Source organism: Quercus suber, unplaced genomic scaffold (assembly GCF_002906115.3).
Source record: "Quercus suber isolate HL8 unplaced genomic scaffold, Cork oak 2.0 scaffold_42, whole genome shotgun sequence".
NCBI classification, from domain to species: Eukaryota; Viridiplantae; Streptophyta; class Magnoliopsida; order Fagales; family Fagaceae; genus Quercus; species Quercus suber.
Window position 1 is genome coordinate 1,218,418 of NW_027069507.1, and position 65,636 is coordinate 1,284,053.

Sequence of the window (65,636 nt, forward strand, 5' to 3'; positions counted from 1 at the left end):
TCAAAAAAACCACATGGCAATCCATTAATGAGAATGGAGAATTTAACAGTAGAGATGCATAAGAATACCCATCTTCGCCATTTTTCATGAAAGCCATAACGATCCAACATATAAATGAGAAAGTCCTGATAGGCCACAAACTGAATGACCCCTTGTGATACAACCAATTAATTAATTAGCCAAGTTTTTAATTAATCAATTTATTATGCAGTTGCGTGGAAGCACAAACAAATCACCAAAAACTAAATATGCAGCGGAAATTAAATAACACGGTGATTTGTTTACGAATAGGGAATAACCTCGCGGCAAAAACCCCACCGGGTGATTTTCAGGTCACCACTCCTGAAACTCCACTATTATCAAATCAAGCGGTTACAAGTAAAGGAATCCCAAGTACCTTACCAACCTACAGTTGAACCCTTACCCCAATACCCAATTAGACTTGATCTGTAGCGACAGTTCCCACCTTTGATGCACGGCTCCCAAGTACGTGACTAACCAATGCGCGGATCCCAGTACGCGACTTCAGAACACCAACTAAGGAAGAAAGGTTGGCTGCAAAGTTCTTCAGTTCATCCTTTATGATGAATAGCAGGAAGATGCTTGGTTACAAAACCCTACGGTGCAAATACACAGCAACTTCTTGAAGGAAGATGAACTAGGTCAAGAACTTTGTCTTTTGATCACAATTTGCTTGAACAGGGATTGCTCAATGATATTGGAACTTGTGTCACACTTGACGGCTCTTAAAACAATCTTTTTATATGTTTAGGGTTAGAAGAAAAGAAGGTCCAAAAACATATTCACGGATCCCAAGAAAATCATATTGGAAATCTGAAATTTTAAATCTCGACAGATAGCAGGTGTCGAGGTAGCTGTCGAGAAGGTATTGAGCTTTAAAAACTTTGCACTTCAGCTTGCTTTTTCTTGGACAGACTTGATGACTTCAACACTTGACCTTGAAACCTTGTTTCTTGAAATATTAAAAACACCTAGAACTACCCAATTACAAGTAGAGTGCGTTTTGTCAAAGGATTAGCCAATTTACATAAATAAGAGACATATGTTCTTAACAAGTGAAAACATATATGTCTTAACAATCTCCCCCTTTAGCAATCCGTGACAAAACCACAACAAACAAATGAGCATATGAGAGAAGTCATAAATCACTCAACTCATATTCACTTGTTTGAATACAATAAAATCTATCCTAACACAAATTCTTGAAAAAATTTGCAAGAAGAGAGTTTATGGGAAGTAAACTTTGACAACCTGTATTTCTGAAACACTTTAAACAAAACTCATCAAGGCATCTTGTGTGAAACAGAAATAAATAGATTGCATACAAGTATAAAGAACATGTGTATAAAGATAGAAAAGAAACAACACATGAAGAGAGAGGTGAAAGGAACATACATCCACATATATAGAAAATAAGTACAATGTATGTAAAATGGTCAAAGGACCTCATATACATGATCAATGTATCTAAAAGGTAAGAAAAGAAAAGATACATATTAAGCCTCACTACATGCCTCAGAAAAGTCAACACTCCCCTTATCAAAATGTCTTATACTAACTCTCCCCCTAAGATGACTACTCTCATAACCCCAAAACTACTCCCCCTTTTTGTCATGAGTGACAAAGGGTAGAGTGTCATGTAGACATCTCATCGGCAGAGCTAGCATCCCCATCATCATCATCATCATCATCATCCTCAGAATCTGAAGCTGCTAGAGTAGGTGGTGAAAGAGTAGCCTCTGAAGCAAATCCACCCATGGTCGTCTGCCGTCGTGCAATACGACCAACACAAACATTCACCTGATACAACTTAGCAGAGAGTATATCAAGGCGAGTGTCCATGCGCTGCAGCTGCACCATAATATCTCCCAGAGATGCATCGCTTGAAGAGGAAGAAGGAGCAAATTTAGATGGAGCTGATCTGGATGGAGCTGAACGGGAGGGAGGAGTGGCATCCGACTGTCTCGACCTGAACTGCGCCTCACTACGTTTTACGGTAGCGGCATCTATGGCAAATATGTGTGTGAAGTGGTCGGACACAGGAAAGGGAATGGAAAAATGGCGTAGGATCCTCGTGATAGCGGAAGGAAAGATGAGCTTATCACGGGACACCGAATCAAGATAAACATCTATGATAGACATGATGAAGTGAGAAGGAAACTCTATGGTAAGATGCTCTAGAAGTGATAGCAAAAATCAAGCACGAGGCTCTGTGATAGAGTTATAGTGAGAAAGAGGATGAAGAAAAAAAGTCATCACCATGTTGATAAATCTAGGACCTTTAGCAAAAGGCCTACATGATGTGAACTGATGCTCACCCCAATCAGCAGGGCGTTGACAAAAGGCAGAGATGAGCTTATCTTTGGACACAGTCCTTAGACGCTCATAAGAAGGATAGTCAGGAAACTCTATCCTAGTAACCTTAAGCACATCCGCAACTAGCTGCGGTGTGACAGGGATGCGCGTACCTCGAACGCGAGTGAAAAAGAGAGGTACTGAACGAACTATCCCGTGCATGTTGGAGTAAAACTCCTGTATCAGCACGAGAGGGCAAGTGACCGGGATGTCACACAGTGACCCCCATCCCCTACTGTGAATGACAGAGGGAAGGTCAGTATCGGCGAAGTCCGCCAGAATGACTTGGCATTCCGAATGAACACCTCGTCTGGAAAAGTTCTCCGAAAATGCCTTATGGGCATCTCCATCATGGAACCGAAGGTAAGGGGAGCAGAATCAGAAGAAGTAGAAGCTCCAGAACGCAGAGGGTTCCGAGCAGGAGTGGATTTACGTTTAGGTGCCATAGACACTACTAACGTAAAAGAATGAGAGGGAGAGAGAGGAAAACACTCAGAAAAGTTCCCAAAACAGTTCAAATAGACAAATATATTGAACAACAAGTACGTATGAATGAGAATGCATGAGCATGTGACATGCAAAACAAAAATTGCATCATAGGCTCAGCCCAATCCAATCCAATCCTATCAGCACACATCTAAATACATGTAAATATCATTATAATGCACATGAAATGCAATGTATGACATTTTAAAAGCATTTAAGTGAAAATCCAACCCAAAGTTTCAAGAAACACTCATCAATTTTGAAAAACCCTAAAAATTTCAAAAAAAATCCCAAAATCTAGGTTTTAAAACATGCAATGCATGAAAAAGGAAGGGAAAAGTGATCTTACCAAGTGATTGAAACAAGGAATGGTCAAGATCCAAGTGGGTTGGAAGATTTGAGTGAGAGAAGTGTGAAAAGGAGATGAAAAGCCACGGAGAGATCGAGAGAGATCGAGTGAGAAATGAGAGAAATCGCGATCAGACCTTAAATAGACACCTCAGTAATTCTCGATAGCTGAGGTGTCGAGAGGTATCGAGGAAGCTATCGAGAAAGCTATCGAGAATTTGGCCGTCGACAGATGGAGGTATCGAGAGGTATCGAGATGCAAGACGAATTTCAGATAAGAGATGCTCAATCGATCGCACAGGTGTCGAGGAGGTATCAAGGAGACAGAAGATTTCTCGATCAATCCACAAGGTGTCGAGACAGGTGTCGAGAAAGAAGACACAAACACAACAAGTGAATCTCGATCGATCCATCAGGTGTCGAGAATCTATCGAGGGGAAAGAAACTTACTTAATCGATCTATCAGGTGTCAAAGAGGTGTCGAGATTGTGATAAGAAACGGCTTGAGAAGCTCGACAGATGACCAGGTATCGAGGACGTGTCGAGCCAGCAGTAAAAAGCAGTTTTTCGAGAAGAGAAAAACACAAACATGAATGCAATCCAACACACATCTCAACCAAAGATCCACTCAACATATAAAGCTCTCAAAAACATCTCTCAACAAAAATTTAAGCATATGGATCCTCCAAAACACGCACACACACTAAACAAGTCTAACCAATTTTATTTTTCAAAAACAAGTTATGACAGTTTAGTGAGCATACATTAGCACATGTAAAACCTTTGTGATGGCCAAATCACATTGTACCTGCACATGTATCAAAAGTAGCAAAGAATATTGCGTGTTGTGTGTGAAAAACATCGCAAGATTGCATATGTGTATACATGTTATGACGATCTGAGATATGAGAAAATAACTTTAACTTACACACAATCATAACTGTTTGATGGGGACTATCACCTTCGAGGTATATCCTATAACTCCCACATCTCCTAGAATACATGCTTGCAACCATATTTAAAGCATTTTTTAATCTTTTTGCTTTTTATTTTCTTTGCATGTTTTCTTTTATTTTAGCATATCATACATGGACATATAAAAGAGAGAAAAGAAATACCCAAGATGTTAAGCATTTGACATCGCACTTTTGCTATGCCGAAACATACGAATATCTTTGACACTACACTTTTGCTATGCCGAAGCATACAGGTGTCATATTATGATTGGCGGGCAACAGTGGTGAGATGGTTATTTATGCCTTTCTCTTAGAATTTTCTAGTCCTACCCGTCAAAAAGAGTGATATGAGTGTTAAGCTTTAAGAGATAACCTAATCTTACTCATCACAAACAAGAGTCACAAAGCTCACTTGCTCAGTTGTGCATAGAGATGCTCATCTAAGTTACAAGAGATACAAAATTTAGAAAACTTTGTTTCATTGGCCATCCAAGGTACACAAGTATCAAAGTACACAGAACACACACTGTTTTTGTATTTTTTTGATTTTTCAATTTATTTAAAAAAAAAAAAACAAAATAAACAAAACTGAAAGTAAACACACAAAACATGTTAACAAAGCAAAGCAAAAACTAGACTGACTCAGCAAAAGAGCAAAACACACAAGCAATGCAACAAACAGAAAAAAACAAGAAGGGAATAGAAAGTGATGAAATCACTTAAAGTCCTTTTTCTTCCACACCTTGGAAGAGCCTTTCCTTTGATCGAATCCTTGAACCGGCGGTGAGGGGGAAGAATTTAAACCGTTCAAGTTCGAAAGGAACATAAGGGCTTTCAGAAGATCTCCAAGAGAGGATTGAAGCTGATTTTAGCTTCCAAATGCTATCATGCCATTGCTCTGTTGAGTGGCTAACCACTTATAGCAATTTGGTCTAGTATGACCAGCAGCTCCACAATGATGACAGAGATGCTGCTTCTTTTGTTTAGGCTTTTAAGAGTTAGCCTTCTTAGCCCTAGGGTATTTAGCATCTTTCTTTTCTTGCTTAGAGGGTGCTCCTAAGATAGATTTACCTTTGTCTAAGTTCCCACTCGCTAATTCAGTTTTAACATCAATATTCTCAATTTCAATGTTATTAGCAGGAGGAACAAAAACAGTATTGCTAGTAGAAGCAGTATTAGAGAAAGAAAGACCATACCCCAAACCAGTTCGATCCGAAGCAGATTTCTGATTGCTAAGCATCTCATCAAGCTTTGCACTTGAATTCCTCTCCAGTTGAGCTCTTACTTGAACCAGCTCTGCTTCAAGCTTCTTGGTCTTCTCAGCCAAAAATTTGTTTTCAAATCTCAGTGCTCCAATAGTTTGATTCGCCTCATCAAACCTTGTGGACAACTCTTCACAATCAAGTTCCACATCACTGAGCTTCTTGGTGGCCAGCTTATATAATTTCTCATGCTTTTCAGAGAGCTTGTATAGCTTCTCATAGGCTGAATGGATATCATCTTGATCATCCATCTTATCAAATTTTGACTCCACCAGTTCTTCTTCTTCATCCACTTCTTCAACAATCCTTTCAGTAGGATTGACTGTGGCAGTGAAAGCATTTAAGATTCCGTCATCCTCATTGTCAGAATCATCTTCAGGCTCAGTGTCACTTAGTGTTGCAGCAAGTGCCTTGCTTTTCCCAATGCTCTTGAGATATGTAGGACACTCATGTTTCATATGTCCGAATCCATGACACCCAAAGCACTTTGGTCCTGCAGGAACAGTGTACTGATCGCCATCCTTAGCATCCTTCTTCCCTTTGTCTTGGCTTTTAAACTGAGAAGAATTGAACTGCCTACGGTCCTTGTCGAAGCTCCTTCCATTGGTATTCTTCATAAACTTCTTGAACTGCTGGGTGATGTAGGACTTCATCTTGGAATCTTCATCATCGGAAGACTCATCTGTATCACTGCTCTTTGCCTTCAAGGCCATGCTTTTGTCTTTACTTGACTTGCCAATCCTAGATAACCCTATCTCATAGGTTTGCAAGTTTCCAACCAACTCAGTCAAAGGAATCTTGTCAATGTCCTTTGATTCTTCTATCGCCGTAATCTTGGTATGGAATCTCTCAGGTAGAGATCTGAGCACCTTCCTTACAATCTTAGGTTCAGGGATGGTTTTCCCAAGATTGAAGGCTGAGTTCACTATGTCCTTGAGCTTGGCATATAACTCATCAAACGACTCATCCTCCTCCATCTTAATTTCTTCAAAGCTAGTAGTGAGCCTCTGAAACTTTGAATCTTTGACAGCCTTTGTTCCTTCATAGGTTGTCCGGAGGATGGTCCAAGCCTCCTTAGCAGTTTCAGTTGAGGATATCTTTTTGAACTCCTCATTGGTGACTGCGCTAAATAGGGCATTTAACGCTATGTTGTTGAAGTTTGCCGCCTTGATCTTAGCATCATCCCAATCAGCCGGTTCTTCTTTTGGCTTAGCCCAGCCAATCTCTACAGCTTGCCACACCTTTTCATCTAAAGACTGTAAGAAAACTCTCATGCGTACTTTCCAGTATGCATAGTTAGTGCCATCAAATAAAGGAGGTATAATTAAAGATTGTCCTCTATCCATGACAAGCATGGGTCAATGGATCAACACAGCAAAGATTAAACCCTAATCAGAGTGTGCCTGCTATAATACCACTTGATAGGCCACAAACTGAATGACCCATTGTGATAAAACCAATTAATTAATTAGCCAAGTTTTTAATTAATCAATTTATCATGCAATTGCGTGGAAGCACAAACAAATCACTAAAAACTAAATATGCAACGGAAATTAAATAACACGGTGATTTGTTTACGAATGGGGAAAAACCTCGCGGCAAAAACCCCATCGGGTGATTTTCAGGTCACCACTCCCAAAACTCCACTATTATCAAATCAAGCGGTTACAAGTAAAGGAATCCCAAGTACCTTACCAACTTACAGTTGAACCCTTACCCCAATACCCAATCTGAATGACCCCTAGTGATTAACCCTAATTAATTAATTTAGCTAAGTAATTAATTAATCAATTAATCATGCAATTTTATGGAAGCACAAACAAATCACCAGAAACTAAAAATGCAGCGGAAAATAAATAACACGGTGATTTGTTTACGAATGGGGAAAACCCTAACGGCAAAAACCCCACCGGGTGATTTTTAGGTCACCACTCCCAAAACTCCACTATTATCAAATCAAGTGGTTACAAGTAAAGGAATCCCAAGTACCTTACCAACCTACAGTTGAACCCTTACCCTAATACCCAATTGGACTTGATCTGTAGTGACAGTCTCCACCTTTGATGCAAAGCTCCCAAGTACGTGACTAACCAATGCGCGAATCCAAGTACGCAACTTCAGAACACCAACTAAGGAAGAATGGTTGGCTGCAAAGTTCTTCAGTTCATCCTTTATGATGAATAGCAGGAAGATGCTTGGTTACAAAACCCTATGGTGCAAATACACAGCAACTTCTTGATGGAAGATGAACTAGGTCAAGAACTTCGTCTGTTGATCACAATTTGCTTGAACAGAGATTGCTCAATGCTAAAACCACTTGTGTCACCCTTAACGGCTCTTAAAATAATCCTTTTATATGTTTAGGGTTAAAAGAAAAGAAGGCCCAAAAACATATTCACGGATCCCAAGAAAATCAGATTGGAAATCTGAATTTTTTAAATCTCGACAGATAGCAGGTGTCGAGGTAGCTATCGAGAAGGTGTCGAGTTTTAAAAACCTTACACTTCAGCTTGCTTTCTCTTGGACAGACTTGATGACTTCAACACTTGACCTTGAAACATTGTTTCTTGAAGTATTAAAAACAAATAGAACTACCCAATTACAAGTAGAGTGTGTTTTGTCAAAAGATTAGCCAATTTACATAACTAAGTGACATATGTTCTTAATCAAGTTAAAACATATATGTCCTAACAATCTCCCCCTTTGGCAATCCGTGACAAAATTACAACAAACAAATGAGCATATGAGAGAAGTCATAAATCACTCAACTCATATTCACTTGTTGAATACAATAAAATCTATCCTAACACAAACTCTTGAAAAACTTTGCAAGAAGAGAGTTTATGGCAAGTAGACTTTGACAACATGTATTTCTGAAACACTTTAAACAAAACTCATCAAGGAATCTTGTGTGAAACAGAAATAAATAGATTACATACAAGTATAAAGAACATGTGTATAAAGATAGAAAAGAAACAACACATGAAGAGAAAGGTGAAAGAAACATACATCCACATATAAAGAATATAAGTACAATGTATGTAAAATGGTCAAAGGACCTCATATACAAGATCAATGTATCTAAGAGATAAGAAAAGAAAAAAAATACATATATAGCCTCACTACATCCCTAAAAAATGACAACACTCCCCCTATCAAAAATGTCCTATACTAACTCTCCCCTTAAGATGACTACTCTCATAGCCCAAAACTACTCCCCCTTTTTGTCACGGGTGACAAAGGGTAGAGTGTCATGTAGACATCTCATCGGCAGAGCTAGCATCCCCATCATCATCATCCTCAGAATCTGAAGCTACGGGAGTAGGTGGTGAAGGAGTAGCCTCTGGATCAAATCCACCCATGATCGCCTGCCGTCGTGCAATACGACCCACACGAACATTCACCTGATACAACTCAGCAAAGAGTGTATCAAGACGAGTGTCTATGCGCTGCAACTGCGCCATAATATCTTCAAGGGATACATCGCTCGAAGAGGAAGAAGGAGCAGATGTAGATGAAGCTGATCTGGATGGAGCCGAACGGGAGGGAGGAGTGGCACCTGGCTGTCTCAACTTGAACTGCGCCTCACTACATTTTATGGTAGCGGCATCTATGGCAGATATGTGTGTGAAGTGGTCGGACACAGGAAAGGGAACGGAAAAATGGCGTAGAATCCGCGTGATAGCAGAAGGAAAGATAAGCTTATCACGAGACGCCGAATCAAGATATACCTCTATGATAGACCGGATGAAGTGAGAAGGGAAGTCTATGGTAAGATGCTCTAGCAAAGATAGCAGAAATCGAGCACGAGGCTCTGTGATAGAGTTATAGTGAGAAAGAGGATGGAGAACAAAAGTCATCACCATGTTAATGAATCTAGGACCTTTAGCAAAAGGCCTACATGATGTGAACTGGTGCTCACCCCAATCAGCAGGGCGCTCACAAAAAGCAGAAATGAGCTCATCTTTGGACACAGTCCTCAGACGCTCACAAGAGGGGTAATCAGGAAACTCTATCCTAGGTACCCGAAGCACATCCGCAACTAACTGCGGTGTGACAGAAATGCGCGTACCTCGAACGCGAATGAAGAAGAGAGATACTGAAAGATCAATCTCGTGCATGTTGGAGTAGAACTCCTGTATCAGCACGAGAGGGCAAGTGACCGGGATGTCACACAGTGACCCCCATCCCCTACTGTTAATGACAGAGGGAAGGTCAGTATCGGCGAAGTCCGCCAGAATAACTTGGCATTCCGAATGAACACCTCGTTTAGAAAAGTTCTCCGAAAATGCCTTATGGGCATCTCCATCACGGAACCGAAGGTTAAAGGGAGTATTATCAGAAGAAGTAGAAGCTCCAGAACGCAGAGGGTTCCGAGCAGGAGTAGATTTACGTTTGGGTGCCATAGACACTACTAACGTAAAAGAATGAGAGAGAGAGAGAGAGAGAAAGACACTCAGAAAATTTCCCAAAACAATTCAAAAATGACAAATATTTTGAATAACAAGTACGTATGCATGGGAATGCATGATCATGTGATATGCAAAACAAAAATATCATCATGAGCTCAGCCCAATCCAATCCTACCAGCACACAACATATAGCACACATCTAAATGCATGTAAATATCATTATAATGCACATGAAATGCAATGTATGACATTTTAACAACATTTAAGTGTAAACCCAACCCAAAATTTCAAGAAAAACTCAACAATTTTGAAAAACCCCAATTTTTTTATGAAAAATCCCAAAAACTAGGTTTTCAAACATGCAATGCATGAAAAAGGAAGAGAATAGAGATCTTACCAAGTGATTTGAGCAAGAAATGATCAAGATCCAAGAGGGTTGGAGGATTAGAGTGAAAGGAGAGTGAAAGGGAGATGAACAGACACGGAGAGATCGAGAGAGATCGAGTGAGAACTGAAAAAAATCGCGACAGAACCTTAAATAGGCACCTCAGTAAATCTCGATAGCTGAGGTGTCGAGAGGTATCGAGGAAGCTGTCGAGGAAGGTATCGAGAAAAATGCCTTCGACAGCTGAAGGTGTCGAAAGGTATTGAGATGCATGAAGAAATTTAAATACGTGATGCTCGATCGATCGCGAAGGTGTCGAGAAGGTATCGAGGAGACAGAAGATATCTCGATCGATCCACAAGGTGTCGAGACAGGTGTCGAGAAAGAAGACTCAAACAGCATAAGTGAATCTCGATCGATCCATCAGGTGTCGAGAATTTATCGAGGGGACAGAGACTTTCTCGATCGATCCATCAGGTGTCGAAGAGGTGTCGAGATTGCGATAAGAAACAACTTGAGAATCTCGACAGATGACCAGGTATTGAGGAGGTGTCGAGGGAGGTGTCGAGCCAGCAGTAAAAAGCAGTTTTTCGAGAAGGGAAAAACACAGACATGAATGCAATCCAACACACATCTCAACCAAAGATCCACTCAACATATAAACCTCTCAAAAACATCTCTCAACAAAAATATAAGCACAAGGATCATCCAAAACACACACACACACTAAACAAGTCTAACCAATTTTATATTTCAAAAACAAGTTATGATAGTTTAGTGAGCATACATTAGCACATGTAAAACCTTTGTGATGGCCAAATCACATTGTACCTGCACATGTATCAAAAGTAGCAAAGAATATTGCGTGTTGTGTGTGAAAAACATCGCAAGATTGCATATGTGTATAGATGTTATGACGATCTGAGATATGAGAAAATAACTTTTAACTCACACACAATCATAACTGTTTGATGGGGACTATCACCTTCGAGGTACATCCTATAACTCCCACATCTCCTAGAATACACGCTTGCAACCATATTTAAAGCATTTTTAATCTTTTTGCTTTTTATTTTCTTTGCATGTTTTCTTTTATTTTAGCATATCATACATGGGTATATAAAAGAGAGAAAAGAAATACCCAAGATGTTAAGCATTTGACATCGCACTTTTGCTATGCCGAAGCATACGAATGTCTTTGACACTGCACTTTTGCTATGCCGAAGCATACAGGTGTCATATTATGATTGGCGGGCACCAGTGGTGAGATGGTTATTTATGCCTTTCTCTTAGGATTTTCTAGTCCTACCCGTCAAAAAGAGTGATATGAGTGTTAAGTTTTAAGAGATAACCTAATCTTACTCATCACAAACAAGAGCCACAAAGCTCACTTGCTTAGTTGTGCATAGAGATGCTCATCTAAGCTACAAGAGATACAAAGTTTAGAAAACTTTGTTTCATTGGCCATCCAAGGTACACAAGTACCAAAGTACACATAACACACACTGTTTTTGTATTTTTCTGATTTTTCAAATTTTTTTTTTTTTTTATTTTAAATCAAAAACAAAATAAACAAAACTGAAAGTAAACACACAAAACATGTTAAACAAAATAATGCAAAAACTAGACTGACTCAGCAGAAAAACAAAACACACAAGCAATGCAAAACACAGAAAAACAAAAAGGAAAAAGAAAGTGATGAAATCACTTAAAGTCCTTTTTCTTCCACACCTTGGAAGAGCCTTTCCTTTGATTGAATCCTTGAACCGGCGGTGAGGGGGAAGAATTTAACCCGTTCAAGTTCGAAAGGAACATGAGGGCTTTCAGAAGATCTCCAAGAGGAGCAAGAGAGGATTGAAGCTGATTATGGTTTCCAGATGCTATCACGCCATTGCTCTGTTGAGTGGCTAACCACTTATAGCAATTTGGTCTAGTATGACCGGCAGCTCCACAATGATGACAGAGATGCTGCTTCTTTTGTTTAGGCTTTTGAGAGTTAGCCTTCTTAGCCCTAGGGTTTTTATCATCTTTCTTATCTTGCTTAGGGGGTGCTCCTAAGATAGATTTACCCTTGTCTAAGTTCTCACTAGCTAATTCAGTTTTGACATCAGTATTCTCAATTTCAGTATTATTAGCAGGAGGAACAAAAACAGTATTGCTAGTAGAAGCAGTATTTGAGAAAGAAATACCATACCCCAAACCAGTTCGATCCGAAGCAGATTTCTGATTGCTAAGCATCTCATCAAGCTTTGCACTTGAAGTCCTCTCTAGTTGAGCTCTGACTTGAAACAGCTCTGCTTCAAGCTTCTTGGTCTTCTCAGCCAAAAAGGTGTTTTCAAATCTCAGTGCTCCAATAGTTTGATTCGCCTCATCAAACTTTGTGGACAACTCTTCACGATCAAGTTCCACATCACTGAGCTTCTTGGTGGCCAGCCTGTATAATTTCTCATGCTTTTCAGAGAGCTTATAAAGCTTCTCATAGGCTGAATGGATATCATCTTGATCATCCATTTTCTCAAATTTTGATTCCACCAGTTCTTCTTCTTCATCCACTTCTTCAACAATCCCTTTAGTAGGATTGACTGTGGCGGTGAAGGCATTTAAGATTCCGTCATCCTCATTGTCGGAATCATCTTCAGGCTTAGTGTCACTTAGAGTTGCAGCAAGTGCCTTGCTTTTCCCAATGCTCTTGAGATATGTAGGACACTCATTTTTCATGTGTCCGAACCCATGACATCCAAAGAATTTTGGTCCTGCAGGAACAGTGTACTGACTTCCATCCTTAGCATCCTTCTTCCCTTTGTCTTGGCTTTTAGACTGTGAAGAACTGAACTGCCTCCGGTCCTTGTCGAAGCTCCTTCCATTGGCATTCTTCATAAACTTCTTGAACTGCCGAGTGATGTAGGACTTCATCTTAGAATCTTCATCATCGGAAGACTCATCTGTATCACTGTTCTTTGCCTTCAAGGCCATGCTTTTACCTTTACTTGACTTGCCAATCCTAGATAATCCTATCTCATAAGTTTGCAAGTTTCCTACCAGCTCAGTCAAAGGAATCTTGTCAATGTCCTTTGATTCTTCTATCGCCGTAATCTTGGCATGGAATCTCTCAGGTAGAGATCTGAGCACCTTCCTTACAATCTTGGGTTTTGGGATGGTTTCCCCAAGATTGAAGGCTGAGTTCACTATGTCCTTGAGCTTGGCATAGAACTCATCAAATGACTCATCCTCCTCCATCTTAATTTCTTCAAAGCTTGTAGTGAGCCTCTGAAGCTTTGAGTCTTTGACAGCCTTTGTGCCTTCATAGGTAGTCTGGAGGATGATCCAAGCCTCCTTAGCAGTTTCAGTTGAGGATATCTTTTTGAACTCCTCATTTGTGACTGCGCTAAATAGGGCATTTAACGCTCTGCTGTTGAAGTTAGCCGCCTTGATCTTAGTATCATCCCAATCGGCCGGATCTTCTGTTGGCTTAGTCCAGCCAATCTCTACAGCTTGCCACACCTTTTCATCTAAAGACTGCAAGAAAGCTCTCATGCGTACTTTCCAGTATGCATAGTTAGTGCCATCAAATAAAGGAGGTATAATTAAAGATTGTCCTCTATCCATGACAAACAGGGGTCAATGGATCAAACACAGCAAAGATTAAACCCTAATCAGAGTGTGCCTGCTCTGATACCACTTGATAGGTCACAATCTGAATGACCCCTTGTGATTAACCCTAATTAATTAATTTAGCCAAGTAATTAATTAATCAATTAATCATGCAATTTTATGGAAGCACAAACAAATCACCAATCAACTAAATATGCAGCGGAAAATAAATAACACGGTGATTTGTTTACGAATGGGGAAAACCCTAACGGCAAAAACCCCACCGGGTGATTTTCAGGTCACCACTCCCGAAACTCCACTATTATCAAATCAAGCGGTTACAAGTAAAGGAATCCCAAGTACCTTACCAACCTACAGTTGAACCCTTACCCCAATACCCAATTGGACTTGATCTGTAGTGACAGTCTCCACCTTTGATGCACGGCTCCCAAGTACGTGACTAACCAATGCGCGGATCCAAGTACACGACTTCAGAACACCAACTAAGGAAGAATGGTTGGCTGCAAAGTTCTTCAGTTCATCCTTTATGATGAATAGCAGGAAGATGCTTGGTTACAAAACCCTATGGTGCAAATACACAGCAACTTCTTGATGGAAGATGAACTAGGTCAAGAACTTCGTCTGTTGATCATAATTTGCTTGAACATAGATTGCTCAATGCTAAAGCCACTTGTGTCACCCTTGACGGCTCTTAAAATAATCCTTTTATATGTTTAGGGTTAGAAGAAAAGAAGGCCCAAAAACATATTCACGGATCCCAAGAAAATCAGATTGGAAATCTGAATTTTTTAAATCTCGACAGATAGTATGTGTCGAGGTAGCTATCAAGAAGGTGTCGAGCTTTAAAAACCTTGCACTTCAGCTTGCTTTCTCTTGGATAGACTTGATGACTTCAACACTTGACCTTGAAACATTGTTTCTTGAAGTATTAAAAACACCTAGAACTATCCAATTACAAGTAGAGTGCGTTTTGTCGAAGGAGTAGCCAATTTACATAACTAAGTGACATATGCTCTTAATCAAGTTAAAACATATATGTCCTAACACATGACAAGCAGGGGTCAATGGATCAACACAACAAAGATTAAACCCTAATCAGAGTGTGCCTGCTCTGATACCACTTGATAGGCCACAAACTGAATGACCCCTTGTGATAAAACCAATTAATTAATTAGCCAAGTTTTTAATTAATCAATTTATCATGCAATTGCGTGGAAGCACAAACAAATCACCAAAAACTAAATATGCAACGGAAATTAAATAACATAGTGATTTGTTTATGAATGGGGAAAAACCTCACGGCAAAAACCCCACCGGGTGATTTTCAGGTCACCACTCCCGAAACTCCACTATTATCAAACCAAGCGGTTACAAGTAAAGCAATCCCAAGTACCTTACCAACCTACAGTTGAATCCTTACCCCAATACCCAATTGGACTTGATCTGTAGCGACAATTCCCACATTTGATGCACGGCTCCCAAGTACGTGACTAACCAATGCGCAGATCCCAGTACGCGACTTCAGAATACCAACTAAGGAAGAAAGGTTGGCTGCAAAGTTCTTCAGTTCATCCTTTATGATGAATAGCAGGAAGATGCTTGGTTACAAAACCCTACGGTGCAAATACACAGCAACTTCTTGAAGGAAGATGAACTAGGTCAAGAACTTCGTCTTTTGATCACAATTTGCTTAAACAGGAATTGCTCAATGATATTGCAACTTGTGTCACACTTGACGGCTCTTAAAACAATCATTTTATACGTTTAGGGTTAGAAGAAAAGAAGGCCCAAAAACATATTCACAAATCCCAAGAAAATCATATTGGAAATCTGAAATTTTAAATCTCGACAGATAGCAGGTGTCGAGGTAGCTGTCGAGAAGGTGTCGAGCTTTAAAAACTTTACACTTCAGCTTGCTTTTTCTTGGACAGACTTGATGACTTCAACACTTGACCTTGAAACCTTGTTTCTTGAAGTATTAAAAACATCTAGAACTACCCAATTACAAGTAGAGTGCATTTTGTCAAAGGATTAGCCAATTTACATAAATAAGTGACATATGTTCTTAACAAGTGAAAACATATATGTCCTAACAAGTCCCAATTCACTTGATCATAGGCTTTCTCTACATCCAGCTTACACAATACCCTAGGAACTCCTAACTTTAGCCTACTATCCAAGCATTCATTGGCAATAAGTTTGAGAAAAGCATTTTGAGATTTGTGAACAATATCCCCAAGCACCATTTTCAACCTGTTAGCTAAAACTTTAGCAATAATTTTGTACACCCCTCCAATTAAACTAATAGGCCGAAAATCCCTTACCTCCACTGCATCAGCTTTTTTAGGAATTAAAGAGATGAAAGTAGCATTCAAGCTTTTCTCAAACCGAGCATTATAAAAAAAATACTGAAAAACCTCCAACAGATCAGTTTTGATAATGGCCCAACAAGCCTGAAAAAATTCCATAGGGAATCCATCAGGTCTAGGAGCTTTATCACCATCAAAATCCGTGACCACTCCAAAAATCTCAGCTTCCTCAAAAGGTCTTTCCAACCAGCCAGCCTTATCCTCAGAAATCTTTGAAAAATTCAGCACATCCGGATGAGGACGAATGTGCTTATCTTCCGAGTAAAGACTTTTATAGAACTGAACAATACCCTCTTCAATAACTTCCTGATCTGATGTCAACACTCCACCAAAGATTAACCTACCAATACTGTTACTCCTTCTATTAGAATTAGCTATCTGGTGAAAGAATTTCGTATTGCTATCCCCCTCCCTTGACCATAGCACCCTCGATTTTTGTCTCCAACTAATCTCCTCCAACAATGCCATCCTCTTAATCTCCAAGCGAATTCTCTCTTTATCGCGCTTCTCATCATCAAAAAGAGACACCCTCTCCGCTTTAGCATCCAGGGCATTCAGATCATTCCATAGATTAATTCTCTTAACGGTGACATTGCCAAACTCGGTTTCATTCCACTTTTTTAAGTCCCCCTTTAAAGCTTTCAATTTCATGGCAAACCTATAACTTGGAGTTCCAAGAAAATGATACGAGTCCCACCAATTTTTCACCTTCTCCACAAAGTCATCCACCTGCAGCCACATGTTTTCAAAATGAAAAGGCCTACAACCCTTACGAATATCCTCGCCCTCCAAAGAAATGGGAAAATGGTTTGATAGAACTCTACCCAACCTTTTTTGATGAATATTTGGATAATGCTCCTCCCAATCTGAAGAAAAAAGGAAGCGATCTATCCTAGAACCAGACAAAGAGTTAGACCAAGAGAAACTACCACCCTCCAAAGGGATATCCAATAACCCATTTAAAGAGATGAAATTAGAAAAATTATACATATCCTGAGTGAAGTTCTCTGCCCCCAAACGTTCAGAAGGAAAATGAATAGCATTGAAGTCGCCACCCACACACCAAGGTAAATTCCACCAACTATAAAGACCCGCTAACTCCTCCCACATTAGCTTCTTCTCCTATCTACATTAGGACCATACACACCAGAGAAAGCCCATTCAAAATTATCTCCCACATTCCTAAATCTACAAGACACCGAAAAGTCACCCAAAGCTTCTTCCAACTTCTCCACCACCCTCCTATCCCACATGACCAACAATTATGTTGTTAGTGTAATTTTAGATTTTAAAACTCAATTTTTTGAATTTTTATGGTGTGTGGTGGATACTGACATACTGGGTCTGTGAGTGATTCTGTTGTTAGTGTATTAGCTATCAAAACACAAATTTTTGAATTTTATAGTTTGGGATGGATACTGGGTCTCTAAGAAACTCTAGTATGATCTGAGGCTAATGCTCAAATGAATTGAATGGCATCCCTTTTGGGGGAAGGAAAAATTTGTGTCAATGATTAAATGAAAAACTTCAGAGTGAGATGATTTATAAAATGTTTATATACATGTGGGGTTGAATTGTTAGATTGCTGGTGTGGACGTTTAAACCACTGAACTTTGCCCGATTCTTGCTCCAAAAGTAGGTTAGTAATGGATTACAGTGAATTCAAGATTAAGAACAGAACAGAAAACCGTGTATAAGTTATGTATCTCTGGTTATGTCTAAAATTACTTCATTCTCTTTTAAATTCCACACCATACTTTATATTTGTTGTGGTACATTGGCTAATTAAAGAGGTGGTAGAGAGTATAATTTTAGATAGGATAGAATGGCGATTAAAAATACATGTGGTCAATCCCAATTTAATATGTTGAGGTTCTGTATAAAAAAAAAATATATATGTTGAGGTTCCATTGTTGAGCTTAAAATTTTTGGACTAAAAAGCTTTGTTGTTATTGTGGAATATTTGGCTATAGAGGGTTTTATATTTGCCTAATTTATGTCTCATGAATCATATATTTTTAATTTTGTACTAAGGATACTCCCTATACTTAAATGGTTTTGGATCGTTAAAAAAAAAAGGGTTTTTGGGTCTAAATTATTTTTTATTTTATTTTTTTGCTAGGTGGTTTTTTGGGTCTAATTATGTTTCTTTTGCACACAAGTCCTATTATTTTATGAGTTTATTACAGTTGGTACACAAAGAGGCGTTCAAACTTTCTCCCATTTACCTTGATGGGATCAATGAACAGCTTCGGCTTGGCTCACCTAGCAAAGTTACGTCGACATCTTTATTCTTTCTAACTTTTGATAACACCTCTCTGTTCTTTCTAACTTTCGATAAAATGTTCATAGTCGTTCATTTTTATTTTGTTGTAACTTTATTGTGTTAATAAATTACTAATAATAATATAGTTATGGCTTGTGAGTTAAAAAATAAAAATAAACTAAAGAAATAAATATCAGAATGAAAAATAAAAAAAAATATTAATTTTAATATTGGATAAGGATTCTTGACTTTGCAAGTTAAGAAACAATTTGAATTGATATGTAGGATAAATCTCAAAAAGTTAATATTAGAATACATCCACCAATATGATGTGCATACATTTTTTGGTTTTGCTTGTCCTCCCTAAGTTCAAATTCTGGTTCCACCTTGGTTGGAAATGAAAGAGAGCAAGGAACAAATCATCGCAAGTCTCTAAACAAAATCACTGCATAGCCCAAAATATCATTCCTGACCCCAAACTTGTTAAGAACTCAGGGTCATTGTTATGAAACGGCCACAGCCCTAAGCCTTACGGCACCATCCACACCTCCTTATGACCCTCACAAGTCACAACCCATTAGCATGAAGGATGAGAGTAAGAAACTAAAGATGCAGAAGTATTGTTTCTTTTCCCTCAACTCTTTGACCCTCGTAACATTATGATGACCTTTCTTTTTGAGATAGAGACTACTGGCAAAATAATATTACCAAAAGAAACCATTAATCGGCAATTGAGCCTAATCTTAAAGGATAATTGCAAGTTTCCACAATAAGTTGTCCACTACTTTGACACTATTACTGTCAACGTGAATTTAAAAAGTAATGCCATTTTTCCAGTAATGATTGTCTCTCCACAACCTTCTAATAATATCTCCTTAGCAAACAAATCTGCTCGTAACTACCATTTTGAATGCACTAAAGAAGAATATATATGTGTGTGCACGCGTGTATATATATATATATATATTTTAGTTTTTAGTTTTCGACTTTGCACTATAGGTACAATTAATAAGTGCCTTGGTCATTTTTTTAATGGAAAATTTAAGTTATGATTGTGAAGTCGGTGGCTTGAATTCAACATAAACCATGATTGCTTTGAAGTGGCAAACAAGACTTGGAGTCTATTCCAAGTGCAAATCTATTTCCTAATTGTTTTAGGACTCTTGTTATTGGATTACTTTCAAATTGATTCCCAACCGGCCTTAGATAAGTTGAACTTGGAATTGGTGTTTTGGACCTCACGTGCTCAAAGAATATTGATTGGTTTGGAATAGTAGCAAAGTAGATATAGAGTTCTACTTAAAGTATTTTGTCTTTGCTTGGAGTAGTAATTTGCACGTGAACATATGGGAATACAATTCTATTCCTTGAAGGAATTGTATCTTTGCCAACTTAATATCCTATACAAGCAATGGGTTGCGGCAATTGTAACAAAGAGAGGGAGATGAGAGTGATGTGAGAAAAATAGGCTCTCTCTTGTTTGATATTTGTGGGTTGCAATTTGGAATAGTAAGAGAGGTTTGTTACTGCTTGGTTTTGGTTTTGCGGTTTGGTGATTTGCTCTGTCTTGATGTGTTGCAACTTTTGGATTTGATTTGTGGCTCTCTCTTTGGTTTGTGCACAATTGGTATTTGGTATTTGGTATTTGTACTTGGTATTTGTAAACCTTTGGTTCTTTGGTTTTGTATTTGTGAGAGAGAGCTATTTGTGAATCTTTGGTTCTTTGGTTTTGTATTTGTGAGAGAGGGCTCTTTGGGTCTATTTGGAATTTGAGTTTGTGAGAGTGCCTCTACACCAATTTGTATTATCTCAAATTTGATATAGTGAAATTTGTTCGTCGTTGCCCGTGGATGTAGGCTATTGCCGAACCACATAATTCTTGGTGTTTTGTGTGTATTTTCTTTTGCATTTGTTTTCTTCATTCCTATTGTTTGTTTGGAGATCTTTCTTAAGCCTGAAATATTTTTACAATCAATCTTGGTAATTTGTGCTTCCACTATTTTACAACAATGATACTATACAAAGTTTAAGTTATTTCACCCCAAATCCAAATGATCAAGCTATAAGTGATTAGAGCTTAGAGATTAGGACTAGTAATGCCTAACATGAAACCCCCCCCCCCAATTGAAGATTTAATTTTGGACTGCTGCAAATTCTGCACAACTGAGGAAAGTTTATAATGGTGGGTAATCACATATCTCGATATCTTAATAATCGAGTTATCAAATACTCGATAATACGTTGATCGAGTTATGTGAGGTGTGGTCCCAGTTTAAGCCCAGATATTTGGACTAATCCAGATGCAGTCCAAGAGGAATCCAAGTTCCCAGAAAGGTCTTGCACATAACCCAATTATTCTTAAATCGAGTTATGTGTAGTGTGACACAATGTCCTTTTAGTCCCTTCACACCACTTCGGTTCAATTTAGTTGATTTGGTCCAATTAGGTCCATTTCGATCCAATTTTGTCCACTTCACTCCATTCAGTCAATTTTGGTCTATTTTGGTCCACGTGGTCCATTCAATCCACTTTGGTCATTTACGAATTTTTGGTCCATTGAGGTCCACATCAGTCCCCTAGGTCTACTTTAGTCCATTTGGTCCATTCAAATTATGTATATTGTGCATTGCTCTTTTTGGTCCATTTTAGTCCACTTCCGTCCCTTAGGTCCTGTCCACTAGCAGAGCCAGAGGGGGCAAAGGGGGCACCTGCCCCCTTGACTCCTCAAATTTTTTAGTAATAGTAATCTAAAGTAGTTATATACTAACATGGAGGAAACCAAAAAAAAAAAAAAAGGACTTTTACTTGTTGGAAGTGACCAAATTAACCATTGCTTTTGTCTTGTCCTATTGCAACTTGCACCTATTTCACTATTTATTATTTTTTATTTTATATCATTATGTACACCATTTTTATTATTTATGATACTTTTGAGAGCATTTTATCCTTGAATGATGTTAGAAATACTACAAATTTCACAACTTATGTCTTACAAATTGACATATCACAAATCACAAAAATTTCATTTCAAACATTTATTCAATATATTTTTGGTCTAGTAACACTAATCACATTCTTACTCCATCAATTTCTAAATTGTTAGTAGCTATGAATTGGTTATTTTTGTTTATTTATTTTAATAATATGAAATATATTCATATTTGCTTACAATTTTTTATTTATTTTGTTATTATTTTTTAGATTAATTTCACTTTTAATATCATATTTTCATTTTGCCCCCTCTAAACTAAAATTATGGGTACAATGGCCACTGGTCCTGTCCATTCAGTCCTTTTAGTCCACTTTGGTCTATTAGGTCCACTTTGGTGAATCCAGTCCACTTCGGTCCAATTCTGACCATTTCCTAGAAATCTCGGCACTTTTGGTCTAGTTTAGTCCATTTTATCCATTTCAATCAATTGTTCCCAAACAGACACTTAGTTGTTTTATACATGCCTGAGGTAAGTTGAGTCTATAACAATTTGATTGAATTAGGAAATGATTTGAATTATTTATGTTGTTTCATCCTTATTAATAATAATATAAAAAGGTGCATAACATATCCAATTTCATCCGTAATTTACTTGGGTAGTGATCTTCTTTTTCATACAACAGGTCTTCTCACATGTGGAAACATCGATGGGTAGCATTACATCAATGTCAACCTTAATGTCTCTACTGTGGATAAGACCACTGGTGTATATGAATTATTAATAATCTATTAGACTCTCTTTTTGAGAGAAAAATGAAATTATTTTTTGTTCGGTATTAGAGGAAATGTATGGCTTCCTTTTGTCCATGAAAGATTTTTACTATTACTAGTGACTTGGGGTAGAGTATGATAAGTGGGTGTTGTTTCATCCTTATTCTTCAACCAATATTGATTCCTATTGTGTTATGCTGATTTCATTTCAGTTAGTGATCACAGGTGGATGATTATTCCTTGACCCAAGTCGACACTCCCAAAAATAAATGAAAAAACATCGAATGGCCAGGCGTATACGAACCATCTCTAGCAATCCCAAAAAAAAGAGAACAGTTTAATCCCAGCCGAATTGGTTTTGAGAAACTTTTTATGATGACTTTGCAATCAAGTTTACATTTCAAAAGAGAAATTAAACTTTAGTAATTGAATATTTGCATGTATTAACCGGATTGGTTTTGATTATTTAAGCAATCATAATATAGAACAACCAGTCCAAGAGGAAAAATAACAAGGACAACAAAAGTATTGACTGCCAATGCTTCTATATAATTTGTGCAATTGCTCTACGTCAACATTGAGAAACCTTTTTGCATAAGATATCTATGAAAAGCAAGAGAATGCATCACCAGCTGCCACACTAGTGCAACACAGCATGCCACCCAGTGCAGTAGCTAGTGCACCATCACCAGCTGCCACACCAGTGCAGCACAGCATGCCACCCAATGCAGCAGCTAGTGCACTAGGTGATGCAGACTCAGCTGCCACACTCAGTGCAGCACAGCTTGGTACCCAGTGCAGGAGCTCGTGCATTAGAACTGCTCAAACAAGCACTGGAACAACTAAGAGAAGAAATGAATGATCAAAGACAAGTGAAGTTCAGATTGAAGATTCAAGTAGAAGTCCAGATTGTATTTCAGAGTTGAAGAAATTGAAGAGTTGTAATTACTCCTCTAAATGATAGCAAGCATTCTTGGTCTGCTTGATGAGTATACATAAACGGCATGTAGCTTTTGATTAGTTAGTCTAGTTAGCCTTTAAGTTAGACACGTGAGTGAGTTTGTTATGTTTGTTATGTTGTGTTCACACGTGCTTGTAGCGGTTAAGTTAGTATATATATATATATATATACAGTTGTATAGCTACGGAATTAATCAATGAAAATAGTTTTCATCAAAATTTCATAATATCCAGATATCCAGCTCTGATATCTAAATATTTATGGAGCAATTGGGGTTTCTATCCATGCATCCCCTAATAGTGATTCCTCCACCACCAACTGTAGCACAAACTAACTTCAAGCACAAATCACAATATAATACAATGCACCAGCTCTCTAACAAATGCACTAGTGCAACATGCGAACTTCACACGACCCTAATTACAGATGGAGGCCAATTTCAAGTCTCTGTACAAGTGCCTCACATGGTTTTATTAGAGAGCTAGACAATGTTTTTCAGAACCCACACACAACCACAAGGAGAAATAAAATTCATGTTAATGCCACATACTAAAATCGAAAAACATTAATCCAATATAAATCATAACTCAAAAATACCAATACAGAAATCACAAATCCAGTTTATACATAAATCTGGTAAATACTAACAACTCAACAAATATCAAATCTTGACAAACTGCTATCTTTGAAGATTGAACATAGTAGTTGCAAAAAAATAAGCTCCCAGATATGGTACATATCCAACATTTTTACTTACAATACAAAGTTTGTAACCACTTAATCAAGGCATCTGAAAATGTGGACTTTGAACACAACATCGTCCCTCATAATCAGCTCAAATACGCAAACATTTCCTACTCACAAAGTATTGTCCCTCACAAATGCAAACCAACCAACAAATACGACACACGATGAGTATTTTTCTTCATAAATGTATAACTTCACAGGCCAGAACCAGTCCACAACCTCGAGCTTCACAATGAGTGTACTTCCTTTGGTGTAGTCCTTGGTAAAGCCTTCTCTCGGTAAGTAGTTGATAATGCTATTGGGTAAGCTCTGTACAAAAAACAAGAAGACGTATTTCAAACCCATACTGAACCCATTTGAATGAAAAGCATTTTTTAGGCAGTACTATCACTATATGTTATGTTGATAGTTGGATGCAGCTATGTTGATGCCATTTTGATTTGATCATATTGTTCATAATGACTTTACATTCTTATGTGATTTCCTTCTACCACCTAAGATGATACTATATGAACTAACAACACAATGAAGCAAATCACTACCAAGTTATGTCCATCAACAACTCGATGCTACATGCTTTCTAATTGATCTATGGAAAATCAAAGTTCATCGGAGTTGCATTTCTAAAACCCAACAAGATGTTCAGCTGAAAGCTTACCGCACGATCCTTGCCATTAATGTACGATGGATGAATGATAACCGTGAAAAGGGGATTTTCTGATTTCAAAGCATTGGCTCTCACAAGATCATTTTCAGCTACACCACCATCTTTATTAGGACATTGGTCATGTGAGAAAGACTCATCCAGATTGCAATCAGATTCAACTTTAACTAACGGGCTGCTTTTACATCCTACTTGATTTCGTCCAACCCCATGAGCTGATCCTGAAATGACATGACAATTAATCAGTTCATGCACATGAAATTAATAGTGAACAGGCTTACAAAATCAACCAGATAGTGACAAAAGTGTAAAATTCAAACTTGAACTCTCCCTCCTAGTAAAAGATGGCCCAAACCGCCTTTTTGATTTCTCTAACATTGATGGATTGGTTTTTGCCCTCTTATGAGGTAGAGGGCATTGTACTGGTGGTTTATCCCCTGTTTCTCGGCTTGGCATAAAGCCATTGATGATTTCAATCGAGTTATCATCACTCTCATTGTCTTCCATCCTACGAACTTGGAGTTCAGCTGCATGTTAGTCTACTTTTGTTGTAGTGGCATTGAATATGAGTACAGAAAATTGTGAATTTCCTTCATATCTGAAAACTAGCAAGTGCCCCATGGTTAGAGCATAACAGCTTGCAAATTCAAACCAACCATTTTGAAAACAAACCTCCCCATCACATTTTGTCAACTTCACTGTCCATTTTGTACCATTTGGAATCATAAGAAAGGCTAGATTTGCCAGATCAACTCCAGATTCGCTTATAAACTTCTTTGGAATCCGCTGTAAAAAGAACTTGAACATAAATGCAAGCTTTGTAAATAAACAAATGCAATCAATCAAACGAACTTTGAGTTGTGCAGTCAGTACCATTACAGGAAAAATAAATTTAGTCTTTCTTTTATAATAATACTTTAATAATTGTTCAACGAACATACTTGTTGGATGAAACAAACCCAGGCAAAAACCATATAGACAGTGGTAGAAAGATGTAAGTAAGAAAATAAAATCAAAACTAATGGGAAATATTGTTCCACTGTATCCTACGCATTACAAAATGTAAGCTTTTTATGACTACATGTAACCAGCATGGAACCAACTTCACAGATTTTTCTTAAACTTGGTCATCAACAAATGTAAAATTTTTCAAGAATCACAAATAAAAAAGATAAAGTGGATGACGTTAATTAGCATATGATTTTCAGATAGAAACTCGGCAATAAAATTAAGTATACTTACAAGCTTTCCTTCTGCTAGAGTTTGAGGCATAATAATCTTGAAAAAGTGTGGGAAGTGTGTGGTAAGATCAACAGGACCATCCCCATTGTCCCTCCGGCGTTGAGAAGTCATCGTTCTGGTTCTCCAGAGTGTTTTTTCCTCAGAATCGTAACTGCAGATGCACATTAGGTTGAGTACTGAAATAGAGTGTCCAAGATGGTCGTTGGACTTCCACATAACCCGATTATTAAGTAATAGAGTTATGTGCAGTGTAACTGTAACCAATCCATGTTGTGTGCACTGTAACTGAAAGGAATCCATGATGCGTTGTCTGGCTTCCACGTAACTCGAGTACTTGAAAATCGGGTTACTCATAATATTACTCGATAATATATATATCGAGTTACGTGCAGTGGGCTCCCAGACCCAGCCCAGATATTTGAACTGATCCAGAAGCAGTCTAAGTGGAATCCAAGTGTACAGAAGATATTCCACATAACTCGATTAATTACAAGTCGAGTTATGTGTGGTGCAACTCCCATAACCCAGGGTTTTATTTTCCACGGAACTCGATTAAAGGGAAATCGGGTTATTTGTATTATTACTCGGTAATACGTATACCGAGTTACATGCACTAGGCTCCCAGACCCAGCCCAGATATTTGGACTGATCCAGAATCAGTCCAAGTGGAATCCTAGTGTACAGAAGAAATTCCACATAACCCGATTAATTACAAGTCGAGTTATGTGTGGTGCAACTCCCACAACCCAGGGTTTTATTTTCCACAGAACTCGATTAAAGGGAAATCGGGTTATTTGTATTATTACTCGGTAATACGTATACCGAGTTACGTGCACTGGGCTCCCAGACCCAGCCCAAATATTTAGATTGATCCAGAAGCAGTCTAAGTGGAATCCAAGTGTCCAGAAGATCTTCCACATAACCCGGTTACTTAAAAGTCGAGTTATGTGCAGTGCAATTCACTCATGAATTTATTTGGAGTAGTCATGCAACACTGTCACAGCCATACTTATTTGGCCTATTTAGTCATCATAAAAGTAGACTTGTACATGTATTGGCTTCCATCAACAACTCATCCATAGAGTTCCAACTACTTCCATAATCAAATCATCCATACAATTCCAACCACATCCATAACTAAATCACTTCATTAAACAATCACATGAATAAGAAAATCATCCATACAATCTACAATGGAAAATAAGGAGCCATTATACATTTAAAACCATTGAACCAAGTTGTTCATAATGTAAGTACAACCATTTACATATAAATGATGTCTTGTCATAGTTTACAAGAAGAGATTTAAGTTCAACTAGCGCCACACCAACTGCCTCTTTGCTGCGAATCCCATATCTGCACATGTACGACAAAAAGTACATCAATACCGCATCATTTACTCATCTTTTAAAACCATGTTTTACTATCACAAATCCAATATACACATTACTACAGGACTTGTAAGAAGAACTTCTGACTTGTAAGAATAATTGACAACACTAAATAAGAATAACTTATGGAATATCCCCCTCCTTACTAGGACTTGTAATTGTTACCTGCTATGTACCACCACGGCTTGTTGATTCCACGTTCCGAGTCAGACATCTACGACAATTATGACCTTCTTGGTGACACAACCCACACTTCGACTCTGGAACGTTCTCAATCCACAACAAGGTTGGTAACTCCCTATCCTCGTCATCCATCTCATTGCGGATTCTTGTGGACTTAGGCCGACCTTTCTCGCAAATCAACCGTGGGTTTGGCATCACTATTCTCCTTTCTTGCGGTTCCAGCCATTCTAACCTATCTTTTAGTGATTGGAATATCGGCTCATAGCTGTGATACCGTTCTTCCACGCGGTAGAAACGATCCATAAACTCCGTCGCATCGTGGTTGTACTTGGCACAAACTGCTATCAAGTGTGAACAGGGGATCTTGTTTGCTTCCCATTTCTCGCACGCGCGTGTCTTGTCCACGAGGGAAACCGAATGGGTGTGAGCTTCCCCACCAATGTTCAACAGTGAAGACTGTGTCTCCACTGTATACAAGCGCTGTTACACGCTCATCCTTCTAACCATATGGAGCTTCTCTTTCTCTTGATTTGCCTCGAACTTGTCATAGGCATATTTGCACCACTCTTGTCCCTCTTCCAACTGCGCTAGGGTTTTATTTCGACGATCATCAAAGTACAAGTTCACCTTGTAAAATGTGAACTGAACCATTGCAATTATGGGCAAGCTACGTGTGCCCTTAAGTACCCCATTGAAGCACTCTGACAGGTTGGTTGTCATTGCCCCATATCGATACCCATGGTCATGTACAAGTGTCCACTTTTCTTGAGCTACCTCCTTCAGATAGTCATACGCATCGGCATTGATATTCTTGATGCCATCCATGGTGTTTTCAAACTTCTTAACTTGATTTGCAGTTACTGCCATCCATACCAAGTTCTTCAATGCCACACTATTGAAGTTAGTGTTAACATTGCTTACTAAATGGTGGAGGCAATACCGGTGATGGACTAAGGGCGGTTGCAAGTAGCCCCTATGTTCAGTGTCATCGAAGAATGATTGTATCCCACGATGCCTATCAGAGATTATACACAAATTGGTCTGGTCCGTAACATAGGTCAGCAAGCATGCCAAGAACCATCCCCATGTCTCCATGCTCTCGCTTTCAATAACAGCAGACGCAAGTGGATAAACCTCGTTGTTACCATCTGTTGCCATTGCTATCAACAGCTTTCCTTTGTACTTGCCATAGAGATGCGTTGCATCTATGCTTATCACCGGCCTACAATGCCTGAATCCTCTAATACATGGACCGAAAGCCCAAAACGCATAGTTGAATATGCAAGTCCCCAGGACACAGGGGTTGCANAACACCAACCCCCCCCCCCCCCCCCCCCCAAGACCAAAATTATCTGCCCAAATATATTAAATTTCAAATCTTAAGCAAGTTAGTATTTCTGTAATATTTATGGAAATGGGGAAAATGAGCAAATGCCCTTTTTGAGCAAAAAAAGTGGCATTCTGCCCTCATTCCCAAACTAATTAGGGAAATGCCCATCTTTTATAACTCGATAATTAAAAGAGCAAGTTATGTGAAGAACTCGAATATACGATAGTCGAGTTACCTTCAGCTTTGTGCCACGCTGGACAACCAGCGTGGCATTTCATTGGGTCAATCCCTAAATAACTCGATTATACGAAAAACGAGTTATATAACCGATTACAGAGATATCTAGTTATACTATTATTAAAGCTGTTTTCACACTGTCTTGATGTCAGGCGTACAAGTTTATGTCTTTTAACATAACTCAATATAAAATTAATCGAGTTATAAAGTATACTCGCACACCGTAATATCGAGTTATTCTCGTATATTACCACACATCTCCTCCCATTTGGAGTGCCTTCTTTCTGTCTGAACTGAATTCCAATCTACTCCACAGTTGCTTCTAGACTCAACTAAAATTTGTGTCAGGTAAAAAACTCACACCATAATTTTATGGCAATGGAATTTTCATTTGATATTGTACTGAAATTTTTATTTGTTTTGTGTGAAGAAACCAAAAAAAAAAAAAAAGGACTTTTACTTGTTGGAAGTGACCAAATTAACCATTGCTTTTGTCTTGTCCTATTGCAACTTGCACCTATTTCACTATTTATTATTTTTTATTTTATATCATTATGTACACCATTTTTATTATTTATGATACTTTTGAGAGCATTTTATCCTTGAATGATGTTAGAAATACTACAAATTTCACAACTTATGTCTTACAAATTGACATATCACAAATCACAAAAATTTCATTTCAAACATTTATTCAATATATTTTTGGTCTAGTAACACTAATCACATTCTTACTCCATCAATTTCTAAATTGTTAGTAGCTATGAATTGGTTATTTTTGTTTATTTATTTTAATAATATGAAATATATTCATATTTGCTTACAATTTTTTATTTATTTTGTTATTATTTTTTAGATTAATTTCACTTTTAATATCATATTTTCATTTTGCCCCCTCTAAACTAAAATTATGGGTACAATGGCCACTGGTCCTGTCCATTCAGTCCTTTTAGTCCACTTTGGTCTATTAGGTCCACTTTGGTGAATCCAGTCCACTTCGGTCCAATTCTGACCATTTCCTAGAAATCTCGGCACTTTTGGTCTAGTTTAGTCCATTTTATCCATTTCAATCAATTGTTCCCAAACAGACACTTAGTTGTTTTATACATGCCTGAGGTAAGTTGAGTCTATAACAATTTGATTGAATTAGGAAATGATTTGAATTATTTATGTTGTTTCATCCTTATTAATAATAATATAAAAAGGTGCATAACATATCCAATTTCATCCGTAATTTACTTGGGTAGTGATCTTCTTTTTCATACAACAGGTCTTCTCACATGTGGAAACATCGATGGGTAGCATTACATCAATGTCAACCTTAATGTCTCTACTGTGGATAAGACCACTGGTGTATATGAATTATTAATAATCTATTAGACTCTCTTTTTGAGAGAAAAATGAAATTATTTTTTGTTCGGTATTAGAGGAAATGTATGGCTTCCTTTTGTCCATGAAAGATTTTTACTATTACTAGTGACTTGGGGTAGAGTATGATAAGTGGGTGTTGTTTCATCCTTATTCTTCAACCAATATTGATTCCTATTGTGTTATGCTGATTTCATTTCAGTTAGTGATCACAGGTGGATGATTATTCCTTGACCCAAGTCGACACTCCCAAAAATAAATGAAAAAACATCGAATGGCCAGGCGTATACGAACCATCTCTAGCAATCCCAAAAAAAAGAGAACAGTTTAATCCCAGCCGAATTGGTTTTGAGAAACTTTTTATGATGACTTTGCAATCAAGTTTACATTTCAAAAGAGAAATTAAACTTTAGTAATTGAATATTTGCATGTATTAACCGGATTGGTTTTGATTATTTAAGCAATCATAATATAGAACAACCAGTCCAAGAGGAAAAATAACAAGGACAACAAAAGTATTGACTGCCAATGCTTCTATATAATTTGTGCAATTGCTCTACGTCAACATTGAGAAACCTTTTTGCATAAGATATCTATGAAAAGCAAGAGAATGCATCACCAGCTGCCACACTAGTGCAACACAGCATGCCACCCAGTGCAGTAGCTAGTGCACCATCACCAGCTGCCACACCAGTGCAGCACAGCATGCCACCCAATGCAGCAGCTAGTGCACTAGGTGATGCAGACTCAGCTGCCACACTCAGTGCAGCACAGCTTGGTACCCAGTGCAGGAGCTCGTGCATTAGAACTGCTCAAACAAGCACTGGAACAACTAAGAGAAGAAATGAATGATCAAAGACAAGTGAAGTTCAGATTGAAGATTCAAGTAGAAGTCCAGATTGTATTTCAGAGTTGAAGAAATTGAAGAGTTGTAATTACTCCTCTAAATGATAGCAAGCATTCTTGGTCTGCTTGATGAGTATACATAAACGGCATGTAGCTTTTGATTAGTTAGTCTAGTTAGCCTTTAAGTTAGACACGTGAGTGAGTTTGTTATGTTTGTTATGTTGTGTTCACACGTGCTTGTAGCGGTTAAGTTAGTATATATATATATATATATACAGTTGTATAGCTACGGAATTAATCAATGAAAATAGTTTTCATCAAAATTTCATAATATCCAGATATCCAGCTCTGATATCTAAATATTTATGGAGCAATTGGGGTTTCTATCCATGCATCCCCTAATAGTGATTCCTCCACCACCAACTGTAGCACAAACTAACTTCAAGCACAAATCACAATATAATACAATGCACCAGCTCTCTAACAAATGCACTAGTGCAACATGCGAACTTCACACGACCCTAATTACAGATGGAGGCCAATTTCAAGTCTCTGTACAAGTGCCTCACATGGTTTTATTAGAGAGCTAGACAATGTTTTTCAGAACCCACACACAACCACAAGGAGAAATAAAATTCATGTTAATGCCACATACTAAAATCGAAAAACATTAATCCAATATAAATCATAACTCAAAAATACCAATACAGAAATCACAAATCCAGTTTATACATAAATCTGGTAAATACTAACAACTCAACAAATATCAAATCTTGACAAACTGCTATCTTTGAAGATTGAACATAGTAGTTGCAAAAAAATAAGCTCCCAGATATGGTACATATCCAACATTTTTACTTACAATACAAAGTTTGTAACCACTTAATCAAGGCATCTGAAAATGTGGACTTTGAACACAACATCGTCCCTCATAATCAGCTCAAATACGCAAACATTTCCTACTCACAAAGTATTGTCCCTCACAAATGCAAACCAACCAACAAATACGACACACGATGAGTATTTTTCTTCATAAATGTATAACTTCACAGGCCAGAACCAGTCCACAACCTCGAGCTTCACAATGAGTGTACTTCCTTTGGTGTAGTCCTTGGTAAAGCCTTCTCTCGGTAAGTAGTTGATAATGCTATTGGGTAAGCTCTGTACAAAAAACAAGAAGACGTATTTCAAACCCATACTGAACCCATTTGAATGAAAAGCATTTTTTAGGCAGTACTATCACTATATGTTATGTTGATAGTTGGATGCAGCTATGTTGATGCCATTTTGATTTGATCATATTGTTCATAATGACTTTACATTCTTATGTGATTTCCTTCTACCACCTAAGATGATACTATATGAACTAACAACACAATGAAGCAAATCACTACCAAGTTATGTCCATCAACAACTCGATGCTACATGCTTTCTAATTGATCTATGGAAAATCAAAGTTCATCGGAGTTGCATTTCTAAAACCCAACAAGATGTTCAGCTGAAAGCTTACCGCACGATCCTTGCCATTAATGTACGATGGATGAATGATAACCGTGAAAAGGGGATTTTCTGATTTCAAAGCATTGGCTCTCACAAGATCATTTTCAGCTACACCACCATCTTTATTAGGACATTGGTCATGTGAGAAAGACTCATCCAGATTGCAATCAGATTCAACTTTAACTAACGGGCTGCTTTTACATCCTACTTGATTTCGTCCAACCCCATGAGCTGATCCTGAAATGACATGACAATTAATCAGTTCATGCACATGAAATTAATAGTGAACAGGCTTACAAAATCAACCAGATAGTGACAAAAGTGTAAAATTCAAACTTGAACTCTCCCTCCTAGTAAAAGATGGCCCAAACCGCCTTTTTGATTTCTCTAACATTGATGGATTGGTTTTTGCCCTCTTATGAGGTAGAGGGCATTGTACTGGTGGTTTATCCCCTGTTTCTCGGCTTGGCATAAAGCCATTGATGATTTCAATCGAGTTATCATCACTCTCATTGTCTTCCATCCTACGAACTTGGAGTTCAGCTGCATGTTAGTCTACTTTTGTTGTAGTGGCATTGAATATGAGTACAGAAAATTGTGAATTTCCTTCATATCTGAAAACTAGCAAGTGCCCCATGGTTAGAGCATAACAGCTTGCAAATTCAAACCAACCATTTTGAAAACAAACCTCCCCATCACATTTTGTCAACTTCACTGTCCATTTTGTACCATTTGGAATCATAAGAAAGGCTAGATTTGCCAGATCAACTCCAGATTCGCTTATAAACTTCTTTGGAATCCGCTGTAAAAAGAACTTGAACATAAATGCAAGCTTTGTAAATAAACAAATGCAATCAATCAAACGAACTTTGAGTTGTGCAGTCAGTACCATTACAGGAAAAATAAATTTAGTCTTTCTTTTATAATAATACTTTAATAATTGTTCAACGAACATACTTGTTGGATGAAACAAACCCAGGCAAAAACCATATAGACAGTGGTAGAAAGATGTAAGTAAGAAAATAAAATCAAAACTAATGGGAAATATTGTTCCACTGTATCCTACGCATTACAAAATGTAAGCTTTTTATGACTACATGTAACCAGCATGGAACCAACTTCACAGATTTTTCTTAAACTTGGTCATCAACAAATGTAAAATTTTTCAAGAATCACAAATAAAAAAGATAAAGTGGATGACGTTAATTAGCATATGATTTTCAGATAGAAACTCGGCAATAAAATTAAGTATACTTACAAGCTTTCCTTCTGCTAGAGTTTGAGGCATAATAATCTTGAAAAAGTGTGGGAAGTGTGTGGTAAGATCAACAGGACCATCCCCATTGTCCCTCCGGCGTTGAGAAGTCATCGTTCTGGTTCTCCAGAGTGTTTTTTCCTCAGAATCGTAACTGCAGATGCACATTAGGTTGAGTACTGAAATAGAGTGTCCAAGATGGTCGTTGGACTTCCACATAACCCGATTATTAAGTAATAGAGTTATGTGCAGTGTAACTGTAACCAATCCATGTTGTGTGCACTGTAACTGAAAGGAATCCATGATGCGTTGTCTGGCTTCCACGTAACTCGAGTACTTGAAAATCGGGTTACTCATAATATTACTCGATAATATATATATCGAGTTACGTGCAGTGGGCTCCCAGACCCAGCCCAGATATTTGAACTGATCCAGAAGCAGTCTAAGTGGAATCCAAGTGTACAGAAGATATTCCACATAACTCGATTAATTACAAGTCGAGTTATGTGTGGTGCAACTCCCATAACCCAGGGTTTTATTTTCCACGGAACTCGATTAAAGGGAAATCGGGTTATTTGTATTATTACTCGGTAATACGTATACCGAGTTACATGCACTAGGCTCCCAGACCCAGCCCAGATATTTGGACTGATCCAGAATCAGTCCAAGTGGAATCCTAGTGTACAGAAGAAATTCCACATAACCCGATTAATTACAAGTCGAGTTATGTGTGGTGCAACTCCCACAACCCAGGGTTTTATTTTCCACAGAACTCGATTAAAGGGAAATCGGGTTATTTGTATTATTACTCGGTAATACGTATACCGAGTTACGTGCACTGGGCTCCCAGACCCAGCCCAAATATTTAGATTGATCCAGAAGCAGTCTAAGTGGAATCCAAGTGTCCAGAAGATCTTCCACATAACCCGGTTACTTAAAAGTCGAGTTATGTGCAGTGCAATTCACTCATGAATTTATTTGGAGTAGTCATGCAACACTGTCACAGCCATACTTATTTGGCCTATTTAGTCATCATAAAAGTAGACTTGTACATGTATTGGCTTCCATCAACAACTCATCCATAGAGTTCCAACTACTTCCATAATCAAATCATCCATACAATTCCAACCACATCCATAACTAAATCACTTCATTAAACAATCACATGAATAAGAAAATCATCCATACAATCTACAATGGAAAATAAGGAGCCATTATACATTTAAAACCATTGAACCAAGTTGTTCATAATGTAAGTACAACCATTTACATATAAATGATGTCTTGTCATAGTTTACAAGAAGAGATTTAAGTTCAACTAGCGCCACACCAACTGCCTCTTTGCTGCGAATCCCATATCTGCACATGTACGACAAAAAGTACATCAATACCGCATCATTTACTCATCTTTTAAAACCATGTTTTACTATCACAAATCCAATATACACATTACTACAGGACTTGTAAGAAGAACTTCTGACTTGTAAGAATAATTGACAACACTAAATAAGAATAACTTATGGAATATCCCCCTCCTTACTAGGACTTGTAATTGTTACCTGCTATGTACCACCACGGCTTGTTGATTCCACGTTCCGAGTCAGACATCTACGACAATTATGACCTTCTTGGTGACACAACCCACACTTCGACTCTGGAACGTTCTCAATCCACAACAAGGTTGGTAACTCCCTATCCTCGTCATCCATCTCATTGCGGATTCTTGTGGACTTAGGCCGACCTTTCTCGCAAATCAACCGTGGGTTTGGCATCACTATTCTCCTTTCTTGCGGTTCCAGCCATTCTAACCTATCTTTTAGTGATTGGAATATCGGCTCATAGCTGTGATACCGTTCTTCCACGCGGTAGAAACGATCCATAAACTCCGTCGCATCGTGGTTGTACTTGGCACAAACTGCTATCAAGTGTGAACAGGGGATCTTGTTTGCTTCCCATTTCTCGCACGCGCGTGTCTTGTCCACGAGGGAAACCGAATGGGTGTGAGCTTCCCCACCAATGTTCAACAGTGAAGACTGTGTCTCCACTGTATACAAGCGCTGTTACACGCTCATCCTTCTAACCATATGGAGCTTCTCTTTCTCTTGATTTGCCTCGAACTTGTCATAGGCATATTTGCACCACTCTTGTCCCTCTTCCAACTGCGCTAGGGTTTTATTTCGACGATCATCAAAGTACAAGTTCACCTTGTAAAATGTGAACTGAACCATTGCAATTATGGGCAAGCTACGTGTGCCCTTAAGTACCCCATTGAAGCACTCTGACAGGTTGGTTGTCATTGCCCCATATCGATACCCATGGTCATGTACAAGTGTCCACTTTTCTTGAGCTACCTCCTTCAGATAGTCATACGCATCGGCATTGATATTCTTGATGCCATCCATGGTGTTTTCAAACTTCTTAACTTGATTTGCAGTTACTGCCATCCATACCAAGTTCTTCAATGCCACACTATTGAAGTTAGTGTTAACATTGCTTACTAAATGGTGGAGGCAATACCGGTGATGGACTAAGGGCGGTTGCAAGTAGCCCCTATGTTCAGTGTCATCGAAGAATGATTGTATCCCACGATGCCTATCAGAGATTATACACAAATTGGTCTGGTCCGTAACATAGGTCAGCAAGCATGCCAAGAACCATCCCCATGTCTCCATGCTCTCGCTTTCAATAACAGCAGACGCAAGTGGATAAACCTCGTTGTTACCATCTGTTGCCATTGCTATCAACAGCTTTCCTTTGTACTTGCCATAGAGATGCGTTGCATCTATGCTTATCACCGGCCTACAATGCCTGAATCCTCTAATACATGGACCGAAAGCCCAAAACGCATAGTTGAATATGCAAGTCCCCAGGACACAGGGGTTGCACTTTAACGTGGTTACAGTGTCTAGATCTGCATCAAACAATGCCGCTAGAAACCGTGGCAATGTTACGCACGACTCATGAAAATCCCCGTAAATACGCGCAACTGCCTTCTGTTTAGCTTCCCAAACTTTGTACATAGTTACATCATGCCCGTGCTTCGCATGCAGAATACTGCGCGGGTCCTTTATGGATCGGGTTAGGTCCTCCCGTACATACTTCTCAAGTGCAATAGAGATGAACTTTGAATCCATCATCCGCCCATCGGTCGCTACCTGGAAGGATGTGCAACTATGGGGACAAGTACATTTACTGATCACCCACATCCTGTGCTTCTTGCTGCAAGTAGCTCAAATTGACCACAGACATGCCTCATGTATGCACTGCACCACCAGCCTATTAGTGTCAGACTTGATGACCTTGTATTGCTTATTATGCTCCAATGAGTAGAGGGTCAACACATAATGAATTGAGGCTTTATTCTGGAATAGCATCCCCTTCGTTGGCTAGTCACCTTTATGCCAACTTGTAAGCTATCCTGTACCCAATGCAGGTGATGGGTCATTAATATTGTCCCATGTGTTTGATGTGAACCATTCTGGGATAGAAACTGTAGAAGGGGAATCCTCCTCGTTGTTTTCAATTTGTGTTCCATCTAAGACCTCTGCTTCATCCACTGGTCCATCAGTATTAATGAACTCTTCGTACACATCTCGGCTGACATCAATATCAAGGCCCCCATCCATATAGGCTTGGAAATGTTCATATGCGTGAGTAGACCCTCCCACGTCATGTGTTTGAGTGGCGCCCAACACTTCGGTGTTGTCCAAATCATCAACCGCATTGCATGGTTGAGTATTGTCAGGCAAAGGCGTGGCATCAGCAAAGGAAGGATGCATGTCAAGCGATAGGGACCGGTGTGGCTCTTCCATCCCACTGCCATGCTGCGAACTTGCACCAGCATGGAACCCAAAAGCCTCAACAGTTACATACAAGTCGGACACTATGAACTGGGGGGGTCCGCTTAATCACTGTCCACATCATGTCCATATCAGCATCGCAACCCAACGAATTTGAGTTGTAGACAACCTGAGTATTCATAAGTAGCTGAGGGGCACGGTACACAATGGATATCTTATGTGACTCCCTGTCCAACCTTAGAGCTTCCATTATCTTCCGGTGCATCTTTCTCAAGTGTGTTCCACATTTGAAGTCAATGAACTTCTACTTCATTGACTCACCTTTATAGGACAACCCATGCAACTCATGGAAATACTGCTCCCCATCGTAGTAAACATAGAAGTAATGATGACCCATGGCCGACCTAGATAAGGAAAATTATCTGCGGTTATCATGCAGAATATAGGGGGTTATGTTATGCCATGGTGTAATTAATCTTTACCAACATGAACGTACAAACCATTTTTTACGGACGCACTATCATGATATCCTAAGTATTCTTAACAGACAAACTTGTTCACCTCTCAGCTTTCTTTTTCAGAACCCACACACTAAAGCTATTTAGAACTAAAAGAGCCACACAAATTAAACCAATGATTGCTTCTTACATCATTGTTGATACCTATGAATGAATGCATATATCATCATCATAGAAATTCACATGTATGTTTGTTTATACATATGTTCATAGGTATCTATACATACATTACTATATATGTATACAGCGTCACTATTACACACACATACACACACGTCTATGCATATATAGGATTTTGCTAACGTGCAACCTAAGGGCATTCAAATAATTAATAATTTTTTAAAAGAATTTTATCAAAAATTGAAGGAAATATTGACAATTTTTTCAATTTTTAACAAAATGTAATCTAAACACACATGTGTATATATATATATATGATCATATATGGGTAGGTAGGTTTGGTTATATATAGACATAGTCTACACACACACACACACACATATCAGAGCCCATATGTGTGTGTGTGTGTGTGTGTGTGTGCGTGTGTGTGTGTGTGTGTGTGTATCCACATACATCAATATCAACTATGGGTCATTAGGTTTGTTGATATATAGATATATCTATACATACATACATCTATATAGTGTGGCTATACACACACAGTGTCAGAATCATAGTAACATGGTAATCACATTTATACTATAAAGCCAATCCAAGTGTAATCACAGTTGAAATATACCTGTTAGGAGAGATGTGCCACAACAAAGACTAAGGGAACCACAGGTGTAGCACGCTTGGTAGGATGCAATCATTGGGAGGAAAACGCCAACACAGCAGACGAACTTGTTCACTCTCATGCTTTCCTGATAGGAACCCACGCACTGAAGCTGTTTACACCTGAAAGAGGCAGACACATGCATAGGCTCTGATAAGTGGGTAGCCAATGATAACTCGATATCCAATTAGTCAAGTTACTTAAGAAAAACTCGACCTCTAAGTGGCTGAGTTATATCTTTAAAAATCTATTGATGTGATGGTGAGTCAGGAACTCGGCAATTCTAGAATCAAGTTACTCAATAACTCAACTACATAGAAATCAAGTTTTTCAATCGAGTTTTCTCTTTATAAACCTAGTGCAGCAGCTAGTAAGCATCACATTCTAGTGCAGGAACTAGCGCCACACCATTCCGTGTTTGCAGAGCAAATTGGGACGTACTTATGTTGTGTTTAACGGTCGTGTTCCAGGCATATACAATAGCTGGGTAGATGCGAGCAGACAAGTTCATCAGTTCCCAAACGCCAATCACAAATCATATAAAGATCGAAGGGATGCACAAGCCGCATACATGGAGTATTTGTATCATAATGGTGTGGACGTGCAGGGTGGTGCATCCACATCGTCCACAAGTCCAAACATGTCCACATCAAGTCCATCGAGCACATTTCGAAGCGAACAAGCCAATCGTCCAAGTGGAGACATTAGGAACACCTTGTTGAGGTATCAGTTAGAAGTTGCCATTGAGGAGCGTGACCACGCAAGAAGAATTGAAACCTTGAGTGCAAGCATGTTGAATGAGGTGGTAGCCCATGTTGTGGCCGATAATGAAGTTGACGAATCGAGTAGACAGCGTACGGGTAAATGAATGCAAACATATGACTTCCTGTTGTGGTATTCAATAAGATGTGTATAAATGCGAAGTTTGTGGTTTCCCTAATTACTATGGTTTAACTATAAATGTCATCATTTTTCAGCAGTTTTTCTGTATAGTGTGGCTATATTTCCGATGCTTGATAACAAACTTGCTAATTGTTTTATTTATGCCAATTTCTAGTTAACCAAATTATTTTTGTTTCCGCACTACTTGAAGGTTTTCTTTTATCCAAAAAGATAAAAATAAAAAGATATAATGCATGTTCGCACAGTATGAGGCTGTGGAAGCTTTGGGGTAGTCGAAAATATCATAAAAGATCAGTCCACCATCTTGGGCGAGAAACCCAATCACCCAGTACGGATGCAGCCATTCTCCTGATTAAGCCATCCGAAATATTATAATTTTTTTGATATAGTTATTATAATATTTTGATATAATTATTGTAATAATAATCATTGAACATTTAGATGCGTAAATGGAAAAATAATCAACCTGACCTTGCACATGGGTATTCCAGTCTTTTTCATAGACTGAGTTTTCTCTTTTAAGTTTTCTCTCTATTTTAGAAAGAAAACATTTTGGTAGACCCGGAGAAAAAACACCTGGGCCTCATCATATTTTTTTTCCTCTCACCCTTCCAACCAAACACCCATTAAAAAGTTCTCTGCACTTTTCTCTCCCCAATTTTCCATCCTCCGTAAAATCTCTCCAAACAACATACGCTACAGTTTAGGGCATGCACATAGCCAATAGAATTTATATATTAACGGAATCAGAATAACATTTAAGTTGAGTTTTAAAAATACAGCATTTCCTTTCATTGCCTTGAGATTGTCAACATTTGGAAATCTATTAGGAATTTGCTACCAATTCAGAAGAATGCCAACAATAAATATGCACAAATACAGGTTAGAACAGCCTCAAAGGAAAATTATAACCAACCAAATTGTTCTTTGGATACAGGCATATATACATCAGATTTTGCAATTGATCCTATAATCTCACCAATCATGACCATGCACTCTCCTTGTTACACCAAGCATAACAACAATCACAGCCAGTGTGGACTGCGAATGTAAAAATAAAAATTGTGTGAGTACAGGCAAAGCATATATCATCGTTTCCTAGCCAGCAAATAAGCAGATAAAAAATATCAATTTTTACAAAGAAGCAAGAAGGAAGGCAATTGTCAAAATTATAAATTCCTAACACAAGCCAGCATAGAAACCAATAGTAAAATCAGCTCTAGTATTTACTAAATAACATGTCTATATTAACTTGTACTGTTGTACAGACTGCTTGCACGTTCTGTATTCCAAATTCACAGAGGAGGTTAGTAGGGATACGCATGGCACTAGAGCTCAATGAATATGTCAACTGGTAACCAAAATGTAGTAATTTTGTACACATAGCATTTGCAAACAGCATTATGCCAGCAACTAGCAACTAGCAACATATATCATTAGCAAGATTGTACCTCACATCTAAATGCACCAAACTATCTATTTAGATGTGTAGTAATTGTATTTATAGATTATCATGCGATAGCACACAAATGAAATGCACATCACCATCTGATTTTTTTTTTATAAGTAATGAGTTTTATTCATGACGAAAAAGACTTTATGTTAACAACAATGAACACAAAAGATCTTGAAAAAATTACTATAAATCAGACAAATCATGCACCTTGTAAAACCAGAATTTTTTCAAGTAATACAACATACTTTGGAAGCCTCCAAAACCATAGGCCATATGTCATAAATCATACCTTGAAAGGCACCTATCCTCATAATCTTAAAATCGGACCTATACCAGCTTCACCTAAATTCACAAACCGCTCAAATTGGTCCAAGAACTTGAACTGGTTTTGACAAACTTTGACATAATATTTGTTTTAACTTAATAAATACTGTGACTTATCAACCTCCACCCCCCACCAAAAAAGAAAAGGCTTACATGCATGGGTTCTTTAATTAAAGTGGACCAAGTAATAAACTCTTGCACGCCTCATCAGCAACTCACACACTCTTCATCAGGAACTTGTACACGCCCTCACCAGCACCCCACATGCAGCATCACACGCACCCTCATGCAGCAGCACACGCACAGCCAATCATCACCACACACCTCAGCCACTCAATAACATACTCACACACTTCTAACACATTCACAATGAAATCAAATACTAACATTGTATTTGTTAGTCTATTCTATGAACCTATTTATCATTCTTTTTGGATAAGTTCAAAAGTTTGAGAGGCATTCACAATGAAATCAAATACTAACATTGTAGTTCGTAGTTTATTCATGAACCGATTTATTTGAGTCATTTTCATTATTAGAGTGAATATTTCTTTCAGGCTTCAATGTCTTTTGACACTTGATGATGTGCACTTGTCTACAATTTTGAGCTTTGGTTGTTTCTTCCTATCATTGATTTTGACATATTTTCCTTGTTAAGTATCATTCTCTTTAAATGTGAATATGGATGATTAATAGGGAAAATAGAGATGTATGATTTATGATGCCTTAATATAGGATTTTTCATTCCTCCAGCCCTTCATTCAAACTTCATTGCTTGATTCCCCTTTTATGATCTTTTATATATTGTGCATTGCTAGCCTGTTAAACTCAACGAACAGGTAATAATGGTGTTCTCTTTCATGCATACAGGAAAACAGCTTTAATGCTGGCTCTCTGTAAATTCTTGCGGGACAAGTACAGTCTTGCTGCAGTAAGTAGAATTTCTAAAAGCTTTGAAATTTTTTCTCAATTATGATTTATTCCTTCAATGTTAATGAATTTATAGATTTGGAATTGATGATTTCCGCTCACATTTGAGCTATTTAAAAGATCATCACATTTGAGCTATTTACATGCATGGGTTCTTTACATGCATGGGTTCTTTTTGTATATTAATTCTAGACCATAAACATTTCTAGCATAGAGAATTCCCTGACTTACGTCCATCATACTCCAGCTATAAATATACAAGATCCACTCATTCTAAATGATGTTGGACATTAAGCTTTTATTCAAAACCCCAACTCTCCAATTCAATAGGCCAACTTGAAAGAGTAGTGAAGCTGATGCAGTACTTCCTAGCATGCAATTAAATTATGAACTAGATCCAGCAACTACCAAGAAAGAAAATAATATGTGTAGATTGCTCATTTCAAGACGATAGGGCCAGTCTCAAAAGATATGTAATGAACACTAGCAAAATTATTTGCTGAAGTCCATATCAATACAAGGAATCATAAAGAAAGAAAATAATATAAATAGAAAACAACCTCATAACCGAGAAAAAAGAGATACTGCACAACAAAAATACTTACAGCTATTGTGCATGCAATATATCCAGGTTTTTCTCTGTAATTGTTAGGTTCTAAGGTCTTAGGATTTTATGTATTTAGATCTCTAATTTGTAATGTTGGCAAACCATGATCAAAACATTGTATGGTGTCTTCTTTAGACTTGCTCAAAGTTGGTTTAATATTGTAAAGTTGGAATCGAGTGGCTGCAGAAGTACTTGGGACTCTCGGCCTGGCTCGATCGATCGAAGAATAGACTCGATCGATCGAAAATCGCACAGGTTGAATTTTCTGCAGAATTTCCAACTCAGCCCTACTTCATTAAACGTTTAGGGTTTTATGTTTTTACCCTAGGTATATAAATAAAACCCTAGCCACGTTTTTGGAGGTTGTCCATATTGTATTGTTGCTATACATTGCTGTTTTGTGTGAATCTCGTGTGAGATCTTTGAGGAGCTTTCCTTTACACAAAACTTAGGGTTTTCATGGTGGAGATTATTTCAACATCTTGAAGATCATTACTGTTGCAACCATTGGAACTTAAAAGAAAAGCAAGCGGGGAGCTTGTAGCTGATTGAAGAATTCAAGAAAGAAGTAGTCCGTGGATTCGGAGCCTGCGCGTGGTCGTGTCAGGAAGTTCTACTGGTGGGTAGCATTAGGAAGTCGAGCGGGGAGCTTGTAGTCCTTTTGTACGAACTTCAATTCTTTCATAGTGAATTCAGGTTAGCCTTGAGGATCGGTGGGTCAAATCCTCCCCAGGTTTTTACCGTGTGGTTTCCTGGGTGATCATATCTTGTGTTATTTATTTTCCGCTGCATTATATCTTGATATGATTGTTTGGATTGTTTTAACCTAGAATTGTTTAATTTGACTAAGTAACAACTTGGCTAATTAATCTAGGCTACGCAATCTGTGTGTTTTAAGGGGTCTAAAACCGTTCAAGTGGTATCAGAGCGAAGTAGCTCTTTTTGTTTGAGATTCTTTAATCTCTGAGCTGATCCTTGACCCCTGTTGTCATGGAGCATGGACACTCTCTGTTTGTTCCTCCTCATTTTGATGGGAACAACTATGCCTATTGGAAAGTAAGGATGAAAGCATTCCTGAAATCCATTGATGAAAGGGTTTGGAACTCCGTTGAATACGGATGGGAGAAGCCCGCTACTCCTGTGAGTGAGTGGCAAACTTCTGAGAAAGAAGCAGCAAGCTTCAATAGCAAAGCTATGAATGCTATCTTTAATGCTGTTTCTATGGAGGAATTTAAGAGAATCTCTAATGTTGAGGTTGCTCATACTGCTTGGAAAATCCTCCAAACTGTGCATGAAGGCACAAAGGCAGTTAAGATAAACAAACTGCAGCAATTAACTTCTAGGTTTGAAAACATTAGGATGTCTGATGATGAATCCTTTGATGAATTTATGCCACACTGAATGATATTGTTAATTCTGCTTTTAATTTGGGTGAAATCTATGATCAACCTAAGATTGTTAGGAAGATTCTTAGATCTTTAACTGAAGACTTTAGACCCAAAGTGACTGCCATAACTGAAAGCAAGGATGTGGACTCCATCCCTGTTGATGAGCTTGTAGGATCTCTTCAATCCTATGAGTCTGACCTACCTAAAGTAAACAAATCCAAATCAATGGTCTTAAGTCAGTTGATGATGTTGATGGTGGTGGATTTGATGATGAGCTCTCTGCTACAGAGATTGCCTATCTTGCCAAAAACTTTAAGAACTTTCTTAGGAATACAAATAGAAAGGCAAGAGGTACTTACACTGCTGAACTAGAAATTTAGGAAGAATGATCCCACTAAGGTTAACAATTTTGAAAAACCTAGAGAAATTTCTGTCAATTTCTAATAACTCTCTGGGTCCTCAGTGTTTTGGCTGTCAAGGGTATGGTCATGTGAAGTCTGAATGAGTCCTACATTCTTAAGGACTAAGGGTAAAGCTATGGCTGTAACCCTTAGTGATAATGAGGTTTCTGATGATGAGTCCGGTGGTGACGAGGATGGAAACTTCATTGCTTTCACGGCTACTGCTATAGTCAATGAAGGCATATCTGCTGAAGAGAACCCTTCTGATGGGGAACTCTCTGAAGATGCAGATCTTCAAGAGGCCTATAACAAACTTTGCAAAATTGCTGCAAAGGATGCTATGAAAGTTGATCTTGGCCTAAAGAAAATTGATTCTCTTGAGCTTGAAAAGAGAAATTTGCTTGTTAAACTGTTTGATGCAAATGAACTTTTGAATAATGTTAAATCTGAGAATATGCTTTTGCTTGATAAAGTTAGAACTTTGGAACATGATTTATCTGTTGCTAGATCTGCTAGTTCTAAACTTGATCACATGCTGAATGTTCAAAAGTATCCTTCTGATAAAACTGGGTTAGGATATGTTGAAAGCATCTTTGATACTGGACCACATTCCACTACTTTTGTTCCTTCTTCTTCTTCTGGACCTTCTGTGAGTGAGGTTGTGAGTGATACTGTCAAACCACCTGTGAGTGAGGTAGTTAAACCTGTAGAAGTTTCACCACCTAAGAAGACTAGGGTAGACTTAAGAGAATCTAAACCTAAGGAGCCTACCAAATCTAAGGACAAGATGCATGGTAAACCTGCGTGGGTTTGTCATTATTGTGGTAAGTCTGGACATATTCGTCCTAACTGTTACAAGCTTCAAGCTGATAAGAGAGCAAATAAACCAAAAGTGCCTGTGCCTCAAGCACAAGATCCTATGGCATTAATTGGTGAATTGGTAAAGGTGTTAAACCTTTATTCCAATCATGGAGTTGGGAATCACTCAAATGTGAATAAGAACTCCAATGCTCATGGTGCATCTAAAAAGTTTTGGATGCAAAAGACTCGAAATACTTGAGTCTTTCTGACATGGTCCTTGTGCTTCATTGCTCTATTCTTTTGTGACCATTGTTTTTTTTTTTTTTGTGTTTTCTTTGTTCTAGGACTTGCATTGCATTACATTCATGCATTTCATTCTAGGATTTATTTGTTTTCCTTTAAATAAAAAAAAAAAAAAAAAAAAAAAAAAAAAAGGAAAAGGAGGAAGCAAAATTTATGTTGAACATAATGTTCTTGATTTTTGAAAAACAAGGTTGGTCAATTTATTTACACATAACATGTCTTATGTACCTTGTTTAGCTTGGATGAGCTTACTTTATTGCACTTTACTAGTTTGAGCTTTGTAGTGCATGTTGTGTGGGAAAGATGTTTATGGTGTTTATCACTTTGTCTTAATCTTGAAGTCACATGTTATTTGACTGTCGGACTTGATCCTTTTGAGAAAGGCATAAATAACCATCTCACCACTGTTCACTAGCCAATCATGAACACCTTAGTGCATATCATAAGATTCTGTGCTCGAGAAAGTGTAGCACATGCACAAAAAGAACATAAGGTGTAGCCTCAAAATAAATTAAAACTGGTGTGTACTATTAGGCTTGATGCCAATTCACTTAATTCAAACCGGTGTGTACTATTAGGCTGAATGCCATCTCATGCAAATAAGAGGCAAAAATACAAGAAACTTACATGATTGCAAGCTTTTGTTCTAGGAGATGTGGGAGTTATAGGATGTAACTCTTTAGGTGATAGTCTCTTTTGAATTCTATGTGATGAATTTTGTAGACTTTGTGATTGATTGCTATTCACATATCACCTCACATGTATCTCAAGTTTTTGCTAGTATCACACACGACACAAGTTACTCTTTGTTAAACACTGTACATGCTAGTGTGTGTTTTTGGTCTGACCAACCAAGTTTGAAAATATCTTGAGATTTATGCACAACATATTTGTTGCTTGAGAAAATATAATGGGAGGTTGATTGCAATTTGTTTAAGAATATTGGGTTCAAAATTTTGGGTTTTTGAAAAAGCATTCCATCTCATACTCATGCATTTTGTTTCTTCAATTTAATGCTTTGAGGAGTTATTTTCAAAATTCGGCTTGTGTCTTTCAAAAACTGTGATTTTTCCAAAATTTAGTGAGCCTCTGCCCATTTCGATCGATCCAACCTAATTTTCGATCAATCGAAAAAGTGCTCTCATTTGTCTTAAAATGACTGTGCTTTTCGATCGATCGAATGTATTTTTCGATCGATCGAATATCGTGGAAAAGCTTTTTAAAAGTTCAGTTCTGACTTTTTCAAAGGTGCTATTCAAATTTTTTTCAAACTTTTCTCTCTCTCCGCGTTGGCTAGGCTCCACACCTCAGGATTTTTGTCGTTTTCCTCCGTTGTTTTTGCAAAATCTCTCTTTCCTCAAGCCGGTAAGACTCTTTTGCCCTTCCTTTTGATGTTATTTTCATTATTTCATGCATAAATCCATGCATTTAAGGGTAATTTTCGGACTTGATTCTTTTTGGATTTTCTGTTGATTCAAACCTTATTTTATGAAATTGATCATTGGGTTTTTGTGGGGACACATTATATTAATGATCCTTGGTGGTTAATTTGATCAATTTTGTGTTTTGTGAAAAATTGAAAATTCTAGGGTTTGTTCTTGATCCGAATTGGGGCTTTTGTTAAATTGGGTAGAATTTGATGAAATTGGCTTGTTGTGTTGGTGTAATTAAGCATTATAATCTATGTGCTGTGTTTTGTAATGCTTAATTCATCAATTTGTTGCAAAATTTTCAAGTGGTTTTTCAAATTTTTGGGATTTTTGATAGAAATTCCTTGTTCAAGCCAATTTTGTCCAATTACTCTCAATTAAACTTAATTTGTCACTGCATTTAGATCATGCATCACAACATTTTATTGTTCATGCATCATATAGATTTTTGTTCTATATTATTTATTGTGCTAATTTGCAGTCTGCCCTTGGTTTTGTTTTCTCTTGTTTCTTTGTGTTTTTCTCTTTGTGTCTCTGTCCTTTCCTTAGCACTATGCCTAGGAAAACTAGAGCCCGTAGGAGTGTTCCCTCACCTTCTCCTTCACCCCCTCCATCCTTTGATAGTGAGAGGTTTCCGAGTGAGGAAAACCAAGAGACTTTTGAGAAACTGACCGTTAAGAGAAAGATTTGGGCTGAGCGTTCTGTGCTGTTAGATGAGCTTGATCCTGCCATTAGGGCAAATTTTGAGCGTCGGGGTTGGTTACCCTTGGTGGATGTTTCTGATCCTCCTCCACCTTCTGCCTTGATTAGAGAGTTCTATTCGAACATCTCTATCCGCGTCTATGATTCCAACACTCTAGTTAAGAGTTGGATACGAGGCGTAGAGTACACCATTACTCCTCGGGTAGTGGCTGATGCTCTAGGGGTACCTTTGGTCCAGCATCCTGTCTATCCTTATGATGAGTCTCCCGAGATTAGCGATGTTTTGTCATACGTCACTGGTACTACTGTCCAGTGGGGTTCTGATCCTCGGATCACTTCTGCTGAGCTCTCTGGGTTGCACTATCTGTTCTTTCGGATAGCTTGTCATTCGATCTGGCCTATTTCCCATGTTCACACCATTCCTCTTGAGAGGTGTGTTTTTCTGTACGCTCTTGTTACTGATGCTCCTATTAGTTTTCCCCATCTTTTTCTTCGTTCTTTGAACGAAGTTTATAGGAGTTCATCTACTGCTCATGCTCTTGTTCATCCTATTTTCATTCATAGGATTCTTCTCTTTCTTGGTCTTGATGACTTTCCTTCCTCTGAGCCCGTCCATGTGATAGGACCTTTAGGTGCGTCTTTTCTTAGACAGAGGGCCGCTCATCTTCGAGCTGGTTCTAAACACCCTAGATCTGAGCCCTCTAGTAGTGCACCTCCTCCTTCTTCTTCTGCAGGTATGGCTGGTGAGGATATTCCTATTCCTGTTGGTGATGATGATGCTGCTGCTGATGTTCCTCCACCTCCTTCGGCCGACTTTGATGTTCGTCGTACTTTGGAGACTGTCATGACTGTTCAGCAGGCTCATGGTCAGATTTTGGTGGACTTGCTGGATGAGATGCGTGCTCTCCGAGCTGATCTTGCGCGTCTTCATTCACCCTCACCACCTCCTTTTGATGGCGACTTGTGATTGCCCTTTGGCATTCCGTCACAAAAAGGGGGAGTGGAGTTTTGACTTGTAGTAGAGTTTTTGTTGTTAGGGGGAGATTTTTTTTGTTTTAGAGGAGCTTGTGGAAGTTTTAGATTGTATCTATGTGCTTCACTTTGTATATCATTTTTGGGGATATTCATGTTAGGGGGAGTAACATTGATTGATATACATGATATTTTTTATTGATTCTTGTTGCTTTATGATTCACTGCGTATTGATTTATATTTATGACTTGTTCATTTTTATATGTCTTTATTTTGTGTTGTGTGGATCTTACAAGAATGTTATACCTGTTGTTTTACTCTTTACTGTCACACATGCGTTTATGCGTTTGTTGAGTATTTCAGGATTATACAGGTTGATTCAACTAAGCTGCTGTCTACACTTGCAACTATGGATAGTAGTTAGGCTGAATTGAATTTTATGAGCATTATCTTTGTAAAGGGCTTTTTATTTGTAAAACTTTGAGCTGTTAATTAGGGTTTTGTCACGGATTGCCAAAGGGGGAGTTTGTTAGGTTCTAAGGTCTTAGGATTTTATGTATTTAGAACTCTAATTTGTAATGTTGGCAAACCATGATCAAAACATTGTATGGTGTCTTCTTTAGACTTGCTCAAAGTTGGTTTAATATTGTAAAGTTGGAATCGAGTGGCTGCAGAAGTACTTGGGACTCTCGGCCTGGCTCGATCGATCGAAGAATAGACTCGATCGATCGAAAATCGCACAGGTTGAATTTTCTGCAGAATTTCCAACTCAGCCCTACTTCATTAAACGTTTAGGGTTTTATGTTTTTACCCTAGGTATATAAATAAAACCCTAGCCACGTTTTTGAAGGTTGTCCATATTGTATTGTTGCTCATACATTGCTGTTTTGTGTGAATCTCGTGTGAGATCTTTGAGGAGCTTTCCTTTACACAAAACTTAGGGTTTTCATGGTGGAGATTATTTCAACATCTTGAAGATCATTACTGTTGCAACCATTGGAACTTAAAAGAAAAGCAAGCGGGGAGCTTGTAGCTGATTGAAGAATTCAAGAAAGAAGTAGTCCGTGGATTCGGAGCCTGCGCGTGGTCGTGTCAGGAAGTTCTACTGGTGGGTAGCATTAGGAAGTCGAGCGGGGAGCTTGTAGTCCTTTTGTACGAACTTCAATTCTTTCATAGTGAATTCAGGTTAGCCTTGAGGATCGGTGGGTCAAATCCTCCCCAGGTTTTTACCGTGTGGTTTCCTGGGTGATCATATCTTGTGTTATTTATTTTCCGCTGCATTATTATTCTTGATATGATTGTTGGATTGTTTTAACCTAGAATTGCTTAATTTGACTAAGTAACAACTTGGCTAATTAATCTAGGCTACGCAATCTGTGTGTTTAAGGGGTCTAAATTTCCATCAAATGAGTTTTTCTTGAAATTTTGGGTTGGGTTCTCACTTAAATGTGTTCAAAATGTCATACATTGCATTTCATGTGCATTAGAATGGTATTTTCATGCATTTAGATGTGTGTTTTCTGATTGTGTGCTGGTAGGCTTGGATTGGGTTGAGCCCATGATGCTTTTTAATTTGCATGTCACATGTTCATGCATTCCCCATGCATACGTACTCATTGTTCAATATATTTGATATATGTGAACTATTTTGGGGCTTTTCTGATTGTTTCCTTCTCTATCTCTTTCTCATTTTGTTTACGTTAGTAGTGTCTATGACACCTAAGCGTAAATCCACTCCGGCTTGGAACCCTCTATGTTCTGGAGCTTCTTCATCTTCTTATTCTACTCTTCTATATCTTTGGTTCCGTGATGGTGATGCCCATAAGGCATTTTCAAAGAACTTTTCTAAACGAGGTGTTCATTCGGAACGCCAAGTCATTTTGGCAGACTTCACCGACACTGACCTTCCCTCTGTCATTCACAGTAGGGGATGGGAGTCACTGTGTGCCATCCCGGTCACATGTCCTCTCGTGCTTATTTAGGAGTTTTACTTCAACATGCACGGGATCGATTATTCAGTACCTCTCTTTTTCACTCGCGTTTGAGGTACGCGAATTCCTGTCACACCACAACTAGTTGCGGATGTGCTTAGAGTTCCTAGGATAGAGTTTCCTGACTATCCTTCTTGTGAGCGTCTGAGGACTGTGTCCAAAGATGAGCTCATTTCTGCTTTTTGTCAGCACCCCGTTGATTTGGGTGAGCATCAGTATACATCATGTAGACCTTTTGCTAAAGGTCCTAGATTCTTAAACATGGTGATGACTTTTGTACTCCATCCATTCTCTCACTACAACTTCATCACAGAGCCTATTGTTCGATTTTTGTTATCTCTTCTTGAGCAACTTACTATAGATTTTCCTTCTCATTTCATCCTCTCTATCATAGATGGTCATTTAGATTCAGCTTCCCGTGATAAGCTCATCTTTCCTTTCGCTATCACGAGGATCTTATGCCATTTTTCTATCCCTTTTCCTGTGTCTGACCACTTCACACACATCTGTGCCATAGATACTGCTACCGTAAAATGTAGTGAGGCTCAATTTAGGTCGAGATAGACGGATTCCACTCCTCCCTCCTGTTCAGCTCCATCCAAATCAGCTCTATCTACATCTGCTCCTTCTTCCTCTATGGGCGATGTATCTCTAGGAGACATCATGGCGCAGTTGCAACGCATGGATGCTCGCCTCGATACACTCTCCACTGAGTTGTATCAGGTGAATGTTTGTGTTGGTCATATTGCACGACGGCAGGCGACCATGGGTGGTTTTGCTTCTGAGGCTACTCCTTCACCACCTCCTCTTGCAGCTTTTGACTCTGAGGATGATGATGATGATGGTGATTACGATTACGCATCGGATGATGATGATGATGGAGATGCTAGCTCTACTGATGAGATGTCTAGATGACACTCTACCCTTTGTCACTCATGACAAAAAAGGGGAGTAATTTTGGGTTATAAGAGTAGTCATCTTTGGGGGAGAGTTAGTATAGGACATTTTTGTTAAGGGGAGTGTTGATATTTGAGGGATGTAGTGAGGTTTTGATGTATCTTTTCTTTTCTATTCTTTATAGATACATTTATCTTGTATATGAGGTCTTGTGACCAGTTTTACATACATTGTACTTATTTTCTCTCTATATGTGGATGTATGTTTCTTTCGCCTCTCTCTTCATGTGTTGTTTCTTCTCTATCTTTATACACATGTTCATTATACATGTATGCAATCTATTATTTCTGTTTCACACAGGATGCCTTGATGAGTTTTGTTTAAAGTGTTTCAGAAATACAAGCTGTCAAAGTCTACTTGCCATAAACTCTCTTTTTGCAAAAATTTTCAAGGCTTTATGTTATGATAGATTTTATTTTATTCAACTAGTGAATATGAGTTGAATGATTTATGGCTTCTCTCATATGTTCATTTGTTTGTTGTAGTTTTGTCACAAATTGCCAAAGGGGGAGATTGTTAGGACATATGTGTTTTCACTTGTTAAGAACATATGTCACTTGTAAGGTTGAAATTTATCAACGATCTTGTTGGATTTATTCCGTGCCAATTTGCTTGTAACTTAAGCACTTAGTAACCCTATATTTAGGTGGGATTATTGTAAGGGTAGTGTGTGAGAAGATGTGAAGAAAAGCTCAAGTATGTGCAAAAAAGTAGAGTTTCGCGGCTAGGACTTGCGGCTGACTTACGGTTGGCAAGTTGCCAAATGCAGACATGTGAGAAGTACATAGGGAAGCTGAAGGGTCGCGCCGGCTGTCGTAGTACAGGACAAAAGTCCTAGGCTGGCCAGGTCGTTACGTCGCGACTTGAACTCGAGACTTGGACAAGCTGCAAGGTCAAACCGCCAATCAGCCCTGTTTGGCAAAAACTGTCTCTTCGTATTCCAAACACACACCACTATATATAGACCTTTATACCCACTAAATTGAGAGAGCTTTCAGAGAGAATTTTGTGAGAGAAACCCTAGAAAAAAACAAGATTGCCTCATCCCCAATCTTTACCTTAGAGACTCTACAAATTCTTCTACTCTCTTCCTCTCCATTGTCACATCCTTGAGAGGTCATTGACCAAATCCTTATCGCACCACACCCACGTTTGTGAGAAAGTTCATTTGGTGCTAAGGGAAGCAGTTTGGAAGGAACCAATATACATTGGTTGATGCTATGATCTAGTAGCGAAATCCGGAAAGCTAAAGAAGAAATAGGTTCGGCGTAACCTCGTTGGAGCAAGAAGCTTGGAGGGCTTAAGTACTTGGGTAGATTAGGCTTGGAGGGTCTTCTGTTGTTCATATATCTCAACTACATTCTTTAGTAGATTATTTGATCACTTGGAGGGTAGCGGAGAGGTTTTATACTGAAGACTTCGGTTTCTTCTTCGATAACACATCATGTGTTGTCCATGTGTTTGCATATTCTTTCCCTTTATCTTTGCTTTATATTTACTGCTATGGATGTGTTTATATTTGACATAGATTTTTTATCAATTCTGTGATTGGCTTATGTTCATGTTCCGCACATTAATTGTTTGATTATAAGCTTAAATTGATATTTTATAATTTGGGGTCTAAACGTTCAAGGGTGTTTTAGACACATATTGAATATTCAATTGGTATCATAGCGGGTACACTCGCTGTGGTTTAAATACCTGAGTGTGATCCTTGACCCTATTTGAGATGAACCGGTCTCAGTCGCTCAATTTTCACCATTTTTTGATGGTAACAATTATGCCTTCTGAAAAGTTAGAATGAGAGAATTTCTATGCTTTATTGATGACACCGTATGGGATGCGGTTGGAATAAGTTGGACTAGGCCGGAAGCTGAAAAATCCACCTAGGATGAGGCAACTCTTGCGACAGCCAATGCTAACAGCGAAACCTTAAATGCTATATTCTGTGGTGTGTCTCCAGATAAATTCCACAGGATATCTCACATAACAGTGGCCAAGGAAGCTTGGAAGATTTTGGAGACAACTTATGAGGGGACTAAGAAGGTGAAGGACACAAAGTTTCAAATGCTTACCACCAAATTTAAAGAGCTTAAGATGGGAGATGATGAGCCCTTTAATTCGTTTTATGGGAAACTCAATGAAATTTTGATTGCGAAGCTCAATCTTGGTGAGAAGATTAAAGATACTAAGGTGGTGAAAAAAATTTTGAGGTCCTTACCAAAGAGCTTTCGAGCAAAAGTCACAGCTATAGAGAAAAGCAAGGATTTCAATGAAATTAAGCTCCAATAGCTCATTGGGTCACTTTAAACGTATGAGCTTGGACTGCCTTCCTACAAGACGAGTAAATCGCTTGCTCTTAAAACCATCACCGAAAGAATGGATGATCCTTCCGAAGAAGATGGAGTGGAGAAGGAAGTAGCGTACCTTGCCAAAAACATCCAAAAATTTCTAAAGGTGAAGAATAGTGGGAAACCATTCAACAGAGGGAAATTTTCATCTTCAAGAGGTGATAGGAAATAGTTTACGAGGAAAGAAGGGAAGGATGTTCAATCTCCTTCGGACATTGTGTGTTTTGAATGCAATGGTCATGGGCATCTCAAGAAGGAGTGTCCCAACTTCTTGAGAGTAAAAGGCAAGGCGTATGCCATAACGCTGAGTAATACAGACTCTTCAAATTCTGATTCTGAAGAGAGCTGTGACAGAAAAGGAAACTACTTCGCATTCATGACTATTGCACATGTAGAACCCTCGGATGATTTGGGTTCACTTGTGAAGGAGCTTGGGGAACATTTTGATTTGGAGTCTATTGGAAAAGTTGAGGAGTCTGAAGATGAGGAAGTTGAAAAAGTAGTGGGATTGCAAGAGACTTACAACTCACTCCTTGAGAAGACCGGTGAATATGCTAAAGTGGCTTATGTAGCCATTAAGAAGATGAAGAGGGCTGAGGAAGATTACAAAAGTCTTCTAGCACGATACAAGGAGGCGAAGTGTGAAATTGAGACACTAAACGGTGAGCTGTCGGAAGCTTATACCAAAGTAAGATTTCTTGAGCAAGATGTGATGCAAGCTTATGCTAAGATAAAGAGAGTCTCCTCCCAAAAGTTATAAGATGTTATTTCATCTCAAAAACCTTCCTCAGACAAGTTTGGGTTGGGTTACACTGGAGGGAGTAGCACATCAGCTAAGGTCGTCAAAGAAGTGAAGTTTGTAAAGGCTAAAGGGATGATTGTGAATAAGTCTATTCCTGAGAAAATTAAAGCTGAGAAGATGAACAATGTGGCTGATCAACGGGTGTTCAATAAGTCCCATAATCAATCAGAATCCAGATATGGTGCTAGGGGGAGATCAGTTCCAAGATCACAACAGGGTCCTAAAACTGATTTTGTTTGTCACGACTGCGGATTGCAAGGACATACCAGACCCAAATGTCAAAAGTTAAGAGTAGACAACAATGCAAGTGCACCACGGTCACGAGGAAGAAGAAATGACATGAGGTCTTAGGGTGGTGAGCAACCAAGAAGTCAAAACTGTGATCTAGGAATGATGGACATGATGAAGATGATCAGTGCCTTCACCAATTGCCTGGAAAGCTTCACACGAAGGTTTGACAATTCCAACTCTCGTACCTGATCCGTCAAGGATATCACCCCCAAACGCACGTGACGTGTGGGTGACAAAGGGTACTCATGTATAAGCATTACAACATGTCCATGCATCAATACTTCCCATGTTTGCGAACATGCTTGGTTGTGTGCTTCTTGCTAGTATTTAGATTGTTATTTTGTGTGTGTGTGTGTTTGTCTTTCGTTCAAATGTTTTACATTTTTCTGTTATGTTTTTTGTCAATCTTTTACTGTTTTTGTGTCAAAAAACCAAAAACACATAAAAGTAGAAAATCCAAAAGTTTGATCGACTTTGTTGAGTTTTGTCTCAAAGCATGTTTTGCCTTGTACCTTTGTACTAATGGCTTTGCGCATTTAACGAGTTTATCTTGTCTCTCATGCACTCATATTATTGTGGAAGAAATTCTGAAATCTATGTGACTATTATAAATAGATCTTCAACCCTGTCATGAATGACTAGTGAATGGTTTTGTTGATCTTGAGACATGCATAGACTCATGCCTATATGGCACATGCATGCTTTCTCAATGGATTTTAAGTTGCACCACTACGACGTTCTTGCTACTGATGTACAGGTCTATTATATTGGATTGCTGCATTGTTCAAAAGCTACTATTGCATTATGGCTGCATCAATCAAGTATTACTGTTGTATTTAGTGATGAAATACTTATTGACGTATTGTAATAATTAATCAGTAGTTGAAATTTACAAGAGATGTGAAATGGTTCCTCTTTTTTTTTTTTTCTTTTTTTTTCCTTCCACACATTGTATAATACATTTGATTAATCAAAATTATAATTTTGTTTTCTTATTATTTCTTCCTTCTCCCCAGTTAGATTTCTTTCTTAGGAAAACATTTAAAGAATATAAGTTGCTTTGTAAGGAATACATTTAAAGATAGAGCATAACAAATAAATAAAATAAAATATTCCCGCGCATTGCGCGGGTTAAAATAAAGTATTACTAAAAGCTGAAGCGTAGCATTTAATGTTGCTACGCTCACATTGAGCCACATCAGCAGCCATGCCATTCCCACCTTTTTTTTTTTATTTTTTAATTTAATTTTAAAATAAATTTTATCAATTTTAAAATGCTAATAAAACGAAAATTATTTCCAGCCCTATCTCTAATTTAAAGTCCAATTCTTATACATTTAATTCCACTATAAAGCCCAAGCCCCACCCAAAACCTTTTCAACTGCATCCCATTGTCACATCTGATGTTTTTTTCACGATTACTATTCCCTTTCCTTCTGTAACATGATTCAAAATCCTATACCCCACGTTTTGATTCATTATTTCAGGTTTAGTCCCTTCCCCTTCCCTACCTTTTGATTCTCATAGTTTTAGCTTCTGTTCTACTGTTTCACTCACGGTTTAATCTTCCTATTCTACGGTTTCAGCTTCTGTTTTGGCTTCTAACGACAGCCTCTCTTTCTTCCTTCCTTCTTTCCTCTCCTCACATTTATATAAATACTGACATAAGCAGGTGGTTCAATTGAGGTATCCCTACATCCCAATTTCTTTTGTGCTCTATTCTTTTGCTTGATGGTTTTTTTTTTTTTTCCCTTTCTACATTTGTTTCTACCTTGGGCATTGAATTTGTTTCTACCTTGGGCGTTGAATTTGTTTCTAATGGCTTATTTAATTGGAGCATTGCTTCTTTTAGGTATGTTCATTATGATTTTCTAGCTATATTGAATCTACATATTAAATCTGTCATCTTTTACTAGAATTGGCCAAAAAATTGGCGGGTTGTTTTGAAACCTCTTGAGTCACATCCAGGATTTTTAATCATGCAAGAGAATGTGCAGTCATATTATAGTACCAAGTGACTTGGAATGTCAAGATTTTAGTAGCTTTCCCTTGTGTGAGTTGTGACCCCTAAAAGAATCATGCTGTATATATCTATTTTAATATTCTTCAATACTTGAGATACTTTTTCTATGGATTCTTTAGTACAAGCAGAGTAGAAACCTGGTTCTCCAATATTTATGTGCCGCCTTAAACTACTGACTTTTTTAAACCCTTCAAATACGTCCTTTTGTACTCCACTATAATAATTAATTTAAAAGAAAAGAATCTGAATCCTATTTCTCTTTCCTATGAATCATAGGTTATGATGTTACTGAAGATATTTTTGAAATCCTCTTATCTCTTCTTTTTTTTTTTTTTTGGCCACCATCTACTCATATATTATATATCACAATAAATTAAAAGCCTTCTTTTGGAAACAATCTTGCCTTTTTATTTTTCTTTTTCTATCTATGCAGAAATTTCAATAAAGAAAAAAATGTAAGATTCTTCACATTTACAATATGTTACAAAATATGTATGTGAGTGGGAAATTTATTTTGCTCTCTAGCTAAGGAACTTAATCTAATATGGATGTTATTGTTCAGCTGATGTATAGGTCTTGTAATTGTAAAGCCATAGTCATATGGAACATATTTTTGTGTAGGAGTGGGAGCAAATTTCATATTCATAATGCAAAAATTACAGAGAATTCTTAAATAAGCCACTCCATAGATATTAGGGATTTGCATAATTGTTAATTGCTGGATCTTCTGAAAGGTATTCCAATGTCTAGGATTAAATCTCCTCCACCCAGAGGACAACTTTAAACCATGGACAATCAATATGACTATAGAATCTGGTAAGTAGAAAATATGCCTCTTAATATGTAGTGATCCTACTTAAACCCCAAGAAATGGTTCATTCTATATAATATTATTCAATGTATTTAAAGTATCAAAGCTAGTAGCCACTAGCTCGGAAGTAACTCCAAGTAATAAAGTTTTAATTCCTTCTTTTACTGCCTTTAGTTTTTAATTAGCTAGGAATCCTGTTGAATGCGCAATAGGCGTGTGAGATATTCTTCCTTTGAATTCAAGTCACCAAGACAGACTTCAACACTTCAAGAATCAAGTCAAGAAACTTCCCCAGACCAATCCTTCACCCTACAACTCCTCAACTACATCCTTGAATTAGTATATGCAGAATTGATACCTTCATAGCCCCATCCTAAACACTTCTACTATCTACATATTTTTTTACTTATTCATTTTTCTTTTTCAGGCAGGTAATTCATTGAAACAAATCTAAGAAACATTTAGAACACATATTACAATTTACAACCAATACATTTCACATGTTCCATTTTGTTTTATTGGTAAGTTACAAACGTACCTAGCAAGTTTTAAAATCTTGACCCCACCTTTCAACTAATTATTATAGGAGAAGGAAGTGTCAATTGAACTATATTTAAGCATGTATTTTGATGAAATATGTACTGATTGCCATGTTACTTTTTGCTTGAAATGTTCGGGTTTCTTTTTTTCCTATTGGATTTTTTTTTTTTTTAATAAATTTGCATTGAACAACTTGCTAAATACAGGTTTTGTTACAAAGCATGGTATAATACATCAACTTTCTGATCATATTTGCATTTTGGAGAAGTGTGTGAGTGTGGTTTCTATGATAGGTTACTTTCCCTATATCAGTATATTGTCTTTGAAGGAAATTGAGTACTTTCCTTAAACTTGACTTTAGCTGAGTCCACTTTAGAGATGTATTCATGAAAATAGTACGCTTAAATGGCCATAAATATCTGGAGTCAAAACGTTTGCATCATTTTCCATATATGTGAAATCAGCAAAATAATATCATAGGCCATCAAATTTGATATTGTTAGTAGATCTATAAGATTTCCTAAAGAAAATTTCCCAATACAGCATTTATACCTGTAAACTTTCATTCGAACCAGTGTATCTTGCCACAAGCTGTGATGCAGGAGCAACATCAGAGTAATTCCATAGTATCCCATATGCCTTTTGGGATGTGATTTTACAAATTCTCTTTTGTAGCTCACAATAAATAACTTAAGGGCATCAGCCATGTATCATATGCCTTTTGGGAAATCCCATTGTTGCCCAAACAATTTATGTAACCAAAAGAAATAGGACATTGTTGAATGAGTTGCTTTGCTGGGAAATCCCATTGTAAATAAAGTTGGATTGTCTCTTCAAGTGTGTCCAACTCTCAATTATAAATAAAATGAACATGCTATGCTAAGATTTTTTTTTTATTTTTTATTTTTATTAGCTTTTGGTTGTGTAGGTTGTTCATATTTGCTACCAATTTAATATGGATTATCTATTAAATTGCAAGTTCAAAAGCTGGTATACATAGTCAGGTATCTCTAAATATCAATTAGAAATTGATTTTTAGGTGGGTGTAATCAAATGGCTTTCTATAATTTGATTGAAAAATGATAATTAAGCCAAAACATTCGATGATGAGATGTTGCTACTTCTGGAATTGTTTCAAAGACACCAATCAGAGCTTGAATTTCTATGAGGTTGAATATGTGTCATTGATTAGTGAAATGGATAGCTTAGGAGAGAATAAAAGTTAAGGGGAATAAGGGTCCTCCAGTTGTCTTTGTTGGGTTCATAAATTATGAACTGTAAAAGAAAAAAAAAATTGAAAGAAAAAGAAAAAGAAAAAAGAAGGCATACATAGCATGTAGGTGAGAATTCGGGGCAATGCTAAAATAGGTAGTGGAAGCTTTTAACATAGAGAAAGAGTAAAAATAGAGGGAGATAAAAAATAAAAAATAAAAAAATGAGGTTTGTCTAAAAAACGAGGTTGGATTAAGTATTTGGGTTGGGTCTTACCTTGTGATGTTTTCATTATTAATGGAATTGCATAAAGGCTAGAATCTCCAAATATTTTTAGAAAAAAGCTCTTCAGGTTACTTGTGTGAACTTACTATAATATTTTTTATATTATCTTTTGGTTTTGTAGGTTGTTTATATTTTCTACAAATTGATTACGAACTATCTATTAAATTGCAAGTTCAAAAGCTGAATTGTTTCTTCAAGTATGTCAAACTCTCAATTATAAATAAATTGAAAAGGCTATGTTAAAATATTTTTATATTATCTTTTGATTTCTACAAATTTATTATTCATTCAAACATAACTTCGAGGGTTGCCTCATACCTCAGGATCCCAGTGTTCTAGAGAGGCTTTGCTTTTCGTATGTATTAGACTTTGCTTTGGTGGGTTTTTTTTTTTTTTTTTGCCTTTTATATGTATATATTAATCAGAAAGACTGAGATGTGGATTTGGATCTCTCATTTATATGTTAGTTGGTTGAAATGGTTGATCTATGATTCTTTGATCAAAATATTGGTTTTTGGAAATGGGATTTTATTGTTTTTGTCATTGGTATCATATTTATTTTCCAAGTTTTGGTTTTTGTTACTACTGAGATTAATGGGTTCTTAATTTTTGGAAATGGGGTTTGTTTGTTTTTGACATAGCTATCATATATACCAAGTATATTTTTATTTTTATTATTAAATTACTCTGAGATTAATCGGTTCGTGAATCTTGGCATTCATACAAAAAATATAGAACCCAAACCAGTTGAAAAAAATGCGGAAATTTAATAATAATAAAAAAATCCAAACTCTTTAGAACCACGTGATCAATTGTAAAAAGCAAAAATAGAGGGAGATTAAAAAAAAAAAAGTTGGTCTAAAAAATGAGGTAATAAAGTAATTTAATAATGTTGTGAAATTATTGAGACTTTTTGTGCTCCTATGAGGACTGTTTATTATTAGGCAAAACATTAGGCACTTATATAATATATATATACATATATATATATATATATATATATTGCTACCATCTCAAATATATATTAAAAGGGGAAGGAAGGATCTCTTATGCCACATACCAAGACCATTAGTCATGCAGTAAACAAATGAGTGAAATGGCACTTTCTTTGGTTGGAAGAATAACGTTTGAGAGGATTTTACATATTCATCTATTTATTTTTCTTTTTTTTCTTTTTTTGAAAAAGTCCATCTACTTAATTTAGATATTTATAACTAGATAATTAAATAATAATTTATGCAACAATCAAAAAATGCAAAAATTGTCTATACATATTTATCATGTATGGTTATAAATTTACGTTTAACTTAGCATTTATGTATTCTTATGCTTTAATTTACATATTTATAACTAAACGATGAAAATTATGAATAAAATAATTAAAACAATTCACTCGTTCATAAAGCTTGCAAAATACTGTAAATTACAATCCTAAACAACTTCAAAAATACAAACCAAAAATATCAAAAATACTCTTTACACAATCACAAAAATGAGCATGCAACATGAATTACCTACAGAATTATTGGTCAAAATATTTTCCAATGTGGGAAGACAATCGCCAAAATGTTTAGGCGTCAAAATGAGGTACACATTTAATTTCACAACTGATGTTTGTTACTTTCACATCAACTTTCCACTTTTTCTCTACTAATCACAATCTACAACGTCCATTTCTTAAAAAAAATAAAAATAAAAATAAAAATCTACAAAGTCCAAAATTGTGGCACAAAATATTGTAGTCTTATATTTTCTCTTTTTATTAACTTTATACAATGAAGTCGTGCACAATTTTAGAGTCATTGTTATATTTTTGGAAAAAAAAATTTACTTCATAGATCCAATATTGCAATTGTGATGATAACAATGTTCATGTGTCATCCTTAGTATATGATTATTGAAATGTTTTGTCACCATTTGATTTTTTTTAAGCACATCAGTTTCTTAATGTGTTTATTTTTAAAAAAAATAGCTGCAAGCTATTAAATTGGCTAACCAAAAAAAAAAGATCTTCATGACATCAATTTAACTGGACTGCTCCAAAATTCTTTATACCTTCGAAAGGAGGAAGGAAAACTCATTCATCAATGCTTTAGGGCTAGAAACAAACAAGCACAATTTGGGTTGGAGCTCACCAATATTTTGTACAAGATCAAAATAAAGTGGGAAAAGAAATCCTTTTCAAGCCAACATAGAAGGAGACAAAAATGCAAAATATGGATTGGCATTTGCGCTGTTATGTGAATCAAATGATGAGGGAATACAACTATTGTTATCAATTCTAAACCAACCAGATGGAAAACTATTGCTGCAAAACTATCAACAAATCCTTTGACATACAATTTTTGAAACAAACACATTTCGCATCCTAAATAACAAAGCATGCAAGAAAAAATGGAGTGGGTCATTGGATTGTGAATGCCCTTACCCTTATGGAAATGAAGAATTACATGTAACATGCAAAATGTGCTCAATTGACTTGGAAATGTACAAATTTTCCAACCGAGTATGGTAAGAAATTATGTTTCAAAAATAAAATCTACAATAAAATTTCCTCATTCTATTCCGAATACTAATCTTTAATAATACAAAATTAATTCAAAGACCAAAGCCTCCATTCACCGTGAATCCTACAATATATATATATATATATCATTATCATAAAAAAATTCTATCACGCAACACGCAGGTCCGTGACTAGTATTACTAAAAGCTGAAGCGTAGCGTTTAATGCTGCTGCTCTCATGTTGTGCCACATCATTTTTTTTTTTAATATAATTCTCCCACAATTTTAAAATAGTTTTTACAATTTTCAGTCCTATAAATGCAGCCCACTACTTATTTATTTACTTCCACTATCACCCTATAATAAATCCAGTCCACTACTAATTTATTTACTTCCACTATCACCCTATAATAAATTTGTATAATTAATCCAGCTCACTTCTTATTTATTAGTTCCACTATCAAGCCCAATCCAAAGTCTTTTCAATTGTGAGCCTTTTCAGCTTAAAAAAAAAAAAAAATTAATTAAATTAAATTTAAAAAAAAAAAAACAACAACAACAACGTTGAATCCTTTCAAGCTTTTAGGTTTTGTTTTGTTTTTTTTTTTTCCCAATTTTCCATAATTATTTTTAACATTTATTTTTTTTAATATTTACATTTCTCCAAACTTTCTCTCTCCCTTACCATTTCATCTCCCCACTACTTCTTCAATCTTTCTCCCTCCCTTACCTTTTCATCTCCCCACGACCCTCTACATTAATATCATTCTTCCTTTTTCCTTTCATCTTCCTTTATTTTGTTTCTTCTTATTCACACTCTCATACTATAAATTTGTTACTATCTCTTCTATTCTATGCATAGTTTTCTTTACAAAAAAATGGTTCTCTCTCTCTCTCTCTAAATTTTTTAGTGGATTTTTTTTCTTGCATCTCTACTTTAGGTTGATAATTTTTGTATTCTTTAAAACTCTATTTTGGGTTAATGCGATTTAGTTTTTTTTTTAAATTGTTGTTGTTGTTGTGTTTTTTTTTTTTTTTTTTTTTTTAAAAAAATATTCCCTTTGATTGTTAAATGTTACATAGCATCATTTGGATAATTTGGTATTTATTTTGTTCCATATCATGATTTTTTATAGTGCTCAAATTAGATTTTTTATCATGACAACTTTTTGTATTTCCTATAAAAGTTGCATTAAAACTTGATTTTTACTAATGTGTTTTACACCGAGGGTTTCGATTTCCTCTTCTATAATACATCATTGTGTTGTCCTTGTATTTGCATCTCTCTTTCCTTAATCTTTCCCATTTAATTTCTGCTGTGGATGTGATTTTATTTGGTTTAGATTGTTTATCAATTCTATTATAAGCTTATATTCATTTTCTGCACGTACATTGTTTGATATTAAGCTTGAAATCTATGATCAACCTAAAATTGTTAGGAAGATTCTTTGATCTTTAACTGAAGAGTTTAGACCCAAAGTGACTGCCATCACTGAAAGCAAGGATGTGGACTCCATCCATGTTGATGAACTTGTAGGATCTCTTTAGTCCTATGAGTTAGACCTACCCAAAACTAACAAATCTAAGTCAATGGCTCTCAAGTCTATTGATGATGTTGAGGTTGATGGATTTGATGATGAGCTCTCTGCTATAAAGATTGCTTACCTTACCAAGAATTTTAGAAACTTTCTTAGGAATAGTAATAGAAGGGCAAGAGGTACGATCACTGCTGAACCTAGAAACTTTAGGAAGAATGATCCCACTAAGGTTAACAACAATAAAAAACCTAGAGAAAAAATTGGTCAATCTTCTAATAATTCTATGGGTCCTCAATGTTTTGGATATCAAGGGTATGGTCACATGAAATCTGAATGTCCTACATACTTGAGGTCTAAGGATAAGGCTATAGCTGTAACCCTTAGTGATAAAGAAGTTTTTGATGATGAGTTTAGATGTGACGAGGATGGAAACTTTGTTAGGTTCTAAAGATTTAGGAATTTATGTATTTAGAACTCTAATTTGTATTGTTGGCAAACCATGATCAAAACAGGTTGTTTAGTCTTGTTTAGGCTTGCTCAAAGTATGTTTATTTGTAAAACTGGAATCGAGTGAGTGCAGATTTATTGGACTAAATCTGTAAGGCTCGATCGATCGAAAATTAGACTCGATCGATCGAATCACGTACAGATTTATTTTTCTGCAGAGTTCCAGTTCAGCCCAAACTCTATTTAAACGTCTTGGGGTTCAAGTAAAACACTGCTATATATAAGGAAAACCCTAGAACGTTTTTGGGACTTCTGAGAGAGAGATTAGAGTGCCTCTTGTGCCTCCTTTTATTTTTAGGGTTTTGTACCCAAACCTCTCTAAGTCTTTGTTGCTCATATTTGCGGTTTATGTGAATCTCTTGTGAGATCTTGAGGAGCTTTCCTTCACATAAACTTAGGGTTTTCAAGGTAGAGATGATTTCAACATCTTGAAGATCATTATAGTTGCTGCCATTGGAACTTAAAAAGAAAAGCAAGCGGGGAGCTTGTAGCTGATTGAAGAATTCAAGAAAGAAGTAGTCCGTGGATTCGGAGCCTGCGCGTGGTCGTGTCAGGAAGTTTTACTGGTGGGTAGCATTAGGAAGTCGAGCGGGGAGCTTGTAGTCCTTTTGTA

At 37.3% G+C, this 65,636-nt stretch overlaps 1 protein-coding gene across 1 annotated transcript; it reads right to left on the minus strand.

The window, feature by feature from the left end:
- Positions 1-35,959: 35,959 nt before the first annotated feature.
- On the minus strand, positions 35,960-37,033 carry LOC112009843 (uncharacterized). Its single transcript, XM_024042191.1, has one exon. It carries the CDS (start codon positions 37,031-37,033, stop codon positions 35,960-35,962), a length of 1,074 nt encoding a protein of 357 aa, XP_023897959.1.
- Between the last annotated feature and the right edge of the window lie 28,603 nt (positions 37,034-65,636).

Bases quoted from the DNA above. Each gene is read 5' to 3' on its own strand.
- LOC112009843 (XM_024042191.1), bottom strand. From the start codon at position 37,033: ATGGATTCAAAGTTCATCTCTATTGCACTTGAGAAGTATGTACGGGAG.